A 72,089-nucleotide genomic window follows, 5' to 3' on the forward strand; every position below is an offset into this window, starting at 1 on the left:
TATCTTGTTTCCCCGAGACCTGTTTGGAAACTTCTGAGGTGCCTTACAAGGCAAGCGCCATGGCATCAACAGAGTGAAAGAATACTCCGGGCAAGCCGTCTTTTGACTACCATCTCGTGTCACGAACTTAGACATGTTTGAAACCAAATGCCGGGACTATGCATCACGTTCCGTATCCTCAACTTGGTCAAACTGCACTTCGGGGAAACCACCTTTCGACTAACATCCCGTCTCACTGAGTTCGGAGTGTTTGAAATCGTATGCGGGGACGATGAAGAAAGTTCCATGTGCTCCACTCTGTCAGGCGGCACGTTGGGGAAACCATCTTTCAACTAACATCTTGTCTCCCTCAGTGAGAAGTGTTGGAAAACATTTGCGGAGAAACATACGGAAAGTGACGCGCACCAACCACTGGGAAAGAATCCTGTGCAGAAATCATCTTTCAATGAGCATCCTATTTCACTGAGTTGGAAGTGTCGGAACCCACCCCACCCCCCAACCCACCCCCCCGACCCTCCCGCCCCCGCGGGGCCTATGCCGAAAGTGCCATATACTCAACCCTGTGCAACCGCACTTTGGGGCTAAACATCTTTCAACTAACGTGTTGCATCACCAAGTGAAGTGTTTGAAAACCTATGCGGGGAACGATGTGGAAAGTGCCATGATTTCGAAACTCTGAAAAAATACTGCGGAGAAACAATCTCTCAACCAACATGTTGTTTGACCAAGAAGAGTTTGAAATCGTATGAGGACGTATCAGGTAAGTGCCGTGGAGTCAACCTTGGGAAACCACACTGGGGAAAGTGTCTTTCAACTAATATCTCCTTGGTGTGAGTAAAAGGGGGGGGGGGGGCGGTGAACCATTATGGAAGGCCTATACTGAAAAGTGCCGTATCCTCACCTCGGTCAAATTGCGCTTTGGGTAAACCATCTTTCAGTTACCTTGTCTCACAAAGGGAGAACAGTCTGAAACCCTATGAGGGGGCCTATGAAGAAAGCGCCACATACTCAATTCTGTGAAAGCACGCTGCGGGGAAGTCATCTCTCAAGTGACTTGTTTCACTAAGTTACAAGTAATTGCAAACCTGTGGGGCTTAGGTAGAAAGTGCCATGCGCTCAGTTGTGTGGGCGGAGGGGCGGGGGAGGGGGAACCAAACACCCCCCAATCCAAACAAACCCTCTGGTGATGAAATGGTCTTTCAACTAGTATCTCGTTTCACCGAGGGAACACAGTTGGAAACACCCCCCCCCCCACCCCCCCGCCACCGGGCTCCTACAAGGTAAGTACCGTATCGTCAAGAGTTTGAAAGAGCACGTTGAGTCAACCATCTTTTAACGAACATCTATGTTGTCTAAGTTAGAAGTTTTGGAAAACCTATGCGGGGCCTAGGCGGAAAGTGCCGCATGCTCAATTCTGAGCAACAGCACTCTAGGCAAACCGTCTTTCGACTAACATCTGTCTAATTTCACAAATGGAGAAGCGTTTGGAAACCCATGCCGGGCCTGGGTGGAAGGGGCCATATACTCCTGTCTGTCAAACAGCACTGTGGGGGAAACAGCCATCTTCCCCTTAACACCTGGTTTCACTAAGTGGAAGTTGAAAGCCTAAGTGTGTCCGACAAAGAAAGTGCGGTGCACTCACCTCTGGGAAACCAAAGTGTGGGGGAAACATCTTTCCACTGACATCTTGTTTCACCAAGTTAAAAATGTTGGAGAAAAATTGCGGTACCTACACCGAACGTGCCTTGCACTCGAAACTAGGAAACACTCTGGGGAAGTCTCTCTATTGGCATCTTAGTTCACGGAGTTGGAAGTGTTTGAAAATCTGTGCGGGTCCCATGCAGATCGTGTCATACCCTGAACTCTGTGAGACAATACTGAAGGGAAACCATCCTTCCACTAGCTTTTTCATCGTGCATAGGTACAAAGGTTTGAAACCCCTAAGCAGGGACTGCAAGGAGATGGTTCTATACTCAACTCTGCGAAACACCACGGTGGGGAAACCCCCTTGAAACTACCATCTGGTTTCCCCTGTTAGAAGTGTTTGAAACGCCAGGGGAAGCCTAACCGTGAAGTGCCCCGTAATCAGCTGTGAGAAACAAAGGTGTGTGTGGTAGAACCATCTTTCAACGGTCATGTGGCCTCTCCCTGATCTTAAAGGGTCTGGAAGCTATTCAGTGTCTCTGCAGAAGGGCCGCCTACGCAACTCGGTGACACAAGGCAGTGGGGAAAGCCTCTTCTATCATGTGGTTTCACTAAGGTAGACGTGTGTGAAAAGCATCCGGAGACGACACAGAAAGTTCCCTCTGCTCAACCCTATGAGACACTGTGGGGAAACCCGCTTTCTACTCCCGTCTCGTCTCCCAAAGTTACAAGTCTTTGGAAACGCATGCAGGGCCCGCGTCGAAAGTGCCGTAGGTCCAACTCTGTGACACAAGATTCCTCACGGGGAATCCATGTTCCAACTGACCTCCCGTTTCACTTAGTTCTTTCGAAGTGTTTGAACACCTTGGCGGGTTCTATGCAGAAAGTGCCACCTGCTCCACTAGGTGGAAAAACACTGTGGTGAAACCATCTTTCAAATAGCACCTGGCTTCACTTGTGAGACGTGTTTGAAAGCCTATGCGGGGCCTATGCAGGAAGTCCCTCAAACTCAACTCTGTCGAGAGACACTGTGGGTAATCCATCTTTGAACTGACGTTTCGCTAGGTCCCTTAGCGTTTTACCAACCGGCGCAGGGAGCTATGAGGGAAGTGCCATGCGCTCAACTCTGGGAAACAACAACGTGGTGAAACCCTCTCGGAACTACCGTCTGGTTTCACCAATTTAGAAGTGCTAGAAACCCATGCAGGACATAGGCGGAAGGGGCCCATGAGTCCACTCTGAAAGTACACGGTGAGGCGACCGTCTTTCAAGTAACACCCGGTCACTCACTGAGAAGGGTTTGAAAACCCACGTGGGTCCTACCTGCAGAGTGCCATATTAGCCAACAGCAGAAAACACTGTGGGCAAGCCGTCTTTCGAGCGTCGTCTTGTCTAAGGAAGTTAGAAACGCCTGGAAACCTGTGTGAAGCTTCAGCAACAAGAGCCTTCTACACCACTTTGGGAAACAACACTGAAGTGAGACCATCTTTCCCCTCTCATCTTGTTTCAAAAGAGTTGAAGGGTTTGCAACCCTGGCGGGGCCTATGTGGATAGTGGCACACAGTCTGTGACACAACCCTGTGTTTGGAAAGGGCGGTCTTTCCACTCGCATCTTGTTTCACTACGTTAGAAGTGTCAAACCCACGCAGGGCTTATGCGGAAAGTGCCATCTCCTCTCAACTCTGTGAAAAGAGAGTGTGGTGAAACCTTCCTTCCCTAACCACATGGTTCACAGGTAGAAGGGCTGGAAACCCGTGCGGGGCCGACAGGGAGAGTGTCCTGTACTCAACTCAGTGGAGCCACACTTGGGCAAAGACTTCTATGGTTTCACTAAACAAGTGTTTGAGAACACAAGTGGGGCCTATGGGGATGGTGCCGGACGCTCAACTCTGTGAAGCAACACTGTGGGGAAACGGCCGTTGAACTACCCCAGGGTTTCACTAAGTGAAAAGCATTTGAAAACGTCAGCCGTGCCTACACGGGAAGTGCCATAAACTGAAGTCTGGGAAAAGAGTGTGGTGAAACGATGTTCCGACTCACACGTAAGGTTTCACAGAGTGAAACTCGCGTGAATACTCACTCTCTCTGCGGGACCTATGTATGAGGAGACCCCCACCCCCCCCCCCCCAGAGAGTCAACTCTGTGACAGAACACTGTGGGGAGTCCATCCTCCCACGAATCTCTTGCTTAACCAAGTGAGAGGTGTGAGAAAGCCATGCGGCGCTTACAGCGAACGTGCCGCAAAATCAAGTTGGGAAACAACAGCTGCCGGGAAACCATCTTTCTCCTCCCATCTGGTGTCCCTCAGTGACAAGAGTGTGAAAAGACAAGCGGGGCCTGCGCGGAGAGGGCCATACCCTCCACTCTGTGACACACCACGGTGGGGAAACTGCCTTTCAACTACCAGCTGGTTTCTCGAAGTTCGAAGTGTTTGAAACCCTAAGAGAAGCCTAACGGGAAAGCGCCATAAACCCAACTGTGAGAAACAGGGAGGTGGAGAAGCGAACTTTCAACTGACATCGGGTTTCGCTACACTAAACTTGTTTGAAAGCTGTTCGGAGTCTACGCGGAGGGTGCCATGCACTCAACTTTGTGATACCACACAGCGGGGAACCCATCTCCCAAACAACGTGTTGTGTTCCAAAGTGAGAAGTGTTGGAAAGCCAGCGAGAACTACACCGGTACTGCCATACGCTCAACTCTACCAGACTCCGTGGGTTTCCACTCACATTGGGTTTCTCTAAGTACTCAGGGTTTCGAAACGTATGCGGGGCACCAAGTGGAAAAAGGGCCATACGCTGAATTCTGTGAAACAACGCCGTGATGAACCCCTCTCTCCAAGAATATCTTGTTTCCCCGAGACCTGTTTGGAAACTTCTGAGGTGCCTTACAAGGCAAGCGCCATGGCATCAACAGAGTGAAAGAATACTCCGGGCAAGCCGTCTTTTGACTACCATCTCGTGTCACGAACTTAGACATGTTTGAAACCAAATGCCGGGACTATGCATCACGTTCCGTATCCTCAACTTGGTCAAACTGCACTTCGGGGAAACCACCTTTCGACTAACATCCCGTCTCACTGAGTTCGGAGTGTTTGAAATCGTATGCGGGGACGATGAAGAAAGTTCCATGTGCTCCACTCTGTCAGGCGGCACGTTGGGGAAACCATCTTTCAACTAACATCTTGTCTCCCTCAGTGAGAAGTGTTGGAAAACATTTGCGGAGAAACATACGGAAAGTGACGCGCACCAACCACTGGGAAAGAATCCTGTGCAGAAATCATCTTTCAATGAGCATCCTATTTCACTGAGTTGGAAGTGTCGGAACCCACCCCACCCCCCAACCCACCCCCCCGACCCTCCCGCCCCCGCGGGGCCTATGCCGAAAGTGCCATATACTCAACCCTGTGCAACCGCACTTTGGGGCTAAACATCTTTCAACTAACGTGTTGCATCACCAAGTGAAGTGTTTGAAAACCTATGCGGGGAACGATGTGGAAAGTGCCATGATTTCGAAACTCTGAAAAAATACTGCGGAGAAACAATCTCTCAACCAACATGTTGTTTGACCAAGAAGAGTTTGAAAACGTATGAGGACGTATCAGGTAAGTGCCGTGGAGTCAACCTTGGGAAACCACACTGGGGAAAGTGTCTTTCAACTAATATCTCCTTGGTGTGAGTAAAAGGGGGGGGGGGGCGGTGAACCATTATGGAAGGCCTATACTGAAAAGTGCCGTATCCTCACCTCGGTCAAATTGCGCTTTGGGTAAACCATCTTTCAGTTACCTTGTCTCACAAAGGGAGAACAGTCTGAAACCCTATCAGGGGGCCTATGAAGACAGCGCCACATACTCAATTCTGTGAAAGCACGCTGCGGGGAAGTCATCTCTCAAGTGACTTGTTTCACTAAGTTACAAGTAATTGCAAACCTGTGGGGCTTAGGTAGAAAGTGCCATGCGCTCAGTTGTGTGGGCGGAGGGGCGGGGGAGGGGGAACCAAACACCCCCCAATCCAAACAAACCCTCTGGTGATGAAATGGTCTTTCAACTAGTATCTCGTTTCACCGAGGGAACACAGTTGGAAACACCCCCCCCCCCCACCCCCCCGCCACCGGGCTCCTACAAGGTAAGTACCGTATCGTCAAGAGTTTGAAAGAGCACGTTGAGTCAACCATCTTTTAACGAACATCTATGTTGTCTAAGTTAGAAGTTTTGGAAAACCTATGCGGGGCCTAGGCGGAAAGTGCCGCATGCTCAATTCTGAGCAACAGCACTCTAGGCAAACCGTCTTTCGACTAACATCTGTCTAATTTCACAAATGGAGAAGCGTTTGGAAACCCATGCCGGGCCTGGGTGGAAGGGGCCATATACTCCTGTCTGTCAAACAGCACTGTGGGGGAAACAGCCATCTTCCCCTTAACACCTGGTTTCACTAAGTGGAAGTTGAAAGCCTAAGTGTGTCCGACAAAGAAAGTGCGGTGCACTCACCTCTGGGAAACCAAAGTGTGGGGGAAACATCTTTCCACTGACATCTTGTTTCACCAAGTTAAAAATGTTGGAGAAAAATTGCGGTACCTACACCGAACGTGCCTTGCACTCGAAACTAGGAAACACTCTGGGGAAGTCTCTCTATTGGCATCTTAGTTCACGGAGTTGGAAGTGTTTGAAAATCTGTGCGGGTCCCATGCAGATCGTGTCATACCCTGAACTCTGTGAGACAATACTGAAGGGAAACCATCCTTCCACTAGCTTTTTCATCGTGCATAGGTACAAAGGTTTGAAACCCCTAAGCAGGGACTGCAAGGAGATGGTTCTATACTCAACTCTGCGAAACACCACGGTGGGGAAACCCCCTTGAAACTACCATCTGGTTTCCCCTGTTAGAAGTGTTTGAAACGCCAGGGGAAGCCTAACCGTGAAGTGCCCCGTAATCAGCTGTGAGAAACAAAGGTGTGTGTGGTAGAACCATCTTTCAACGGTCATGTGGCCTCTCCCTGATCTTAAAGGGTCTGGAAGCTATTCAGTGTCTCTGCAGAAGGGCCGCCTACGCAACTCGGTGACACAAGGCAGTGGGGAAAGCCTCTTCTATCATGTGGTTTCACTAAGGTAGACGTGTGTGAAAAGCATCCGGAGACGACACAGAAAGTTCCCTCTGCTCAACCCTATGAGACACTGTGGGGAAACCCGCTTTCTACTCCCGTCTCGTCTCCCAAAGTTACAAGTCTTTGGAAACGCATGCAGGGCCCGCGTCGAAAGTGCCGTAGGTCCAACTCTGTGACACAAGATTCCTCACGGGGAATCCATGTTCCAACTGACCTCCCGTTTCACTTAGTTCTTTCGAAGTGTTTGAACACCTTGGCGGGTTCTATGCAGAAAGTGCCACCTGCTCCACTAGGTGGAAAAACACTGTGGTGAAACCATCTTTCAAATAGCACCTGGCTTCACTTGTGAGACGTGTTTGAAAGCCTATGCGGGGCCTATGCAGAAAGTCCCTCAAACTCAACTCTGTCGAGAGACACTGTGGGTAATCCATCTTTGAACTGACGTTTCGCTAGGTCCCTTAGCGTTTTACCAACCGGCGCAGGGAGCTATGAGGGAAGTGCCATGCGCTCAACTCTGGGAAACAACAACGTGGTGAAACCCTCTCGGAACTACCGTCTGGTTTCACCAATTTAGAAGTGCTAGAAACCCATGCAGGACATAGGCGGAAGGGGCCCATGAGTCCACTCTGAAAGTACACGGTGAGGCGACCGTCTTTCAAGTAACACCCGGTCACTCACTGAGAAGGGTTTGAAAACCCACGTGGGTCCTACCTGCAGAGTGCCATATTAGCCAACAGCAGAAAACACTGTGGGCAAGCCGTCTTTCGAGCGTCGTCTTGTCTAAGGAAGTTAGAAACGCCTGGAAACCTGTGTGAAGCTTCAGCAACAAGAGCCTTCTACACCACTTTGGGAAACAACACTGAAGTGAGACCATCTTTCCCCTCTCATCTTGTTTCAAAAGAGTTGAAGGGTTTGCAACCCTGGCGGGGCCTATGTGGATAGTGGCACACAGTCTGTGACACAACCCTGTGTTTGGAAAGGGCGGTCTTTCCACTCGCATCTTGTTTCACTACGTTAGAAGTGTCAAACCCACGCAGGGCTTATGCGGAAAGTGCCATCTCCTCTCAACTCTGTGAAAAGAGAGTGTGGTGAAACCTTCCTTCCCTAACCACATGGTTCACAGGTAGAAGGGCTGGAAACCCGTGCGGGGCCGACAGGGAGAGTGTCCTGTACTCAACTCAGTGGAGCCACACTTGGGCAAAGACTTCTATGGTTTCACTAAACAAGTGTTTGAGAACACAAGTGGGGCCTATGGGGATGGTGCCGGACGCTCAACTCTGTGAAGCAACACTGTGGGGAAACGGCCGTTGAACTACCCCAGGGTTTCACTAAGTGAAAAGCATTTGAAAACGTCAGCCGTGCCTACACGGGAAGTGCCATAAACTGAAGTCTGGGAAAAGAGTGTGGTGAAACGATGTTCCGACTCACACGTAAGGTTTCACAGAGTGAAACTCGCGTGAATACTCACTCTCTCTGCGGGACCTATGTATGAGGAGACCCCCACCCCCCCCCCCCCAGAGAGTCAACTCTGTGACAGAACACTGTGGGGAGTCCATCCTCCCACGAATCTCTTGCTTAACCAAGTGAGAGGTGTGAGAAAGCCATGCGGCGCTTACAGCGAACGTGCCGCAAAATCAAGTTGGGAAACAACAGCTGCCGGGAAACCATCTTTCTCCTCCCATCTGGTGTCCCTCAGTGACAAGAGTGTGAAAAGACAAGCGGGGCCTGCGCGGAGAGGGCCATACCCTCCACTCTGTGACACACCACGGTGGGGAAACTGCCTTTCAACTACCAGCTGGTTTCTCGAAGTTCGAAGTGTTTGAAACCCTAAGAGAAGCCTAACGGGAAAGCGCCATAAACCCAACTGTGAGAAACAGGGAGGTGGAGAAGCGAACTTTCAACTGACATCGGGTTTCGCTACACTAAACTTGTTTGAAAGCTGTTCGGAGTCTACGCGGAGGGTGCCATGCACTCAACTTTGTGATACCACACAGCGGGGAACCCATCTCCCAAACAACGTGTTGTGTTCCAAAGTGAGAAGTGTTGGAAAGCCAGCGAGAACTACACCGGTACTGCCATACGCTCAACTCTACCAGACTCCGTGGGTTTCCACTCACATTGGGTTTCTCTAAGTACTCAGGGTTTCGAAACGTATGCGGGGCACCAAGTGGAAAAAGGGCCATACGCTGAATTCTGTGAAACAACGCCGTGATGAACCCCTCTCTCCAAGAATATCTTGTTTCCCCGAGACCTGTTTGGAAACTTCTGAGGTGCCTTACAAGGCAAGCGCCATGGCATCAACAGAGTGAAAGAATACTCCGGGCAAGCCGTCTTTTGACTACCATCTCGTGTCACGAACTTAGACATGTTTGAAACCAAATGCCGGGACTATGCATCACGTTCCGTATCCTCAACTTGGTCAAACTGCACTTCGGGGAAACCACCTTTCGACTAACATCCCGTCTCACTGAGTTCGGAGTGTTTGAAATCGTATGCGGGGACGATGAAGAAAGTTCCATGTGCTCCACTCTGTCAGGCGGCACGTTGGGGAAACCATCTTTCAACTAACATCTTGTCTCCCTCAGTGAGAAGTGTTGGAAAACATTTGCGGAGAAACATACGGAAAGTGACGCGCACCAACCACTGGGAAAGAATCCTGTGCAGAAATCATCTTTCAATGAGCATCCTATTTCACTGAGTTGGAAGTGTCGGAACCCACCCCACCCCCCAACCCACCCCCCGACCCTCCCGCCCCCGCGGGGCCTATGCCGACAGTGCCATATACTCAACCCTGTGCAACCGCACTTTGGGGCTAAACATCTTTCAACTAACGTGTTGCATCACCAAGTGAAGTGTTTGAAAACCTATGCGGGGAACGATGTGGAAAGTGCCATGATTTCGAAACTCTGAAAAAATACTGCGGAGAAACAATCTCTCAACCAACATGTTGTTTGACCAAGAAGAGTTTGAAAACGTATGAGGACGTATCAGGTAAGTGCCGTGGAGTCAACCTTGGGAACCCACACTGGGGAAAGTGTCTTTCAACTAATATCTCCTTGGTGTGAGTAAAAGGGGGGGGGGGGCGGTGAACCATTATGGAAGGCCTATACTGAAAAGTGCCGTATCCTCACCTCGGTCAAATTGCGCTTTGGGTAAACCATCTTTCAGTTACCTTGTCTCACAAAGGGAGAACAGTCTGAAACCCTATGAGGGGGCCTATGAAGAAAGCGCCACATACTCAATTCTGTGAAAGCACGCTGCGGGGAAGTCATCTCTCAAGTGACTTGTTTCACTAAGTTACAAGTAATTGCAAACCTGTGGGGCTTAGGTAGAAAGTGCCATGCGCTCAGTTGTGTGGGCGGAGGGGCGGGGGAGGGGGAACCAAACACCCCCCAATCCAAACAAACCCTCTGGTGATGAAATGGTCTTTCAACTAGTATCTCGTTTCACCGAGGGAACACAGTTGGAAACACCCCCCCCCCCACCCCCCCGCCACCGGGCTCCTACAAGGTAAGTACCGTATCGTCAAGAGTTTGAAAGAGCACGTTGAGTCAACCATCTTTTAACGAACATCTATGTTGTCTAAGTTAGAAGTTTTGGAAAACCTATGCGGGGCCTAGGCGGAAAGTGCCGCATGCTCAATTCTGAGCAACAGCACTCTAGGCAAACCGTCTTTCGACTAACATCTGTCTAATTTCACAAATGGAGAAGCGTTTGGAAACCCATGCCGGGCCTGGGTGGAAGGGGCCATATACTCCTGTCTGTCAAACAGCACTGTGGGGGAAACAGCCATCTTCCCCTTAACACCTTGTTTCACTAAGTGGAAGTTGAAAGCCTAAGTGTGTCCGACAAAGAAAGTGCGGTGCACTCACCTCTGTGAAACCAAAGTGTGGGGGAAACATCTTTCCACTGACATCTTGTTTCACCAAGTTAAAAATGTTGGAGAAAAATTGCGGTACCTACACCGAACGTGCCTTGCACTCGAAACTAGGAAACACTCTGGGGAAGTCTCTCTATTGGCATCTTAGTTCACGGAGTTGGAAGTGTTTGAAAATCTGTGCGGGTCCCATGCAGATCGTGTCATACCCTGAACTCTGTGAGACAATACTGAAGGGAAACCATCCTTCCACTAGCTTTTTCATCGTGCATAGGTACAAAGGTTTGAAACCCCTAAGCAGGGACTGCAAGGAGATGGTTCTATACTCAACTCTGCGAAACACCACGGTGGGGAAACCCCCTTGAAACTACCATCTGGTTTCCCCTGTTAGAAGTGTTTGAAACGCCAGGGGAAGCCTAACCGTGAAGTGCCCCGTAATCAGCTGTGAGAAACAAAGGTGTGTGTGGTAGAACCATCTTTCAACGGTCATGTGGCCTCTCCCTGATCTTAAAGGGTCTGGAAGCTATTCAGTGTCTCTGCAGAAGGGCCGCCTACGCAACTCGGTGACACAAGGCAGTGGGGAAAGCCTCTTCTATCATGTGGTTTCACTAAGGTAGACGTGTGTGAAAAGCATCCGGAGACGACACAGAAAGTTCCCTCTGCTCAACCCTATGAGACACTGTGGGGAAACCCGCTTTCTACTCCCGTCTCGTCTCCCAAAGTTACAAGTCTTTGGAAACGCATGCAGGGCCCGCGTCGAAAGTGCCGTAGGTCCAACTCTGTGACACAAGATTCCTCACGGGGAATCCATGTTCCAACTGACCTCCCGTTTCACTTAGTTCTTTCGAAGTGTTTGAACACCTTGGCGGGTTCTATGCAGAAAGTGCCACCTGCTCCACTAGGTGGAAAAACACTGTGGTGAAACCATCTTTCAAATAGCACCTGGCTTCACTTGTGAGACGTGTTTGAAAGCCTATGCGGGGCCTATGCAGAAAGTCCCTCAAACTCAACTCTGTCGAGAGACACTGTGGGTAATCCATCTTTGAACTGACGTTTCGCTAGGTCCCTTAGCGTTTTACCAACCGGCGCAGGGAGCTATGAGGGAAGTGCCATGCGCTCAACTCTGGGAAACAACAACGTGGTGAAACCCTCTCGGAACTACCGTCTGGTTTCACCAATTTAGAAGTGCTAGAAACCCATGCAGGACATAGGCGGAAGGGGCCCATGAGTCCACTCTGAAAGTACACGGTGAGGCGACCGTCTTTCAAGTAACACCCGGTCACTCACTGAGAAGGGTTTGAAAACCCACGTGGGTCCTACCTGCAGAGTGCCATATTAGCCAACAGCAGAAAACACTGTGGGCAAGCCGTCTTTCGAGCGTCGTCTTGTCTAAGGAAGTTAGAAACGCCTGGAAACCTGTGTGAAGCTTCAGCAACAAGAGCCTTCTACACCACTTTGGGAAACAACACTGAAGTGAGACCATCTTTCCCCTCTCATCTTGTTTCAAAAGAGTTGAAGGGTTTGCAACCCTGGCGGGGCCTATGTGGATAGTGGCACACAGTCTGTGACACAACCCTGTGTTTGGAAAGGGCGGTCTTTCCACTCGCATCTTGTTTCACTACGTTAGAAGTGTCAAACCCACGCAGGGCTTATGCGGAAAGTGCCATCTCCTCTCAACTCTGTGAAAAGAGAGTGTGGTGAAACCTTCCTTCCCTAACCACATGGTTCACAGGTAGAAGGGCTGGAAACCCGTGCGGGGCCGACAGGGAGAGTGTCCTGTACTCAACTCAGTGGAGCCACACTTGGGCAAAGACTTCTATGGTTTCACTAAACAAGTGTTTGAGAACACAAGTGGGGCCTATGGGGATGGTGCCGGACGCTCAACTCTGTGAAGCAACACTGTGGGGAAACGGCCGTTGAACTACCCCAGGGTTTCACTAAGTGAAAAGCATTTGAAAACGTCAGCCGTGCCTACACGGGAAGTGCCATAAACTGAAGTCTGGGAAAAGAGTGTGGTGAAACGATGTTCCGACTCACACGTAAGGTTTCACAGAGTGAAACTCGCGTGAATACTCACTCTCTCTGCGGGACCTATGTATGAGGAGACCCCCACCCCCCCCCCCCCCAGAGAGTCAACTCTGTGACAGAACACTGTGGGGAGTCCATCCTCCCACGAATCTCTTGCTTAACCAAGTGAGAGGTGTGAGAAAGCCATGCGGCGCTTACAGCGAACGTGCCGCAAAATCAAGTTGGGAAACAACAGCTGCCGGGAAACCATCTTTCTCCTCCCATCTGGTGTCCCTCAGTGACAAGAGTGTGAAAAGACAAGCGGGGCCTGCGCGGAGAGGGCCATACCCTCCACTCTGTGACACACCACGGTGGGGAAACTGCCTTTCAACTACCAGCTGGTTTCTCGAAGTTCGAAGTGTTTGAAACCCTAAGAGAAGCCTAACGGGAAAGCGCCATAAACCCAACTGTGAGAAACAGGGAGGTGGAGAAGCGAACTTTCAACTGACATCGGGTTTCGCTACACTAAACTTGTTTGAAAGCTGTTCGGAGTCTACGCGGAGGGTGCCATGCACTCAACTTTGTGATACCACACAGCGGGGAACCCATCTCCCAAACAACGTGTTGTGTTCCAAAGTGAGAAGTGTTGGAAAGCCAGCGAGAACTACACCGGTACTGCCATACGCTCAACTCTACCAGACTCCGTGGGTTTCCACTCACATTGGGTTTCTCTAAGTACTCAGGGTTTCGAAACGTATGCGGGGCACCAAGTGGAAAAAGGGCCATACGCTGAATTCTGTGAAACAACGCCGTGATGAACCCCTCTCTCCAAGAATATCTTGTTTCCCCGAGACCTGTTTGGAAACTTCTGAGGTGCCTTACAAGGCAAGCGCCATGGCATCAACAGAGTGAAAGAATACTCCGGGCAAGCCGTCTTTTGACTACCATCTCGTGTCACGAACTTAGACATGTTTGAAACCAAATGCCGGGACTATGCATCACGTTCCGTATCCTCAACTTGGTCAAACTGCACTTCGGGGAAACCACCTTTCGACTAACATCCCGTCTCACTGAGTTCGGAGTGTTTGAAATCGTATGCGGGGACGATGAAGAAAGTTCCATGTGCTCCACTCTGTCAGGCGGCACGTTGGGGAAACCATCTTTCAACTAACATCTTGTCTCCCTCAGTGAGAAGTGTTGGAAAACATTTGCGGAGAAACATACGGAAAGTGACGCGCACCAACCACTGGGAAAGAATCCTGTGCAGAAATCATCTTTCAATGAGCATCCTATTTCACTGAGTTGGAAGTGTCGGAACCCACCCCACCCCCCAACCCACCCCCCGACCCTCCCGCCCCCGCGGGGCCTATGCCGAAAGTGCCATATACTCAACCCTGTGCAACCGCACTTTGGGGCTAAACATCTTTCAACTAACGTGTTGCATCACCAAGTGAAGTGTTTGAAAACCTATGCGGGGAACGATGTGGAAAGTGCCATGATTTCGAAACTCTGAAAAAATACTGCGGAGAAACAATCTCTCAACCAACATGTTGTTTGACCAAGAAGAGTTTGAAAACGTATGAGGACGTATCAGGTAAGTGCCGTGGAGTCAACCTTGGGAAACCACACTGGGGAAAGTGTCTTTCAACTAATATCTCCTTGGTGTGAGTAAAAGGGGGGGGGGGGCGGTGAACCATTATGGAAGGCCTATACTGAAAAGTGCCGTATCCTCACCTCGGTCAAATTGCGCTTTGGGTAAACCATCTTTCAGTTACCTTGTCTCACAAAGGGAGAACAGTCTGAAACCCTATGAGGGGGCCTATGAAGAAAGCGCCACATACTCAATTCTGTGAAAGCACGCTGCGGGGAAGTCATCTCTCAAGTGACTTGTTTCACTAAGTTACAAGTAATTGCAAACCTGTGGGGCTTAGGTAGAAAGTGCCATGCGCTCAGTTGTGTGGGCGGAGGGGCGGGGGAGGGGGAACCAAACACCCCCCAATCCAAACAAACCCTCTGGTGATGAAATGGTCTTTCAACTAGTATCTCGTTTCACCGAGGGAACACAGTTGGAAACACCCCCCCCCCACCCCCCCGCCACCGGGCTCCTACAAGGTAAGTACCGTATCGTCAAGAGTTTGAAAGAGCACGTTGAGTCAACCATCTTTTAACGAACATCTATGTTGTCTAAGTTAGAAGTTTTGGAAAACCTATGCGGGGCCTAGGCGGAAAGTGCCGCATGCTCAATTCTGAGCAACAGCACTCTAGGCAAACCGTCTTTCGACTAACATCTGTCTAATTTCACAAATGGAGAAGCGTTTGGAAACCCATGCCGGGCCTGGGTGGAAGGGGCCATATACTCCTGTCTGTCAAACAGCACTGTGGGGGAAACAGCCATCTTCCCCTTAACACCTTGTTTCACTAAGTGGAAGTTGAAAGCCTAAGTGTGTCCGACAAAGAAAGTGCGGTGCACTCACCTCTGGGAAACCAAAGTGTGGGGGAAACATCTTTCCACTGACATCTTGTTTCACCAAGTTAAAAATGTTGGAGAAAAATTGCGGTACCTACACCGAACGTGCCTTGCACTCGAAACTAGGAAACACTCTGGGGAAGTCTCTCTATTGGCATCTTAGTTCACGGAGTTGGAAGTGTTTGAAAATCTGTGCGGGTCCCATGCAGATCGTGTCATACCCTGAACTCTGTGAGACAATACTGAAGGGAAACCATCCTTCCACTAGCTTTTTCATCGTGCATAGGTACAAAGGTTTGAAACCCCTAAGCAGGGACTGCAAGGAGATGGTTCTATACTCAACTCTGCGAAACACCACGGTGGGGAAACCCCCTTGAAACTACCATCTGGTTTCCCCTGTTAGAAGTGTTTGAAACGCCAGGGGAAGCCTAACCGTGAAGTGCCCCGTAATCAGCTGTGAGAAACAAAGGTGTGTGTGGTAGAACCATCTTTCAACGGTCATGTGGCCTCTCCCTGATCTTAAAGGGTCTGGAAGCTATTCAGTGTCTCTGCAGAAGGGCCGCCTACGCAACTCGGTGACACAAGGCAGTGGGGAAAGCCTCTTCTATCATGTGGTTTCACTAAGGTAGACGTGTGTGAAAAGCATCCGGAGACGACACAGAAAGTTCCCTCTGCTCAACCCTATGAGACACTGTGGGGAAACCCGCTTTCTACTCCCGTCTCGTCTCCCAAAGTTACAAGTCTTTGGAAACGCATGCAGGGCCCGCGTCGAAAGTGCCGTAGGTCCAACTCTGTGACACAAGATTCCTCACGGGGAATCCATGTTCCAACTGACCTCCCGTTTCACTTAGTTCTTTCGAAGTGTTTGAACACCTTGGCGGGTTCTATGCAGAAAGTGCCACCTGCTCCACTAGGTGGAAAAACACTGTGGTGAAACCATCTTTCAAATAGCACCTGGCTTCACTTGTGAGACGTGTTTGAAAGCCTATGCGGGGCCTATGCAGAAAGTCCCTCAAACTCAACTCTGTCGAGAGACACTGTGGGTAATCCATCTTTGAACTGACGTTTCGCTAGGTCCCTTAGCGTTTTACCAACCGGCGCAGGGAGCTATGAGGGAAGTGCCATGCGCTCAACTCTGGGAAACAACAACGTGGTGAAACCCTCTCGGAACTACCGTCTGGTTTCACCAATTTAGAAGTGCTAGAAACCCATGCAGGACATAGGCGGAAGGGGCCCATGAGTCCACTCTGAAAGTACACGGTGAGGCGACCGTCTTTCAAGTAACACCCGGTCACTCACTGAGAAGGGTTTGAAAACCCACGTGGGTCCTACCTGCAGAGTGCCATATTAGCCAACAGCAGAAAACACTGTGGGCAAGCCGTCTTTCGAGCGTCGTCTTGTCTAAGGAAGTTAGAAACGCCTGGAAACCTGTGTGAAGCTTCAGCAACAAGAGCCTTCTACACCACTTTGGGAAACAACACTGAAGTGAGACCATCTTTCCCCTCTCATCTTGTTTCAAAAGAGTTGAAGGGTTTGCAACCCTGGCGGGGCCTATGTGGATAGTGGCACACAGTCTGTGACACAACCCTGTGTTTGGAAAGGGCGGTCTTTCCACTCGCATCTTGTTTCACTACGTTAGAAGTGTCAAACCCACGCAGGGCTTATGCGGAAAGTGCCATCTCCTCTCAACTCTGTGAAAAGAGAGTGTGGTGAAACCTTCCTTCCCTAACCACATGGTTCACAGGTAGAAGGGCTGGAAACCCGTGCGGGGCCGACAGGGAGAGTGTCCTGTACTCAACTCAGTGGAGCCACACTTGGGCAAAGACTTCTATGGTTTCACTAAACAAGTGTTTGAGAACACAAGTGGGGCCTATGGGGATGGTGCCGGACGCTCAACTCTGTGAAGCAACACTGTGGGGAAACGGCCGTTGAACTACCCCAGGGTTTCACTAAGTGAAAAGCATTTGAAAACGTCAGCCGTGCCTACACGGGAAGTGCCATAAACTGAAGTCTGGGAAAAGAGTGTGGTGAAACGATGTTCCGACTCACACGTAAGGTTTCACAGAGTGAAACTCGCGTGAATACTCACTCTCTCTGCGGGACCTATGTATGAGGAGACCCCCACCCCCCCCCCCAGAGAGTCAACTCTGTGACAGAACACTGTGGGGAGTCCATCCTCCCACGAATCTCTTGCTTAACCAAGTGAGAGGTGTGAGAAAGCCATGCGGCGCTTACAGCGAACGTGCCGCAAAATCAAGTTGGGAAACAACAGCTGCCGGGAAACCATCTTTCTCCTCCCATCTGGTGTCCCTCAGTGACAAGAGTGTGAAAAGACAAGCGGGGCCTGCGCGGAGAGGGCCATACCCTCCACTCTGTGACACACCACGGTGGGGAAACTGCCTTTCAACTACCAGCTGGTTTCTCGAAGTTCGAAGTGTTTGAAACCCTAAGAGAAGCCTAACGGGAAAGCGCCATAAACCCAACTGTGAGAAACAGGGAGGTGGAGAAGCGAACTTTCAACTGACATCGGGTTTCGCTACACTAAACTTGTTTGAAAGCTGTTCGGAGTCTACGCGGAGGGTGCCATGCACTCAACTTTGTGATACCACACAGCGGGGAACCCATCTCCCAAATAACGTGTTGTGTTCCAAAGTGAGAAGTGTTGGAAAGCCAGCGAGAACTACACCGGTACTGCCATACGCTCAACTCTACCAGACTCCGTGGGTTTCCACTCACATTGGGTTTCTCTAAGTACTCAGGGTTTCGAAACGTATGCGGGGCACCAAGTGGAAAAAGGGCCATACGCTGAATTCTGTGAAACAACGCCGTGATGAACCCCTCTCTCCAAGAATATCTTGTTTCCCCGAGACCTGTTTGGAAACTTCTGAGGTGCCTTACAAGGCAAGCGCCATGGCATCAACAGAGTGAAAGAATACTCCGGGCAAGCCGTCTTTTGACTACCATCTCGTGTCACGAACTTAGACATGTTTGAAACCAAATGCCGGGACTATGCATCACGTTCCGTATCCTCAACTTGGTCAAACTGCACTTCGGGGAAACCACCTTTCGACTAACATCCCGTCTCACTGAGTTCGGAGTGTTTGAAATCGTATGCGGGGACGATGAAGAAAGTTCCATGTGCTCCACTCTGTCAGGCGGCACGTTGGGGAAACCATCTTTCAACTAACATCTTGTCTCCCTCAGTGAGAAGTGTTGGAAAACATTTGCGGAGAAACATACGGAAAGTGACGCGCACCAACCACTGGGAAAGAATCCTGTGCAGAAATCATCTTTCAATGAGCATCCTATTTCACTGAGTTGGAAGTGTCGGAACCCACCCCACCCCCCAACCCACCCCCCGACCCTCCCGCCCCCGCGGGGCCTATGCCGAAAGTGCCATATACTCAACCCTGTGCAACCGCACTTTGGGGCTAAACATCTTTCAACTAACGTGTTGCATCACCAAGTGAAGTGTTTGAAAACCTATGCGGGGAACGATGTGGAAAGTGCCATGATTTCGAAACTCTGAAAAAATACTGCGGAGAAACAATCTCTCAACCAACATGTTGTTTGACCAAGAAGAGTTTGAAAACGTATGAGGACGTATCAGGTAAGTGCCGTGGAGTCAACCTTGGGAACCCACACTGGGGAAAGTGTCTTTCAACTAATATCTCCTTGGTGTGAGTAAAAGGGGGGGGGGCGGTGAACCATTATGGAAGGCCTATACTGAAAAGTGCCGTATCCTCACCTCGGTCAAATTGCGCTTTGGGTAAACCATCTTTCAGTTACCTTGTCTCACAAAGGGAGAACAGTCTGAAACCCTATGAGGGGGCCTATGAAGAAAGCGCCACATACTCAATTCTGTGAAAGCACGCTGCGGGGAAGTCATCTCTCAAGTGACTTGTTTCACTAAGTTACAAGTAATTGCAAACCTGTGGGGCTTAGGTAGAAAGTGCCATGCGCTCAGTTGTGTGGGCGGAGGGGCGGGGGAGGGGGAACCAAACACCCCCCAATCCAAACAAACCCTCTGGTGATGAAATGGTCTTTCAACTAGTATCTCGTTTCACCGAGGGAACACAGTTGGAAACACCCCCCCCCCCACCCCCCCGCCACCGGGCTCCTACAAGGTAAGTACCGTATCGTCAAGAGTTTGAAAGAGCACGTTGAGTCAACCATCTTTTAACGAACATCTATGTTGTCTAAGTTAGAAGTTTTGGAAAACCTATGCGGGGCCTAGGCGGAAAGTGCCGCATGCTCAATTCTGAGCAACAGCACTCTAGGCAAACCGTCTTTCGACTAACATCTGTCTAATTTCACAAATGGAGAAGCGTTTGGAAACCCATGCCGGGCCTGGGTGGAAGGGGCCATATACTCCTGTCTGTCAAACAGCACTGTGGGGGAAACAGCCATCTTCCCCTTAACACCTTGTTTCACTAAGTGGAAGTTGAAAGCCTAAGTGTGTCCGACAAAGAAAGTGCGGTGCACTCACCTCTGGGAAACCAAAGTGTGGGGGAAACATCTTTCCACTGACATCTTGTTTCACCAAGTTAAAAATGTTGGAGAAAAATTGCGGTACCTACACCGAACGTGCCTTGCACTCGAAACTAGGAAACACTCTGGGGAAGTCTCTCTATTGGCATCTTAGTTCACGGAGTTGGAAGTGTTTGAAAATCTGTGCGGGTCCCATGCAGATCGTGTCATACCCTGAACTCTGTGAGACAATACTGAAGGGAAACCATCCTTCCACTAGCTTTTTCATCGTGCATAGGTACAAAGGTTTGAAACCCCTAAGCAGGGACTGCAAGGAGATGGTTCTATACTCAACTCTGCGAAACACCACGGTGGGGAAACCCCCTTGAAACTACCATCTGGTTTCCCCTGTTAGAAGTGTTTGAAACGCCAGGGGAAGCCTAACCGTGAAGTGCCCCGTAATCAGCTGTGAGAAACAAAGGTGTGTGTGGTAGAACCATCTTTCAACGGTCATGTGGCCTCTCCCTGATCTTAAAGGGTCTGGAAGCTATTCAGTGTCTCTGCAGAAGGGCCGCCTACGCAACTCGGTGACACAAGGCAGTGGGGAAAGCCTCTTCTATCATGTGGTTTCACTAAGGTAGACGTGTGTGAAAAGCATCCGGAGACGACACAGAAAGTTCCCTCTGCTCAACCCTATGAGACACTGTGGGGAAACCCGCTTTCTACTCCCGTCTCGTCTCCCAAAGTTACAAGTCTTTGGAAACGCATGCAGGGCCCGCGTCGAAAGTGCCGTAGGTCCAACTCTGTGACACAAGATTCCTCACGGGGAATCCATGTTCCAACTGACCTCCCGTTTCACTTAGTTCTTTCGAAGTGTTTGAACACCTTGGCGGGTTCTATGCAGAAAGTGCCACCTGCTCCACTAGGTGGAAAAACACTGTGGTGAAACCATCTTTCAAATAGCACCTGGCTTCACTTGTGAGACGTGTTTGAAAGCCTATGCGGGGCCTATGCAGAAAGTCCCTCAAACTCAACTCTGTCGAGAGACACTGTGGGTAATCCATCTTTGAACTGACGTTTCGCTAGGTCCCTTAGCGTTTTACCAACCGGCGCAGGGAGCTATGAGGGAAGTGCCATGCGCTCAACTCTGGGAAACAACAACGTGGTGAAACCCTCTCGGAACTACCGTCTGGTTTCACCAATTTAGAAGTGCTAGAAACCCATGCAGGACATAGGCGGAAGGGGCCCATGAGTCCACTCTGAAAGTACACGGTGAGGCGACCGTCTTTCAAGTAACACCCGGTCACTCACTGAGAAGGGTTTGAAAACCCACGTGGGTCCTACCTGCAGAGTGCCATATTAGCCAACAGCAGAAAACACTGTGGGCAAGCCGTCTTTCGAGCGTCGTCTTGTCTAAGGAAGTTAGAAACGCCTGGAAACCTGTGTGAAGCTTCAGCAACAAGAGCCTTCTACACCACTTTGGGAAACAACACTGAAGTGAGACCATCTTTCCCCTCTCATCTTGTTTCAAAAGAGTTGAAGGGTTTGCAACCCTGGCGGGGCCTATGTGGATAGTGGCACACAGTCTGTGACACAACCCTGTGTTTGGAAAGGGCGGTCTTTCCACTCGCATCTTGTTTCACTACGTTAGAAGTGTCAAACCCACGCAGGGCTTATGCGGAAAGTGCCATCTCCTCTCAACTCTGTGAAAAGAGAGTGTGGTGAAACCTTCCTTCCCTAACCACATGGTTCACAGGTAGAAGGGCTGGAAACCCGTGCGGGGCCGACAGGGAGAGTGTCCTGTACTCAACTCAGTGGAGCCACACTTGGGCAAAGACTTCTATGGTTTCACTAAACAAGTGTTTGAGAACACAAGTGGGGCCTTTGGGGATGGTGCCGGACGCTCAACTCTGTGAAGCAACACTGTGGGGAAACGGCCGTTGAACTACCCCAGGGTTTCACTAAGTGAAAAGCATTTGAAAACGTCAGCCGTGCCTACACGGGAAGTGCCATAAACTGAAGTCTGGGAAAAGAGTGTGGTGAAACGATGTTCCGACTCACACGTAAGGTTTCACAGAGTGAAACTCGCGTGAATACTCACTCTCTCTGCGGGACCTATGTATGAGGAGACCCCCACCCCCCCCCCCCCCCAGAGAGTCAACTCTGTGACAGAACACTGTGGGGAGTCCATCCTCCCACGAATCTCTTGCTTAACCAAGTGAGAGGTGTGAGAAAGCCATGCGGCGCTTACAGCGAACGTGCCGCAAAATCAAGTTGGGAAACAACAGCTGCCGGGAAACCATCTTTCTCCTCCCATCTGGTGTCCCTCAGTGACAAGAGTGTGAAAAGACAAGCGGGGCCTGCGCGGAGAGGGCCATACCCTCCACTCTGTGACACACCACGGTGGGGAAACTGCCTTTCAACTACCAGCTGGTTTCTCGAAGTTCGAAGTGTTTGAAACCCTAAGAGAAGCCTAACGGGAAAGCGCCATAAACCCAACTGTGAGAAACAGGGAGGTGGAGAAGCGAACTTTCAACTGACATCGGGTTTCGCTACACTAAACTTGTTTGAAAGCTGTTCGGAGTCTACGCGGAGGGTGCCATGCACTCAACTTTGTGATACCACACAGCGGGGAACCCATCTCCCAAATAACGTGTTGTGTTCCAAAGTGAGAAGTGTTGGAAAGCCAGCGAGAACTACACCGGTACTGCCATACGCTCAACTCTACCAGACTCCGTGGGTTTCCACTCACATTGGGTTTCTCTAAGTACTCAGGGTTTCGAAACGTATGCGGGGCACCAAGTGGAAAAAGGGCCACACGCTGAATTCTGTGAAACAACGCCGTGATGAACCCCTCTCTCCAAGAATATCTTGTTTCCCCGAGACCTGTTTGGAAACTTCTGAGGTGCCTTACAAGGCAAGCGCCATGGCATCAACAGAGTGAAAGAATACTCCGGGAAAGCCGTCTTTTGACTACCATCTCGTGTCACGAACTTAGACATGTTTGAAACCAAATGCCGGGACTATGCATCACGTTCCGTATCCTCAACTTGGTCAAACTGCACTTCGGGGAAACCACCTTTCGACTAACATCCCGTCTCACTGAGTTCGGAGTGTTTGAAATCGTATGCGGGGACGATGAAGAAAGTTCCATGTGCTCCACTCTGTCAGGCGGCACGTTGGGGAAACCATCTTTCAACTAACATCTTGTCTCCCTCAGTGAGAAGTGTTGGAAAACATTTGCGGAGAAACATACGGAAAGTGACGCGCACCAACCACTGGGAAAGAATCCTGTGCAGAAATCATCTTTCAATGAGCATCCTATTTCACTGAGTTGGAAGTGTCGGAACCCACCCCACCCCCCAACCCACCCCCCGACCCTCCCGCCCCCGCGGGGCCTATGCCGACAGTGCCATATACTCAACCCTGTGCAACCGCACTTTGGGGCTAAACATCTTTCAACTAACGTGTTGCATCACCAAGTGAAGTGTTTGAAAACCTATGCGGGGAACGATGTGGAAAGTGCCATGATTTCGAAACTCTGAAAAAATACTGCGGAGAAACAATCTCTCAACCAACATGTTGTTTGACCAAGAAGAGTTTGAAAACGTATGAGGACGTATCAGGTAAGTGCCGTGGAGTCAACCTTGGGAACCCACACTGGGGAAAGTGTCTTTCAACTAATATCTCCTTGGTGTGAGTAAAAGGGGGGGGGGGCGGTGAACCATTATGGAAGGCCTATACTGAAAAGTGCCGTATCCTCACCTCGGTCAAATTGCGCTTTGGGTAAACCATCTTTCAGTTACCTTGTCTCACAAAGGGAGAACAGTCTGAAACCCTATGAGGGGGCCTATGAAGAAAGCGCCACATACTCAATTCTGTGAAAGCACGCTGCGGGGAAGTCATCTCTCAAGTGACTTGTTTCACTAAGTTACAAGTAATTGCAAACCTGTGGGGCTTAGGTAGAAAGTGCCATGCGCTCAGTTGTGTGGGCGGAGGGGCGGGGGAGGGGGAACCAAACACCCCCCAATCCAAACAAACCCTCTGGTGATGAAATGGTCTTTCAACTAGTATCTCGTTTCACCGAGGGAACACAGTTGGAAACACCCCCCCCCCCCACCCCCCCGCCACCGGGCTCCTACAAGGTAAGTACCGTATCGTCAAGAGTTTGAAAGAGCACGTTGAGTCAACCATCTTTTAACGAACATCTATGTTGTCTAAGTTAGAAGTTTTGGAAAACCTATGCGGGGCCTAGGCGGAAAGTGCCGCATGCTCAATTCTGAGCAACAGCACTCTAGGCAAACCGTCTTTCGACTAACATCTGTCTAATTTCACAAATGGAGAAGCGTTTGGAAACCCATGCCGGGCCTGGGTGGAAGGGGCCATATACTCCTGTCTGTCAAACAGCACTGTGGGGGAAACAGCCATCTTCCCCTTAACACCTTGTTTCACTAAGTGGAAGTTGAAAGCCTAAGTGTGTCCGACAAAGAAAGTGCGGTGCACTCACCTCTGGGAAACCAAAGTGTGGGGGAAACATCTTTCCACTGACATCTTGTTTCACCAAGTTAAAAATGTTGGAGAAAAATTGCGGTACCTACACCGAACGTGCCTTGCACTCGAAACTAGGAAACACTCTGGGGAAGTCTCTCTATTGGCATCTTAGTTCACGGAGTTGGAAGTGTTTGAAAATCTGTGCGGGTCCCATGCAGATCGTGTCATACCCTGAACTCTGTGAGACAATACTGAAGGGAAACCATCCTTCCACTAGCTTTTTCATCGTGCATAGGTACAAAGGTTTGAAACCCCTAAGCAGGGACTGCAAGGAGATGGTTCTATACTCAACTCTGCGAAACACCACGGTGGGGAAACCCCCTTGAAACTACCATCTGGTTTCCCCTGTTAGAAGTGTTTGAAACGCCAGGGGAAGCCTAACCGTGAAGTGCCCCGTAATCAGCTGTGAGAAACAAAGGTGTGTGTGGTAGAACCATCTTTCAACGGTCATGTGGCCTCTCCCTGATCTTAAAGGGTCTGGAAGCTATTCAGTGTCTCTGCAGAAGGGCCGCCTACGCAACTCGGTGACACAAGGCAGTGGGGAAAGCCTCTTCTATCATGTGGTTTCACTAAGGTAGACGTGTGTGAAAAGCATCCGGAGACGACACAGAAAGTTCCCTCTGCTCAACCCTATGAGACACTGTGGGGAAACCCGCTTTCTACTCCCGTCTCGTCTCCCAAAGTTACAAGTCTTTGGAAACGCATGCAGGGCCCGCGTCGAAAGTGCCGTAGGTCCAACTCTGTGACACAAGATTCCTCACGGGGAATCCATGTTCCAACTGACCTCCCGTTTCACTTAGTTCTTTCGAAGTGTTTGAACACCTTGGCGGGTTCTATGCAGAAAGTGCCACCTGCTCCACTAGGTGGAAAAACACTGTGGTGAAACCATCTTTCAAATAGCACCTGGCTTCACTTGTGAGACGTGTTTGAAAGCCTATGCGGGGCCTATGCAGAAAGTCCCTCAAACTCAACTCTGTCGAGAGACACTGTGGGTAATCCATCTTTGAACTGACGTTTTGCTAGGTCCCTTAGCGTTTTACCAACCGGCGCAGGGAGCTATGAGGGAAGTGCCATGCGCTCAACTCTGGGAAACAACAACGTGGTGAAACCCTCTTGGAACTACCGTCTGGTTTCACCAATTTAGAAGTGCTAGAAACCCATGCAGGACATAGGCGGAAGGGGCCCATGAGTCCACTCTGAAAGTACACGGTGAGGCGACCGTCTTTCAAGTAACACCCGGTCACTCACTGAGAAGGGTTTGAAAACCCACGTGGGTCCTACCTGCAGAGTGCCATATTAGCCAACAGCAGAAAACACTGTGGGCAAGCCGTCTTTCGAGCGTCGTCTTGTCTAAGGAAGTTAGAAACGCCTGGAAACCTGTGTGAAGCTTCAGCAACAAGAGCCTTCTACACCACTTTGGGAAACAACACTGAAGTGAGACCATCTTTCCCCTCTCATCTTGTTTCAAAAGAGTTGAAGGGTTTGCAACCCTGGCGGGGCCTATGTGGATAGTGGCACACAGTCTGTGACACAACCCTGTGTTTGGAAAGGGCGGTCTTTCCACTCGCATCTTGTTTCACTACGTTAGAAGTGTCAAACCCACGCAGGGCTTATGCGGAAAGTGCCATCTCCTCTCAACTCTGTGAAAAGAGAGTGTGGTGAAACCTTCCTTCCCTAACCACATGGTTCACAGGTAGAAGGGCTGGAAACCCGTGCGGGGCCGACAGGGAGAGTGTCCTGTACTCAACTCAGTGGAGCCACACTTGGGCAAAGACTTCTATGGTTTCACTAAACAAGTGTTTGAGAACACAAGTGGGGCCTTTGGGGATGGTGCCGGACGCTCAACTCTGTGAAGCAACACTGTGGGGAAACGGCCGTTGAACTACCCCAGGGTTTCACTAAGTGAAAAGCATTTGAAAACGTCAGCCGTGCCTACACGGGAAGTGCCATAAACTGAAGTCTGGGAAAAGAGTGTGGTGAAACGATGTTCCGACTCACACGTAAGGTTTCACAGAGTGAAACTCGCGTGAATACTCACTCTCTCTGCGGGACCTATGTATGAGGAGACCCCCACCCCCCCCCCCCCCCAGAGAGTCAACTCTGTGACAGAACACTGTGGGGAGTCCATCCTCCCACGAATCTCTTGCTTAACCAAGTGAGAGGTGTGAGAAAGCCATGCGGCGCTTACAGCGAACGTGCCGCAAAATCAAGTTGGGAAACAACAGCTGCCGGGAAACCATCTTTCTCCTCCCATCTGGTGTCCCTCAGTGACAAGAGTGTGAAAAGACAAGCGGGGCCTGCGCGGAGAGGGCCATACCCTCCACTCTGTGACACACCACGGTGGGGAAACTGCCTTTCAACTACCAGCTGGTTTCTCGAAGTTCGAAGTGTTTGAAACCCTAAGAGAAGCCTAACGGGAAAGCGCCATAAACCCAACTGTGAGAAACAGGGAGGTGGAGAAGCGAACTTTCAACTGACATCGGGTTTCGCTACACTAAACTTGTTTGAAAGCTGTTCGGAGTCTACGCGGAGGGTGCCATGCACTCAACTTTGTGATACCACACAGCGGGGAACCCATCTCCCAAATAACGTGTTGTGTTCCAAAGTGAGAAGTGTTGGAAAGCCAGCGAGAACTACACCGGTACTGCCATACGCTCAACTCTACCAGACTCCGTGGGTTTCCACTCACATTGGGTTTCTCTAAGTACTCAGGGTTTCGAAACGTATGCGGGGCACCAAGTGGAAAAAGGGCCACACGCTGAATTCTGTGAAACAACGCCGTGATGAACCCCTCTCTCCAAGAATATCTTGTTTCCCCGAGACCTGTTTGGAAACTTCTGAGGTGCCTTACAAGGCAAGCGCCATGGCATCAACAGAGTGAAAGAATACTCCGGGCAAGCCGTCTTTTGACTACCATCTCGTGTCACGAACTTAGACATGTTTGAAACCAAATGCCGGGACTATGCATCACGTTCCGTATCCTCAACTTGGTCAAACTGCACTTCGGGGAAACCACCTTTCGACTAACATCCCGTCTCACTGAGTTCGGAGTGTTTGAAATCGTATGCGGGGACGATGAAGAAAGTTCCATGTGCTCCACTCTGTCAGGCGGCACGTTGGGGAAACCATCTTTCAACTAACATCTTGTCTCCCTCAGTGAGAAGTGTTGGAAAACATTTGCGGAGAAACATACGGAAAGTGACGCGCACCAACCACTGGGAAAGAATCCTGTGCAGAAATCATCTTTCAATGAGCATCCTATTTCACTGAGTTGGAAGTGTCGGAACCCACCCCACCCCCCAACCCACCCCCCGACCCTCCCGCCCCCGCGGGGCCTATGCCGAAAGTGCCATATACTCAACCCTGTGCAACCGCACTTTGGGGCTAAACATCTTTCAACTAACGTGTTGCATCACCAAGTGAAGTGTTTGAAAACCTATGCGGGGAACGATGTGGAAAGTGCCATGATTTCGAAACTCTGAAAAAATACTGCGGAGAAACAATCTCTCAACCAACATGTTGTTTGACCAAGAAGAGTTTGAAAACGTATGAGGACGTATCAGGTAAGTGCCGTGGAGTCAACCTTGGGAACCCACACTGGGGAAAGTGTCTTTCAACTAATATCTCCTTGGTGTGAGTAAAAGGGGGGGGGGGGCGGTGAACCATTATGGAAGGCCTATACTGAAAAGTGCCGTATCCTCACCTCGGTCAAATTGCGCTTTGGGTAAACCATCTTTCAGTTACCTTGTCTCACAAAGGGAGAACAGTCTGAAACCCTATGAGGGGGCCTATGAAGAAAGCGCCACATACTCAATTCTGTGAAAGCACGCTGCGGGGAAGTCATCTCTCAAGTGACTTGTTTCACTAAGTTACAAGTAATTGCAAACCTGTGGGGCTTAGGTAGAAAGTGCCATGCGCTCAGTTGTGTGGGCGGAGGGGCGGGGGAGGGGGAACCAAACACCCCCCAATCCAAACAAACCCTCTGGTGATGAAATGGTCTTTCAACTAGTATCTCGTTTCACCGAGGGAACACAGTTGGAAACACCCCCCCCCCCCACCCCCCCGCCACCGGGCTCCTACAAGGTAAGTACCGTATCGTCAAGAGTTTGAAAGAGCACGTTGAGTCAACCATCTTTTAACGAACATCTATGTTGTCTAAGTTAGAAGTTTTGGAAAACCTATGCGGGGCCTAGGCGGAAAGTGCCGCATGCTCAATTCTGAGCAACAGCACTCTAGGCGAACCGTCTTTCGACTAACATCTGTCTAATTTCACAAATGGAGAAGCGTTTGGAAACCCATGCCGGGCCTGGGTGGAAGGGGCCATATACTCCTGTCTGTCAAACAGCACTGTGGGGGAAACAGCCATCTTCCCCTTAACACCTTGTTTCACTAAGTGGAAGTTGAAAGCCTAAGTGTGTCCGACAAAGAAAGTGCGGTGCACTCACCTCTGGGAAACCAAAGTGTGGGGGAAACATCTTTCCACTGACATCTTGTTTCACCAAGTTAAAAATGTTGGAGAAAAATTGCGGTACCTACACCGAACGTGCCTTGCACTCGAAACTAGGAAACACTCTGGGGAAGTCTCTCTATTGGCATCTTAGTTCACGGAGTTGGAAGTGTTTGAAAATCTGTGCGGGTCCCATGCAGATCGTGTCATACCCTGAACTCTGTGAGACAATACTGAAGGGAAACCATCCTTCCACTAGCTTTTTCATCGTGCATAGGTACAAAGGTTTGAAACCCCTAAGCAGGGACTGCAAGGAGATGGTTCTATACTCAACTCTGCGAAACACCACGGTGGGGAAACCCCCTTGAAACTACCATCTGGTTTCCCCTGTTAGAAGTGTTTGAAACGCCAGGGGAAGCCTAACCGTGAAGTGCCCCGTAATCAGCTGTGAGAAACAAAGGTGTGTGTGGTAGAACCATCTTTCAACGGTCATGTGGCCTCTCCCTGATCTTAAAGGGTCTGGAAGCTATTCAGTGTCTCTGCAGAAGGGCCGCCTACGCAACTCGGTGACACAAGGCAGTGGGGAAAGCCTCTTCTATCATGTGGTTTCACTAAGGTAGACGTGTGTGAAAAGCATCCGGAGACGACACAGAAAGTTCCCTCTGCTCAACCCTATGAGACACTGTGGGGAAACCCGCTTTCTACTCCCGTCTCGTCTCCCAAAGTTACAAGTCTTTGGAAACGCATGCAGGGCCCGCGTCGAAAGTGCCGTAGGTCCAACTCTGTGACACAAGATTCCTCACGGGGAATCCATGTTCCAACTGACCTCCCGTTTCACTTAGTTCTTTCGAAGTGTTTGAACACCTTGGCGGGTTCTATGCAGAAAGTGCCACCTGCTCCACTAGGTGGAAAAACACTGTGGTGAAACCATCTTTCAAATAGCACCTGGCTTCACTTGTGAGACGTGTTTGAAAGCCTATGCGGGGCCTATGCAGAAAGTCCCTCAAACTCAACTCTGTCGAGAGACACTGTGGGTAATCCATCTTTGAACTGACGTTTCGCTAGGTCCCTTAGCGTTTTACCAACCGGCGCAGGGAGCTATGAGGGAAGTGCCATGCGCTCAACTCTGGGAAACAACAACGTGGTGAAACCCTCTTGGAACTACCGTCTGGTTTCACCAATTTAGAAGTGCTAGAAACCCATGCAGGACATAGGCGGAAGGGGCCCATGAGTCCACTCTGAAAGTACACGGTGAGGCGACCGTCTTTCAAGTAACACCCGGTCACTCACTGAGAAGGGTTTGAAAACCCACGTGGGTCCTACCTGCAGAGTGCCATATTAGCCAACAGCAGAAAACACTGTGGGCAAGCCGTCTTTCGAGCGTCGTCTTGTCTAAGGAAGTTAGAAACGCCTGGAAACCTGTGTGAAGCTTCAGCAACAAGAGCCTTCTACACCACTTTGGGAAACAACACTGAAGTGAGACCATCTTTCCCCTCTCATCTTGTTTCAAAAGAGTTGAAGGGTTTGCAACCCTGGCGGGGCCTATGTGGATAGTGGCACACAGTCTGTGACACAACCCTGTGTTTGGAAAGGGCGGTCTTTCCACTCGCATCTTGTTTCACTACGTTAGAAGTGTCAAACCCACGCAGGGCTTATGCGGAAAGTGCCATCTCCTCTCAACTCTGTGAAAAGAGAGTGTGGTGAAACCTTCCTTCCCTAACCACATGGTTCACAGGTAGAAGGGCTGGAAACCCGTGCGGGGCCGACAGGGAGAGTGTCCTGTACTCAACTCAGTGGAGCCACACTTGGGCAAAGACTTCTATGGTTTCACTAAACAAGTGTTTGAGAACACAAGTGGGGCCTATGGGGATGGTGCCGGACGCTCAACTCTGTGAAGCAACACTGTGGGGAAACGGCCGTTGAACTACCCCAGGGTTTCACTAAGTGAAAAGCATTTGAAAACGTCAGCCGTGCCTACACGGGAAGTGCCATAAACTGAAGTCTGGGAAAAGAGTGTGGTGAAACGATGTTCCGACTCACACGTAAGGTTTCACAGAGTGAAACTCGCGTGAATACTCACTCTCTCTGCGGGACCTATGTATGAGGAGACCCCCACCCCCCCCCCCAGAGAGTCAACTCTGTGACAGAACACTGTGGGGAGTCCATCCTCCCACGAATCTCTTGCTTAACCAAGTGAGAGGTGTGAGAAAGCCATGCGGCGCTTACAGCGAACGTGCCGCAAAATCAAGTTGGGAAACAACAGCTGCCGGGAAACCATCTTTCTCCTCCCATCTGGTGTCCCTCAGTGACAAGAGTGTGAAAAGACAAGCGGGGCCTGCGCGGAGAGGGCCATACCCTCCACTCTGTGACACACCACGGTGGGGAAACTGCCTTTCAACTACCAGCTGGTTTCTCGAAGTTCGAAGTGTTTGAAACCCTAAGAGAAGCCTAACGGGAAAGCGCCATAAACCCAACTGTGAGAAACAGGGAGGTGGAGAAGCGAACTTTCAACTGACATCGGGTTTCGCTACACTAAACTTGTTTGAAAGCTGTTCGGAGTCTACGCGGAGGGTGCCATGCACTCAACTTTGTGATACCACACAGCGGGGAACCCATCTCCCAAACAACGTGTTGTGTTCCAAAGTGAGAAGTGTTGGAAAGCCAGCGAGAACTACACCGGTACTGCCATACGCTCAACTCTACCAGACTCCGTGGGTTTCCACTCACATTGGGTTTCTCTAAGTACTCAGGGTTTCGAAACGTATGCGGGGCACCAAGTGGAAAAAGGGCCACACGCTGAATTCTGTGAAACAACGCCGTGATGAACCCCTCTCTCCAAGAATATCTTGTTTCCCCGAGACCTGTTTGGAAACTTCTGAGGTGCCTTACAAGGCAAGCGCCATGGCATCAACAGAGTGAAAGAATACTCCGGGCAAGCCGTCTTTTGACTACCATCTCGTGTCACGAACTTAGACATGTTTGAAACCAAATGCCGGGACTATGCATCACGTTCCGTATCCTCAACTTGGTCAAACTGCACTTCGGGGAAACCACCTTTCGACTAACATCCCGTCTCACTGAGTTCGGAGTGTTTGAAATCGTATGCGGGGACGATGAAGAAAGTTCCATGTGCTCCACTCTGTCAGGCGGCACGTTGGGGAAACCATCTTTCAACTAACATCTTGTCTCCCTCAGTGAGAAGTGTTGGAAAACATTTGCGGAGAAACATACGGAAAGTGACGCGCACCAACCACTGGGAAAGAATCCTGTGCAGAAATCATCTTTCAATGAGCATCCTATTTCACTGAGTTGGAAGTGTCGGAACCCACCCCACCCCCCAACCCACCCCCCGACCCTCCCGCCCCCGCGGGGCCTATGCCGACAGTGCCATATACTCAACCCTGTGCAACCGCACTTTGGGGCTAAACATCTTTCAACTAACGTGTTGCATCACCAAGTGAAGTGTTTGAAAACCTATGCGGGGAACGATGTGGAAAGTGCCATGATTTCGAAACTCTGAAAAAATACTGCGGAGAAACAATCTCTCAACCAACATGTTGTTTGACCAAGAAGAGTTTGAAAACGTATGAGGACGTATCAGGTAAGTGCCGTGGAGTCAACCTTGGGAACCCACACTGGGGAAAGTGTCTTTCAACTAATATCTCCTTGGTGTGAGTAAAAGGGGGGGGGGGCGGTGAACCATTATGGAAGGCCTATACTGAAAAGTGCCGTATCCTCACCTCGGTCAAATTGCGCTTTGGGTAAACCATCTTTCAGTTACCTTGTCTCACAAAGGGAGAACAGTCTGAAACCCTATGAGGGGGCCTATGAAGAAAGCGCCACATACTCAATTCTGTGAAAGCACGCTGCGGGGAAGTCATCTCTCAAGTGACTTGTTTCACTAAGTTACAAGTAATTGCAAACCTGTGGGGCTTAGGTAGAAAGTGCCATGCGCTCAGTTGTGTGGGCGGAGGGGCGGGGGAGGGGGAACCAAACACCCCCCAATCCAAACAAACCCTCTGGTGATGAAATGGTCTTTCAACTAGTATCTCGTTTCACCGAGGGAACACAGTTGGAAACACCCCCCCCCCACCCCCCCGCCACCGGGCTCCTACAAGGTAAGTACCGTATCGTCAAGAGTTTGAAAGAGCACGTTGAGTCAACCATCTTTTAACGAACATCTATGTTGTCTAAGTTAGAAGTTTTGGAAAACCTATGCGGGGCCTAGGCGGAAAGTGCCGCATGCTCAATTCTGAGCAACAGCACTCTAGGCGAACCGTCTTTCGACTAACATCTGTCTAATTTCACAAATGGAGAAGCGTTTGGAAACCCATGCCGGGCCTGGGTGGAAGGGGCCATATACTCCTGTCTGTCAAACAGCACTGTGGGGGAAACAGCCATCTTCCCCTTAACACCTTGTTTCACTAAGTGGAAGTTGAAAGCCTAAGTGTGTCCGACAAAGAAAGTGCGGTGCACTCACCTCTGGGAAACCAAAGTGTGGGGGAAACATCTTTCCACTGACATCTTGTTTCACCAAGTTAAAAATGTTGGAGAAAAATTGCGGTACCTACACCGAACGTGCCTTGCACTCGAAACTAGGAAACACTCTGGGGAAGTCTCTCTATTGGCATCTTAGTTCACGGAGTTGGAAGTGTTTGAAAATCTGTGCGGGTCCCATGCAGATCGTGTCATACCCTGAACTCTGTGAGACAATACTGAAGGGAAACCATCCTTCCACTAGCTTTTTCATCGTGCATAGGTACAAAGGTTTGAAACCCCTAAGCAGGGACTGCAAGGAGATGGTTCTATACTCAACTCTGCGAAACACCACGGTGGGGAAACCCCCTTGAAACTACCATCTGGTTTCCCCTGTTAGAAGTGTTTGAAACGCCAGGGGAAGCCTAACCGTGAAGTGCCCCGTAATCAGCTGTGAGAAACAAAGGTGTGTGTGGTAGAACCATCTTTCAACGGTCATGTGGCCTCTCCCTGATCTTAAAGGGTCTGGAAGCTATTCAGTGTCTCTGCAGAAGGGCCGCCTACGCAACTCGGTGACACAAGGCAGTGGGGAAAGCCTCTTCTATCATGTGGTTTCACTAAGGTAGACGTGTGTGAAAAGCATCCGGAGACGACACAGAAAGTTCCCTCTGCTCAACCCTATGAGACACTGTGGGGAAACCCGCTTTCTACTCCCGTCTCGTCTCCCAAAGTTACAAGTCTTTGGAAACGCATGCAGGGCCCGCGTCGAAAGTGCCGTAGGTCCAACTCTGTGACACAAGATTCCTCACGGGGAATCCATGTTCCAACTGACCTCCCGTTTCACTTAGTTCTTTCGAAGTGTTTGAACACCTTGGCGGGTTCTATGCAGAAAGTGCCACCTGCTCCACTAGGTGGAAAAACACTGTGGTGAAACCATCTTTCAAATAGCACCTGGCTTCACTTGTGAGACGTGTTTGAAAGCCTATGCGGGGCCTATGCAGAAAGTCCCTCAAACTCAACTCTGTCGAGAGACACTGTGGGTAATCCATCTTTGAACTGACGTTTCGCTAGGTCCCTTAGCGTTTTACCAACCGGCGCAGGGAGCTATGAGGGAAGTGCCATGCGCTCAACTCTGGGAAACAACAACGTGGTGAAACCCTCTTGGAACTACCGTCTGGTTTCACCAATTTAGAAGTGCTAGAAACCCATGCAGGACATAGGCGGAAGGGGCCCATGAGTCCACTCTGAAAGTACACGGTGAGGCGACCGTCTTTCAAGTAACACCCGGTCACTCACTGAGAAGGGTTTGAAAACCCACGTGGGTCCTACCTGCAGAGTGCCATATTAGCCAACAGCAGAAAACACTGTGGGCAAGCCGTCTTTCGAGCGTCGTCTTGTCTAAGGAAGTTAGAAACGCCTGGAAACCTGTGTGAAGCTTCAGCAACAAGAGCCTTCTACACCACTTTGGGAAACAACACTGAAGTGAGACCATCTTTCCCCTCTCATCTTGTTTCAAAAGAGTTGAAGGGTTTGCAACCCTGGCGGGGCCTATGTGGATAGTGGCACACAGTCTGTGACACAACCCTGTGTTTGGAAAGGGCGGTCTTTCCACTCGCATCTTGTTTCACTACGTTAGAAGTGTCAAACCCACGCAGGGCTTATGCGGAAAGTGCCATCTCCTCTCAACTCTGTGAAAAGAGAGTGTGGTGAAACCTTCCTTCCCTAACCACATGGTTCACAGGTAGAAGGGCTGGAAACCCGTGCGGGGCCGACAGGGAGAGTGTCCTGTACTCAACTCAGTGGAGCCACACTTGGGCAAAGACTTCTATGGTTTCACTAAACAAGTGTTTGAGAACACAAGTGGGGCCTTTGGGGATGGTGCCGGACGCTCAACTCTGTGAAGCAACACTGTGGGGAAACGGCCGTTGAACTACCCCAGGGTTTCACTAAGTGAAAAGCATTTGAAAACGTCAGCCGTGCCTACACGGGAAGTGCCATAAACTGAAGTCTGGGAAAAGAGTGTGGTGAAACGATGTTCCGACTCACACGTAAGGTTTCACAGAGTGAAACTCGCGTGAATACTCACTCTCTCTGCGGGACCTATGTATGAGGAGACCCCCACCCCCCCCCCCCAGAGAGTCAACTCTGTGACAGAACACTGTGGGGAGTCCATCCTCCCACGAATCTCTTGCTTAACCAAGTGAGAGGTGTGAGAAAGCCATGCGGCGCTTACAGCGAACGTGCCGCAAAATCAAGTTGGGAAACAACAGCTGCCGGGAAACCATCTTTCTCCTCCCATCTGGTGTCCCTCAGTGACAAGAGTGTGAAAAGACAAGCGGGGCCTGCGCGGAGAGGGCCATACCCTCCACTCTGTGACACACCACGGTGGGGAAACTGCCTTTCAACTACCAGCTGGTTTCTCGAAGTTCGAAGTGTTTGAAACCCTAAGAGAAGCCTAACGGGAAAGCGCCATAAACCCAACTGTGAGAAACAGGGAGGTGGAGAAGCGAACTTTCAACTGACATCGGGTTTCGCTACACTAAACTTGTTTGAAAGCTGTTCGGAGTCTACGCGGAGGGTGCCATGCACTCAACTTTGTGATACCACACAGCGGGGAACCCATCTCCCAAACAACGTGTTGTGTTCCAAAGTGAGAAGTGTTGGAAAGCCAGCGAGAACTACACCGGTACTGCCATACGCTCAACTCTACCAGACTCCGTGGGTTTCCACTCACATTGGGTTTCTCTAAGTACTCAGGGTTTCGAAACGTATGCGGGGCACCAAGTGGAAAAAGGGCCATACGCTGAATTCTGTGAAACAACGCCGTGATGAACCCCTCTCTCCAAGAATATCTTGTTTCCCCGAGACCTGTTTGGAAACTTCTGAGGTGCCTTACAAGGCAAGCGCCATGGCATCAACAGAGTGAAAGAATACTCCGGGCAAGCCGTCTTTTGACTACCATCTCGTGTCACGAACTTAGACATGTTTGAAACCAAATGCCGGGACTATGCATCACGTTCCGTATCCTCAACTTGGTCAAACTGCACTTCGGGGAAACCACCTTTCGACTAACATCCCGTCTCACTGAGTTCGGAGTGTTTGAAATCGTATGCGGGGACGATGAAGAAAGTTCCATGTGCTCCACTCTGTCAGGCGGCACGTTGGGGAAACCATCTTTCAACTAACATCTTGTCTCCCTCAGTGAGAAGTGTTGGAAAACATTTGCGGAGAAACATACGGAAAGTGACGCGCACCAACCACTGGGAAAGAATCCTGTGCAGAAATCATCTTTCAATGAGCATCCTATTTCACTGAGTTGGAAGTGTCGGAACCCACCCCACCCCCCAACCCACCCCCCGACCCTCCCGCCCCCGCGGGGCCTATGCCGACAGTGCCATATACTCAACCCTGTGCAACCGCACTTTGGGGCTAAACATCTTTCAACTAACGTGTTGCATCACCAAGTGAAGTGTTTGAAAACCTATGCGGGGAACGATGTGGAAAGTGCCATGATTTCGAAACTCTGAAAAAATACTGCGGAGAAACAATCTCTCAACCAACATGTTGTTTGACCAAGAAGAGTTTGAAAACGTATGAGGACGTATCAGGTAAGTGCCGTGGAGTCAACCTTGGGAACCCACACTGGGGAAAGTGTCTTTCAACTAATATCTCCTTGGTGTGAGTAAAAGGGGGGGGGGCGGTGAACCATTATGGAAGGCCTATACTGAAAAGTGCCGTATCCTCACCTCGGTCAAATTGCGCTTTGGGTAAACCATCTTTCAGTTACCTTGTCTCACAAAGGGAGAACAGTCTGAAACCCTATGAGGGGGCCTATGAAGAAAGCGCCACATACTCAATTCTGTGAAAGCACGCTGCGGGGAAGTCATCTCTCAAGTGACTTGTTTCACTAAGTTACAAGTAATTGCAAACCTGTGGGGCTTAGGTAGAAAGTGCCATGCGCTCAGTTGTGTGGGCGGAGGGGCGGGGGAGGGGGAACCAAACACCCCCCAATCCAAACAAACCCTCTGGTGATGAAATGGTCTTTCAACTAGTATCTCGTTTCACCGAGGGAACACAGTTGGAAACACCCCCCCCCCCACCCCCCCGCCACCGGGCTCCTACAAGGTAAGTACCGTATCGTCAAGAGTTTGAAAGAGCACGTTGAGTCAACCATCTTTTAACGAACATCTATGTTGTCTAAGTTAGAAGTTTTGGAAAACCTATGCGGGGCCTAGGCGGAAAGTGCCGCATGCTCAATTCTGAGCAACAGCACTCTAGGCGAACCGTCTTTCGACTAACATCTGTCTAATTTCACAAATGGAGAAGCGTTTGGAAACCCATGCCGGGCCTGGGTGGAAGGGGCCATATACTCCTGTCTGTCAAACAGCACTGTGGGGGAAACAGCCATCTTCCCCTTAACACCTTGTTTCACTAAGTGGAAGTTGAAAGCCTAAGTGTGTCCGACAAAGAAAGTGCGGTGAACTCACCTCTGTGAAACCAAAGTGTGGGGGAAACATCTTTCCACTGACATCTTGTTTCACCAAGTTAAAAATGTTGGAGAAAAATTGCGGTACCTACACCGAACGTGCCTTGCACTCGAAACTAGGAAACACTCTGGGGAAGTCTCTCTATTGGCATCTTAGTTCACGGAGTTGGAAGTGTTTGAAAATCTGTGCGGGTCCCATGCAGATCGTGTCATACCCTGAACTCTGTGAGACAATACTGAAGGGAAACCATCCTTCCACTAGCTTTTTCATCGTGCATAGGTACAAAGGTTTGAAACCCCTAAGCAGGGACTGCAAGGAGATGGTTCTATACTCAACTCTGCGAAACACCACGGTGGGGAAACCCCCTTGAAACTACCATCTGGTTTCCCCTGTTAGAAGTGTTTGAAACGCCAGGGGAAGCCTAACCGTGAAGTGCCCCGTAATCAGCTGTGAGAAACAAAGGTGTGTGTGGTAGAACCATCTTTCAACGGTCATGTGGCCTCTCCCTGATCTTAAAGGGTCTGGAAGCTATTCAGTGTCTCTGCAGAAGGGCCGCCTACGCAACTCGGTGACACAAGGCAGTGGGGAAAGCCTCTTCTATCATGTGGTTTCACTAAGGTAGACGTGTGTGAAAAGCATCCGGAGACGACACAGAAAGTTCCCTCTGCTCAACCCTATGAGACACTGTGGGGAAACCCGCTTTCTACTCCCGTCTCGTCTCCCAAAGTTACAAGTCTTTGGAAACGCATGCAGGGCCCGCGTCGAAAGTGCCGTAGGTCCAACTCTGTGACACAAGATTCCTCACGGGGAATCCATGTTCCAACTGACCTCCCGTTTCACTTAGTTCTTTCGAAGTGTTTGAACACCTTGGCGGGTTCTATGCAGAAAGTGCCACCTGCTCCACTAGGTGGAAAAACACTGTGGTGAAACCATCTTTCAAATAGCACCTGGCTTCACTTGTGAGACGTGTTTGAAAGCCTATGCGGGGCCTATGCAGAAAGTCCCTCAAACTCAACTCTGTCGAGAGACACTGTGGGTAATCCATCTTTGAACTGACGTTTCGCTAGGTCCCTTAGCGTTTTACCAACCGGCGCAGGGAGCTATGAGGGAAGTGCCATGCGCTCAACTCTGGGAAACAACAACGTGGTGAAACCCTCTTGGAACTACCGTCTGGTTTCACCAATTTAGAAGTGCTAGAAACCCATGCAGGACATAGGCGGAAGGGGCCCATGAGTCCACTCTGAAAGTACACGGTGAGGCGACCGTCTTTCAAGTAACACCCGGTCACTCACTGAGAAGGGTTTGAAAACCCACGTGGGTCCTACCTGCAGAGTGCCATATTAGCCAACAGCAGAAAACACTGTGGGCAAGCCGTCTTTCGAGCGTCGTCTTGTCTAAGGAAGTTAGAAACGCCTGGAAACCTGTGTGAAGCTTCAGCAACAAGAGCCTTCTACACCACTTTGGGAAACAACACTGAAGTGAGACCATCTTTCCCCTCTCATCTTGTTTCAAAAGAGTTGAAGGGTTTGCAACCCTGGCGGGGCCTATGTGGATAGTGGCACACAGTCTGTGACACAACCCTGTGTTTGGAAAGGGCGGTCTTTCCACTCGCATCTTGTTTCACTACGTTAGAAGTGTCAAACCCACGCAGGGCTTATGCGGAAAGTGCCATCTCCTCTCAACTCTGTGAAAAGAGAGTGTGGTGAAACCTTCCTTCCCTAACCACATGGTTCACAGGTAGAAGGGCTGGAAACCCGTGCGGGGCCGACAGGGAGAGTGTCCTGTACTCAACTCAGTGGAGCCACACTTGGGCAAAGACTTCTATGGTTTCACTAAACAAGTGTTTGAGAACACAAGTGGGGCCTTTGGGGATGGTGCCGGACGCTCAACTCTGTGAAGCAACACTGTGGGGAAACGGCCGTTGAACTACCCCAGGGTTTCACTAAGTGAAAAGCATTTGAAAACGTCAGCCGTGCCTACACGGGAAGTGCCATAAACTGAAGTCTGGGAAAAGAGTGTGGTGAAACGATGTTCCGACTCACACGTAAGGTTTCACAGAGTGAAACTCGCGTGAATACTCACTCTCTCTGCGGGACCTATGTATGAGGAGACCCCCACCCCCCCCCCCAGAGAGTCAACTCTGTGACAGAACACTGTGGGGAGTCCATCCTCCCACGAATCTCTTGCTTAACCAAGTGAGAGGTGTGAGAAAGCCATGCGGCGCTTACAGCGAACGTGCCGCAAAATCAAGTTGGGAAACAACAGCTGCCGGGAAACCATCTTTCTCCTCCCATCTGGTGTCCCTCAGTGACAAGAGTGTGAAAAGACAAGCGGGGCCTGCGCGGAGAGGGCCATACCCTCCACTCTGTGACACACCACGGTGGGGAAACTGCCTTTCAACTACCAGCTGGTTTCTCGAAGTTCGAAGTGTTTGAAACCCTAAGAGAAGCCTAACGGGAAAGCGCCATAAACCCAACTGTGAGAAACAGGGAGGTGGAGAAGCGAACTTTCAACTGACATCGGGTTTCGCTACACTAAACTTGTTTGAAAGCTGTTCGGAGTCTACGCGGAGGGTGCCATGCACTCAACTTTGTGATACCACACAGCGGGGAACCCATCTCCCAAATAACGTGTTGTGTTCCAAAGTGAGAAGTGTTGGAAAGCCAGCGAGAACTACACCGGTACTGCCATACGCTCAACTCTACCAGACTCCGTGGGTTTCCACTCACATTGGGTTTCTCTAAGTACTCAGGGTTTCGAAACGTATGCGGGGCACCAAGTGGAAAAAGGGCCACACGCTGAATTCTGTGAAACAACGCCGTGATGAACCCCTCTCTCCAAGAATATCTTGTTTCCCCGAGACCTGTTTGGAAACTTCTGAGGTGCCTTACAAGGCAAGCGCCATGGCATCAACAGAGTGAAAGAATACTCCGGGCAAGCCGTCTTTTGACTACCATCTCGTGTCACGAACTTAGACATGTTTGAAACCAAATGCCGGGACTATGCATCACGTTCCGTATCCTCAACTTGGTCAAACTGCACTTCGGGGAAACCACCTTTCGACTAACATCCCGTCTCACTGAGTTCGGAGTGTTTGAAATCGTATGCGGGGACGATGAAGAAAGTTCCATGTGCTCCACTCTGTCAGGCGGCACGTTGGGGAAACCATCTTTCAACTAACATCTTGTCTCCCTCAGTGAGAAGTGTTGGAAAACATTTGCGGAGAAACATACGGAAAGTGACGCGCACCAACCACTGGGAAAGAATCCTGTGCAGAAATCATCTTTCAATGAGCATCCTATTTCACTGAGTTGGAAGTGTCGGAACCCACCCCACCCCCCAACCCACCCCCCCGACCCTCCCGCCCCCGCGGGGCCTATGCCGACAGTGCCATATACTCAACCCTGTGCAACCGCACTTTGGGGCTAAACATCTTTCAACTAACGTGTTGCATCACCAAGTGAAGTGTTTGAAAACCTATGCGGGGAACGATGTGGAAAGTGCCATGATTTCGAAACTCTGAAAAAATACTGCGGAGAAACAATCTCTCAACCAACATGTTGTTTGACCAAGAAGAGTTTGAAAACGTATGAGGACGTATCAGGTAAGTGCCGTGGAGTCAACCTTGGGAACCCACACTGGGGAAAGTGTCTTTCAACTAATATCTCCTTGGTGTGAGTAAAAGGGGGGGGGGCGGTGAACCATTATGGAAGGCCTATACTGAAAAGTGCCGTATCCTCACCTCGGTCAAATTGCGCTTTGGGTAAACCATCTTTCAGTTACCTTGTCTCACAAAGGGAGAACAGTCTGAAACCCTATGAGGGGGCCTATGAAGAAAGCGCCACATACTCAATTCTGTGAAAGCACGCTGCGGGGAAGTCATCTCTCAAGTGACTTGTTTCACTAAGTTACAAGTAATTGCAAACCTGTGGGGCTTAGGTAGAAAGTGCCATGCGCTCAGTTGTGTGGGCGGAGGGGCGGGGGAGGGGGAACCAAACACCCCCCAATCCAAACAAACCCTCTGGTGATGAAATGGTCTTTCAACTAGTATCTCGTTTCACCGAGGGAACACAGTTGGAAACACCCCCCCCCCACCCCCCCGCCACCGGGCTCCTACAAGGTAAGTACCGTATCGTCAAGAGTTTGAAAGAGCACGTTGAGTCAACCATCTTTTAACGAACATCTATGTTGTCTAAGTTAGAAGTTTTGGAAAACCTATGCGGGGCCTAGGCGGAAAGTGCCGCATGCTCAATTCTGAGCAACAGCACTCTAGGCGAACCGTCTTTCGACTAACATCTGTCTAATTTCACAAATGGAGAAGCGTTTGGAAACCCATGCCGGGCCTGGGTGGAAGGGGCCATATACTCCTGTCTGTCAAACAGCACTGTGGGGGAAACAGCCATCTTCCCCTTAACACCTGGTTTCACTAAGTGGAAGTTGAAAGCCTAAGTGTGTCCGACAAAGAAAGTGCGGTGCACTCACCTCTGGGAAACCAAAGTGTGGGGGAAACATCTTTCCACTGACATCTTGTTTCACCAAGTTAAAAATGTTGGAGAAAAATTGCGGTACCTACACCGAACGTGCCTTGCACTCGAAACTAGGAAACACTCTGGGGAAGTCTCTCTATTGGCATCTTAGTTCACGGAGTTGGAAGTGTTTGAAAATCTGTGCGGGTCCCATGCAGATCGTGTCATACCCTGAACTCTGTGAGACAATACTGAAGGGAAACCATCCTTCCACTAGCTTTTTCATCGTGCATAGGTACAAAGGTTTGAAACCCCTAAGCAGGGACTGCAAGGAGATGGTTCTATACTCAACTCTGCGAAACACCACGGTGGGGAAACCCCCTTGAAACTACCATCTGGTTTCCCCTGTTAGAAGTGTTTGAAACGCCAGGGGAAGCCTAACCGTGAAGTGCCCCGTAATCAGCTGTGAGAAACAAAGGTGTGTGTGGTAGAACCATCTTTCAACGGTCATGTGGCCTCTCCCTGATCTTAAAGGGTCTGGAAGCTATTCAGTGTCTCTGCAGAAGGGCCGCCTACGCAACTCGGTGACACAAGGCAGTGGGGAAAGCCTCTTCTATCATGTGGTTTCACTAAGGTAGACGTGTGTGAAAAGCATCCGGAGACGACACAGAAAGTTCCCTCTGCTCAACCCTATGAGACACTGTGGGGAAACCCGCTTTCTACTCCCGTCTCGTCTCCCAAAGTTACAAGTCTTTGGAAACGCATGCAGGGCCCGCGTCGAAAGTGCCGTAGGTCCAACTCTGTGACACAAGATTCCTCACGGGGAATCCATGTTCCAACTGACCTCCCGTTTCACTTAGTTCTTTCGAAGTGTTTGAACACCTTGGCGGGTTCTATGCAGAAAGTGCCACCTGCTCCACTAGGTGGAAAAACACTGTGGTGAAACCATCTTTCAAATAGCACCTGGCTTCACTTGTGAGACGTGTTTGAAAGCCTATGCGGGGCCTATGCAGAAAGTCCCTCAAACTCAACTCTGTCGAGAGACACTGTGGGTAATCCATCTTTGAACTGACGTTTCGCTAGGTCCCTTAGCGTTTTACCAACCGGCGCAGGGAGCTATGAGGGAAGTGCCATGCGCTCAACTCTGGGAAACAACAACGTGGTGAAACCCTCTTGGAACTACCGTCTGGTTTCACCAATTTAGAAGTGCTAGAAACCCATGCAGGACATAGGCGGAAGGGGCCCATGAGTCCACTCTGAAAGTACACGGTGAGGCGACCGTCTTTCAAGTAACACCCGGTCACTCACTGAGAAGGGTTTGAAAACCCACGTGGGTCCTACCTGCAGAGTGCCATATTAGCCAACAGCAGAAAACACTGTGGGCAAGCCGTCTTTCGAGCGTCGTCTTGTCTAAGGAAGTTAGAAACGCCTGGAAACCTGTGTGAAGCTTCAGCAACAAGAGCCTTCTACACCACTTTGGGAAACAACACTGAAGTGAGACCATCTTTCCCCTCTCATCTTGTTTCAAAAGAGTTGAAGGGTTTGCAACCCTGGCGGGGCCTATGTGGATAGTGGCACACAGTCTGTGACACAACCCTGTGTTTGGAAAGGGCGGTCTTTCCACTCGCATCTTGTTTCACTACGTTAGAAGTGTCAAACCCACGCAGGGCTTATGCGGAAAGTGCCATCTCCTCTCAACTCTGTGAAAAGAGAGTGTGGTGAAACCTTCCTTCCCTAACCACATGGTTCACAGGTAGAAGGGCTGGAAACCCGTGCGGGGCCGACAGGGAGAGTGTCCTGTACTCAACTCAGTGGAGCCACACTTGGGCAAAGACTTCTATGGTTTCACTAAACAAGTGTTTGAGAACACAAGTGGGGCCTTTGGGGATGGTGCCGGACGCTCAACTCTGTGAAGCAACACTGTGGGGAAACGGCCGTTGAACTACCCCAGGGTTTCACTAAGTGAAAAGCATTTGAAAACGTCAGCCGTGCCTACACGGGAAGTGCCATAAACTGAAGTCTGGGAAAAGAGTGTGGTGAAACGATGTTCCGACTCACACGTAAGGTTTCACAGAGTGAAACTCGCGTGAATACTCACTCTCTCTGCGGGACCTATGTATGAGGAGACCCCCACCCCCCCCCCCCCCCCAGAGAGTCAACTCTGTGACAGAACACTGTGGGGAGTCCATCCTCCCACGAATCTCTTGCTTAACCAAGTGAGAGGTGTGAGAAAGCCATGCGGCGCTTACAGCGAACGTGCCGCAAAATCAAGTTGGGAAACAACAGCTGCCGGGAAACCATCTTTCTCCTCCCATCTGGTGTCCCTCAGTGACAAGAGTGTGAAAAGACAAGCGGGGCCTGCGCGGAGAGGGCCATACCCTCCACTCTGTGACACACCACGGTGGGGAAACTGCCTTTCAACTACCAGCTGGTTTCTCGAAGTTCGAAGTGTTTGAAACCCTAAGAGAAGCCTAACGGGAAAGCGCCATAAACCCAACTGTGAGAAACAGGGAGGTGGAGAAGCGAACTTTCAACTGACATCGGGTTTCGCTACACTAAACTTGTTTGAAAGCTGTTCGGAGTCTACGCGGAGGGTGCCATGCACTCAACTTTGTGATACCACACAGCGGGGAACCCATCTCCCAAATAACGTGTTGTGTTCCAAAGTGAGAAGTGTTGGAAAGCCAGCGAGAACTACACCGGTACTGCCATACGCTCAACTCTACCAGACTCCGTGGGTTTCCACTCACATTGGGTTTCTCTAAGTACTCAGGGTTTCGAAACGTATGCGGGGCACCAAGTGGAAAAAGGGCCACACGCTGAATTCTGTGAAACAACGCCGTGATGAACCCCTCTCTCCAAGAATATCTTGTTTCCCCGAGACCTGTTTGGAAACTTCTGAGGTGCCTTACAAGGCAAGCGCCATGGCATCAACAGAGTGAAAGAATACTCCGGGCAAGCCGTCTTTTGACTACCATCTCGTGTCACGAACTTAGACATGTTTGAAACCAAATGCCGGGACTATGCATCACGTTCCGTATCCTCAACTTGGTCAAACTGCACTTCGGGGAAACCACCTTTCGACTAACATCCCGTCTCACTGAGTTCGGAGTGTTTGAAATCGTATGCGGGGACGATGAAGAAAGTTCCATGTGCTCCACTCTGTCAGGCGGCACGTTGGGGAAACCATCTTTCAACTAACATCTTGTCTCCCTCAGTGAGAAGTGTTGGAAAACATTTGCGGAGAAACATACGGAAAGTGACGCGCACCAACCACTGGGAAAGAATCCTGTGCAGAAATCATCTTTCAATGAGCATCCTATTTCACTGAGTTGGAAGTGTCGGAACCCACCCCACCCCCCAACCCACCCCCCGACCCTCCCGCCCCCGCGGGGCCTATGCCGAAAGTGCCATATACTCAACCCTGTGCAACCGCACTTTGGGGCTAAACATCTTTCAACTAACGTGTTGCATCACCAAGTGAAGTGTTTGAAAACCTATGCGGGGAACGATGTGGAAAGTGCCATGATTTCGAAACTCTGAAAAAATACTGCGGAGAAACAATCTCTCAACCAACATGTTGTTTGACCAAGAAGAGTTTGAAAACGTATGAGGACGTATCAGGTAAGTGCCGTGGAGTCAACCTTGGGAACCCACACTGGGGAAAGTGTCTTTCAACTAATATCTCCTTGGTGTGAGTAAAAGGGGGGGGGGGCGGTGAACCATTATGGAAGGCCTATACTGAAAAGTGCCGTATCCTCACCTCGGTCAAATTGCGCTTTGGGTAAACCATCTTTCAGTTACCTTGTCTCACAAAGGGAGAACAGTCTGAAACCCTATGAGGGGGCCTATGAAGAAAGCGCCACATACTCAATTCTGTGAAAGCACGCTGCGGGGAAGTCATCTCTCAAGTGACTTGTTTCACTAAGTTACAAGTAATTGCAAACCTGTGGGGCTTAGGTAGAAAGTGCCATGCGCTCAGTTGTGTGGGCGGAGGGGCGGGGGAGGGGGAACCAAACACCCCCCAATCCAAACAAACCCTCTGGTGATGAAATGGTCTTTCAACTAGTATCTCGTTTCACCGAGGGAACACAGTTGGAAACACCCCCCCCCCACCCCCCCGCCACCGGGCTCCTACAAGGTAAGTACCGTATCGTCAAGAGTTTGAAAGAGCACGTTGAGTCAACCATCTTTTAACGAACATCTATGTTGTCTAAGTTAGAAGTTTTGGAAAACCTATGCGGGGCCTAGGCGGAAAGTGCCGCATGCTCAATTCTGAGCAACAGCACTCTAGGCAAACCGTCTTTCGACTAACATCTGTCTAATTTCACAAATGGAGAAGCGTTTGGAAACCCATGCCGGGCCTGGGTGGAAGGGGCCATATACTCCTGTCTGTCAAACAGCACTGTGGGGGAAACAGCCATCTTCCCCTTAACACCTTGTTTCACTAAGTGGAAGTTGAAAGCCTAAGTGTGTCCGACAAAGAAAGTGCGGTGCACTCACCTCTGGGAAACCAAAGTGTGGGGGAAACATCTTTCCACTGACATCTTGTTTCACCAAGTTAAAAATGTTGGAGAAAAATTGCGGTACCTACACCGAACGTGCCTTGCACTCGAAACTAGGAAACACTCTGGGGAAGTCTCTCTATTGGCATCTTAGTTCACGGAGTTGGAAGTGTTTGAAAATCTGTGCGGGTCCCATGCAGATCGTGTCATACCCTGAACTCTGTGAGACAATACTGAAGGGAAACCATCCTTCCACTAGCTTTTTCATCGTGCATAGGTACAAAGGTTTGAAACCCCTAAGCAGGGACTGCAAGGAGATGGTTCTATACTCAACTCTGCGAAACACCACGGTGGGGAAACCCCCTTGAAACTACCATCTGGTTTCCCCTGTTAGAAGTGTTTGAAACGCCAGGGGAAGCCTAACCGTGAAGTGCCCCGTAATCAGCTGTGAGAAACAAAGGTGTGTGTGGTAGAACCATCTTTCAACGGTCATGTGGCCTCTCCCTGATCTTAAAGGGTCTGGAAGCTATTCAGTGTCTCTGCAGAAGGGCCGCCTACGCAACTCGGTGACACAAGGCAGTGGGGAAAGCCTCTTCTATCATGTGGTTTCACTAAGGTAGACGTGTGTGAAAAGCATCCGGAGACGACACAGAAAGTTCCCTCTGCTCAACCCTATGAGACACTGTGGGGAAACCCGCTTTCTACTCCCGTCTCGTCTCCCAAAGTTACAAGTCTTTGGAAACGCATGCAGGGCCCGCGTCGAAAGTGCCGTAGGTCCAACTCTGTGACACAAGATTCCTCACGGGGAATCCATGTTCCAACTGACCTCCCGTTTCACTTAGTTCTTTCGAAGTGTTTGAACACCTTGGCGGGTTCTATGCAGAAAGTGCCACCTGCTCCACTAGGTGGAAAAACACTGTGGTGAAACCATCTTTCAAATAGCACCTGGCTTCACTTGTGAGACGTGTTTGAAAGCCTATGCGGGGCCTATGCAGAAAGTCCCTCAAACTCAACTCTGTCGAGAGACACTGTGGGTAATCCATCTTTGAACTGACGTTTCGCTAGGTCCCTTAGCGTTTTACCAACCGGCGCAGGGAGCTATGAGGGAAGTGCCATGCGCTCAACTCTGGGAAACAACAACGTGGTGAAACCCTCTTGGAACTACCGTCTGGTTTCACCAATTTAGAAGTGCTAGAAACCCATGCAGGACATAGGCGGAAGGGGCCCATGAGTCCACTCTGAAAGTACACGGTGAGGCGACCGTCTTTCAAGTAACACCCGGTCACTCACTGAGAAGGGTTTGAAAACCCACGTGGGTCCTACCTGCAGAGTGCCATATTAGCCAACAGCAGAAAACACTGTGGGCAAGCCGTCTTTCGAGCGTCGTCTTGTCTAAGGAAGTTAGAAACGCCTGGAAACCTGTGTGAAGCTTCAGCAACAAGAGCCTTCTACACCACTTTGGGAAACAACACTGAAGTGAGACCATCTTTCCCCTCTCATCTTGTTTCAAAAGAGTTGAAGGGTTTGCAACCCTGGCGGGGCCTATGTGGATAGTGGCACACAGTCTGTGACACAACCCTGTGTTTGGAAAGGGCGGTCTTTCCACTCGCATCTTGTTTCACTACGTTAGAAGTGTCAAACCCACGCAGGGCTTATGCGGAAAGTGCCATCTCCTCTCAACTCTGTGAAAAGAGAGTGTGGTGAAACCTTCCTTCCCTAACCACATGGTTCACAGGTAGAAGGGCTGGAAACCCGTGCGGGGCCGACAGGGAGAGTGTCCTGTACTCAACTCAGTGGAGCCACACTTGGGCAAAGACTTCTATGGTTTCACTAAACAAGTGTTTGAGAACACAAGTGGGGCCTTTGGGGATGGTGCCGGACGCTCAACTCTGTGAAGCAACACTGTGGGGAAACGGCCGTTGAACTACCCCAGGGTTTCACTAAGTGAAAAGCATTTGAAAACGTCAGCCGTGCCTACACGGGAAGTGCCATAAACTGAAGTCTGGGAAAAGAGTGTGGTGAAACGATGTTCCGACTCACACGTAAGGTTTCACAGAGTGAAACTCGCGTGAATACTCACTCTCTCTGCGGGACCTATGTATGAGGAGACCCCCACCCCCCCCCCCCCAGAGAGTCAACTCTGTGACAGAACACTGTGGGGAGTCCATCCTCCCACGAATCTCTTGCTTAACCAAGTGAGAGGTGTGAGAAAGCCATGCGGCGCTTACAGCGAACGTGCCGCAAAATCAAGTTGGGAAACAACAGCTGCCGGGAAACCATCTTTCTCCTCCCATCTGGTGTCCCTCAGTGACAAGAGTGTGAAAAGACAAGCGGGGCCTGCGCGGAGAGGGCCATACCCTCCACTCTGTGACACACCACGGTGGGGAAACTGCCTTTCAACTACCAGCTGGTTTCTCGAAGTTCGAAGTGTTTGAAACCCTAAGAGAAGCCTAACGGGAAAGCGCCATAAACCCAACTGTGAGAAACAGGGAGGTGGAGAAGCGAACTTTCAACTGACATCGGGTTTCGCTACACTAAACTTGTTTGAAAGCTGTTCGGAGTCTACGCGGAGGGTGCCATGCACTCAACTTTGTGATACCACACAGCGGGGAACCCATCTCCCAAACAACGTGTTGTGTTCCAAAGTGAGAAGTGTTGGAAAGCCAGCGAGAACTACACCGGTACTGCCATACGCTCAACTCTACCAGACTCCGTGGGTTTCCACTCACATTGGGTTTCTCTAAGTACTCAGGGTTTCGAAACGTATGCGGGGCACCAAGTGGAAAAAGGGCCACACGCTGAATTCTGTGAAACAACGCCGTGATGAACCCCTCTCTCCAAGAATATCTTGTTTCCCCGAGACCTGTTTGGAAACTTCTGAGGTGCCTTACAAGGCAAGCGCCATGGCATCAACAGAGTGAAAGAATACTCCGGGCAAGCCGTCTTTTGACTACCATCTCGTGTCACGAACTTAGACATGTTTGAAACCAAATGCCGGGACTATGCATCACGTTCCGTATCCTCAACTTGGTCAAACTGCACTTCGGGGAAACCACCTTTCGACTAACATCCCGTCTCACTGAGTTCGGAGTGTTTGAAATCGTATGCGGGGACGATGAAGAAAGTTCCATGTGCTCCACTCTGTCAGGCGGCACGTTGGGGAAACCATCTTTCAACTAACATCTTGTCTCCCTCAGTGAGAAGTGTTGGAAAACATTTGCGGAGAAACATACGGAAAGTGACGCGCACCAACCACTGGGAAAGAATCCTGTGCAGAAATCATCTTTCAATGAGCATCCTATTTCACTGAGTTGGAAGTGTCGGAACCCACCCCACCCCCCAACCCACCCCCCGACCCTCCCGCCCCCGCGGGGCCTATGCCGAAAGTGCCATATACTCAACCCTGTGCAACCGCACTTTGGGGCTAAACATCTTTCAACTAACGTGTTGCATCACCAAGTGAAGTGTTTGAAAACCTATGCGGGGAACGATGTGGAAAGTGCCATGATTTCGAAACTCTGAAAAAATACTGCGGAGAAACAATCTCTCAACCAACATGTTGTTTGACCAAGAAGAGTTTGAAAACGTATGAGGACGTATCAGGTAAGTGCCGTGGAGTCAACCTTGGGAACCCACACTGGGGAAAGTGTCTTTCAACTAATATCTCCTTGGTGTGAGTAAAAGGGGGGGGGGGGCGGTGAACCATTATGGAAGGCCTATACTGAAAAGTGCCGTATCCTCACCTCGGTCAAATTGCGCTTTGGGTAAACCATCTTTCAGTTACCTTGTCTCACAAAGGGAGAACAGTCTGAAACCCTATGAGGGGGCCTATGAAGAAAGCGCCACATACTCAATTCTGTGAAAGCACGCTGCGGGGAAGTCATCTCTCAAGTGACTTGTTTCACTAAGTTACAAGTAATTGCAAACCTGTGGGGCTTAGGTAGAAAGTGCCATGCGCTCAGTTGTGTGGGCGGAGGGGCGGGGGAGGGGGAACCAAACACCCCCCAATCCAAACAAACCCTCTGGTGATGAAATGGTCTTTCAACTAGTATCTCGTTTCACCGAGGGAACACAGTTGGAAACACCCCCCCCCCCACCCCCCCGCCACCGGGCTCCTACAAGGTAAGTACCGTATCGTCAAGAGTTTGAAAGAGCACGTTGAGTCAACCATCTTTTAACGAACATCTATGTTGTCTAAGTTAGAAGTTTTGGAAAACCTATGCGGGGCCTAGGCGGAAAGTGCCGCATGCTCAATTCTGAGCAACAGCACTCTAGGCAAACCGTCTTTCGACTAACATCTGTCTAATTTCACAAATGGAGAAGCGTTTGGAAACCCATGCCGGGCCTGGGTGGAAGGGGCCATATACTCCTGTCTGTCAAACAGCACTGTGGGGGAAACAGCCATCTTCCCCTTAACACCTTGTTTCACTAAGTGGAAGTTGAAAGCCTAAGTGTGTCCGACAAAGAAAGTGCGGTGCACTCACCTCTGGGAAACCAAAGTGTGGGGGAAACATCTTTCCACTGACATCTTGTTTCACCAAGTTAAAAATGTTGGAGAAAAATTGCGGTACCTACACCGAACGTGCCTTGCACTCGAAACTAGGAAACACTCTGGGGAAGTCTCTCTATTGGCATCTTAGTTCACGGAGTTGGAAGTGTTTGAAAATCTGTGCGGGTCCCATGCAGATCGTGTCATACCCTGAACTCTGTGAGACAATACTGAAGGGAAACCATCCTTCCACTAGCTTTTTCATCGTGCATAGGTACAAAGGTTTGAAACCCCTAAGCAGGGACTGCAAGGAGATGGTTCTATACTCAACTCTGCGAAACACCACGGTGGGGAAACCCCCTTGAAACTACCATCTGGTTTCCCCTGTTAGAAGTGTTTGAAACGCCAGGGGAAGCCTAACCGTGAAGTGCCCCGTAATCAGCTGTGAGAAACAAAGGTGTGTGTGGTAGAACCATCTTTCAACGGTCATGTGGCCTCTCCCTGATCTTAAAGGGTCTGGAAGCTATTCAGTGTCTCTGCAGAAGGGCCGCCTACGCAACTCGGTGACACAAGGCAGTGGGGAAAGCCTCTTCTATCATGTGGTTTCACTAAGGTAGACGTGTGTGAAAAGCATCCGGAGACGACACAGAAAGTTCCCTCTGCTCAACCCTATGAGACACTGTGGGGAAACCCGCTTTCTACTCCCGTCTCGTCTCCCAAAGTTACAAGTCTTTGGAAACGCATGCAGGGCCCGCGTCGAAAGTGCCGTAGGTCCAACTCTGTGACACAAGATTCCTCACGGGGAATCCATGTTCCAACTGACCTCCCGTTTCACTTAGTTCTTTCGAAGTGTTTGAACACCTTGGCGGGTTCTATGCAGAAAGTGCCACCTGCTCCACTAGGTGGAAAAACACTGTGGTGAAACCATCTTTCAAATAGCACCTGGCTTCACTTGTGAGACGTGTTTGAAAGCCTATGCGGGGCCTATGCAGAAAGTCCCTCAAACTCAACTCTGTCGAGAGACACTGTGGGTAATCCATCTTTGAACTGACGTTTCGCTAGGTCCCTTAGCGTTTTACCAACCGGCGCAGGGAGCTATGAGGGAAGTGCCATGCGCTCAACTCTGGGAAACAACAACGTGGTGAAACCCTCTTGGAACTACCGTCTGGTTTCACCAATTTAGAAGTGCTAGAAACCCATGCAGGACATAGGCGGAAGGGGCCCATGAGTCCACTCTGAAAGTACACGGTGAGGCGACCGTCTTTCAAGTAACACCCGGTCACTCACTGAGAAGGGTTTGAAAACCCACGTGGGTCCTACCTGCAGAGTGCCATATTAGCCAACAGCAGAAAACACTGTGGGCAAGCCGTCTTTCGAGCGTCGTCTTGTCTAAGGAAGTTAGAAACGCCTGGAAACCTGTGTGAAGCTTCAGCAACAAGAGCCTTCTACACCACTTTGGGAAACAACACTGAAGTGAGACCATCTTTCCCCTCTCATCTTGTTTCAAAAGAGTTGAAGGGTTTGCAACCCTGGCGGGGCCTATGTGGATAGTGGCACACAGTCTGTGACACAACCCTGTGTTTGGAAAGGGCGGTCTTTCCACTCGCATCTTGTTTCACTACGTTAGAAGTGTCAAACCCACGCAGGGCTTATGCGGAAAGTGCCATCTCCTCTCAACTCTGTGAAAAGAGAGTGTGGTGAAACCTTCCTTCCCTAACCACATGGTTCACAGGTAGAAGGGCTGGAAACCCGTGCGGGGCCGACAGGGAGAGTGTCCTGTACTCAACTCAGTGGAGCCACACTTGGGCAAAGACTTCTATGGTTTCACTAAACAAGTGTTTGAGAACACAAGTGGGGCCTTTGGGGATGGTGCCGGACGCTCAACTCTGTGAAGCAACACTGTGGGGAAACGGCCGTTGAACTACCCCAGGGTTTCACTAAGTGAAAAGCATTTGAAAACGTCAGCCGTGCCTACACGGGAAGTGCCATAAACTGAAGTCTGGGAAAAGAGTGTGGTGAAACGATGTTCCGACTCACACGTAAGGTTTCACAGAGTTAAACTCGCGTGAATACTCACTCTCTCTGCGGGACCTATGTATGAGGAGACCCCCACCCCCCCCCCCCCAGAGAGTCAACTCTGTGACAGAACACTGTGGGGAGTCCATCCTCCCACGAATCTCTTGCTTAACCAAGTGAGAGGTGTGAGAAAGCCATGCGGCGCTTACAGCGAACGTGCCGCAAAATCAAGTTGGGAAACAACAGCTGCCGGGAAACCATCTTTCTCCTCCCATCTGGTGTCCCTCAGTGACAAGAGTGTGAAAAGACAAGCGGGGCCTGCGCGGAGAGGGCCATACCCTCCACTCTGTGACACACCACGGTGGGGAAACTGCCTTTCAACTACCAGCTGGTTTCTCGAAGTTCGAAGTGTTTGAAACCCTAAGAGAAGCCTAACGGGAAAGCGCCATAAACCCAACTGTGAGAAACAGGGAGGTGGAGAAGCGAACTTTCAACTGACATCGGGTTTCGCTACACTAAACTTGTTTGAAAGCTGTTCGGAGTCTACGCGGAGGGTGCCATGCACTCAACTTTGTGATACCACACAGCGGGGAACCCATCTCCCAAATAACGTGTTGTGTTCCAAAGTGAGAAGTGTTGGAAAGCCAGCGAGAACTACACCGGTACTGCCATACGCTCAACTCTACCAGACTCCGTGGGTTTCCACTCACATTGGGTTTCTCTAAGTACTCAGGGTTTCGAAACGTATGCGGGGCACCAAGTGGAAAAAGGGCCACACGCTGAATTCTGTGAAACAACGCCGTGATGAACCCCTCTCTCCAAGAATATCTTGTTTCCCCGAGACCTGTTTGGAAACTTCTGAGGTGCCTTACAAGGCAAGCGCCATGGCATCAACAGAGTGAAAGAATACTCCGGGCAAGCCGTCTTTTGACTACCATCTCGTGTCACGAACTTAGACATGTTTGAAACCAAATGCCGGGACTATGCATCACGTTCCGTATCCTCAACTTGGTCAAACTGCACTTCGGGGAAACCACCTTTCGACTAACATCCCGTCTCACTGAGTTCGGAGTGTTTGAAATCGTATGCGGGGACGATGAAGAAAGTTCCATGTGCTCCACTCTGTCAGGCGGCACGTTGGGGAAACCATCTTTCAACTAACATCTTGTCTCCCTCAGTGAGAAGTGTTGGAAAACATTTGCGGAGAAACATACGGAAAGTGACGCGCACCAACCACTGGGAAAGAATCCTGTGCAGAAATCATCTTTCAATGAGCATCCTATTTCACTGAGTTGGAAGTGTCGGAACCCACCCCACCCCCCAACCCACCCCCCGACCCTCCCGCCCCCGCGGGGCCTATGCCGACAGTGCCATATACTCAACCCTGTGCAACCGCACTTTGGGGCTAAACATCTTTCAACTAACGTGTTGCATCACCAAGTGAAGTGTTTGAAAACCTATGCGGGGAACGATGTGGAAAGTGCCATGATTTCGAAACTCTGAAAAAATACTGCGGAGAAACAATCTCTCAACCAACATGTTGTTTGACCAAGAAGAGTTTGAAAACGTATGAGGACGTATCAGGTAAGTGCCGTGGAGTCAACCTTGGGAACCCACACTGGGGAAAGTGTCTTTCAACTAATATCTCCTTGGTGTGAGTAAAAGGGGGGGGGCGGTGAACCATTATGGAAGGCCTATACTGAAAAGTGCCGTATCCTCACCTCGGTCAAATTGCGCTTTGGGTAAACCATCTTTCAGTTACCTTGTCTCACAAAGGGAGAACAGTCTGAAACCCTATGAGGGGGCCTATGAAGAAAGCGCCACATACTCAATTCTGTGAAAGCACGCTGCGGGGAAGTCATCTCTCAAGTGACTTGTTTCACTAAGTTACAAGTAATTGCAAACCTGTGGGGCTTAGGTAGAAAGTGCCATGCGCTCAGTTGTGTGGGCGGAGGGGCGGGGGAGGGGGAACCAAACACCCCCCAATCCAAACAAACCCTCTGGTGATGAAATGGTCTTTCAACTAGTATCTCGTTTCACCGAGGGAACACAGTTGGAAACACCCCCCCCCCCACCCCCCCGCCACCGGGCTCCTACAAGGTAAGTACCGTATCGTCAAGAGTTTGAAAGAGCACGTTGAGTCAACCATCTTTTAACGAACATCTATGTTGTCTAAGTTAGAAGTTTTGGAAAACCTATGCGGGGCCTAGGCGGAAAGTGCCGCATGCTCAATTCTGAGCAACAGCACTCTAGGCGAACCGTCTTTCGACTAACATCTGTCTAATTTCACAAATGGAGAAGCGTTTGGAAACCCATGCCGGGCCTGGGTGGAAGGGGCCATATACTCCTGTCTGTCAAACAGCACTGTGGGGGAAACAGCCATCTTCCCCTTAACACCTTGTTTCACTAAGTGGAAGTTGAAAGCCTAAGTGTGTCCGACAAAGAAAGTGCGGTGCACTCACCTCTGTGAAACCAAAGTGTGGGGGAAACATCTTTCCACTGACATCTTGTTTCACCAAGTTAAAAATGTTGGAGAAAAATTGCGGTACCTACACCGAACGTGCCTTGCACTCGAAACTAGGAAACACTCTGGGGAAGTCTCTCTATTGGCATCTTAGTTCACGGAGTTGGAAGTGTTTGAAAATCTGTGCGGGTCCCATGCAGATCGTGTCATACCCTGAACTCTGTGAGACAATACTGAAGGGAAACCATCCTTCCACTAGCTTTTTCATCGTGCATAGGTACAAAGGTTTGAAACCCCTAAGCAGGGACTGCAAGGAGATGGTTCTATACTCAACTCTGCGAAACACCACGGTGGGGAAACCCCCTTGAAACTACCATCTGGTTTCCCCTGTTAGAAGTGTTTGAAACGCCAGGGGAAGCCTAACCGTGAAGTGCCCCGTAATCAGCTGTGAGAAACAAAGGTGTGTGTGGTAGAACCATCTTTCAACGGTCATGTGGCCTCTCCCTGATCTTAAAGGGTCTGGAAGCTATTCAGTGTCTCTGCAGAAGGGCCGCCTACGCAACTCGGTGACACAAGGCAGTGGGGAAAGCCTCTTCTATCATGTGGTTTCACTAAGGTAGACGTGTGTGAAAAGCATCCGGAGACGACACAGAAAGTTCCCTCTGCTCAACCCTATGAGACACTGTGGGGAAACCCGCTTTCTACTCCCGTCTCGTCTCCCAAAGTTACAAGTCTTTGGAAACGCATGCAGGGCCCGCGTCGAAAGTGCCGTAGGTCCAACTCTGTGACACAAGATTCCTCACGGGGAATCCATGTTCCAACTGACCTCCCGTTTCACTTAGTTCTTTCGAAGTGTTTGAACACCTTGGCGGGTTCTATGCAGAAAGTGCCACCTGCTCCACTAGGTGGAAAAACACTGTGGTGAAACCATCTTTCAAATAGCACCTGGCTTCACTTGTGAGACGTGTTTGAAAGCCTATGCGGGGCCTATGCAGAAAGTCCCTCAAACTCAACTCTGTCGAGAGACACTGTGGGTAATCCATCTTTGAACTGACGTTTCGCTAGGTCCCTTAGCGTTTTACCAACCGGCGCAGGGAGCTATGAGGGAAGTGCCATGCGCTCAACTCTGGGAAACAACAACGTGGTGAAACCCTCTTGGAACTACCGTCTGGTTTCACCAATTTAGAAGTGCTAGAAACCCATGCAGGACATAGGCGGAAGGGGCCCATGAGTCCACTCTGAAAGTACACGTTGAGGCGACCGTCTTTCAAGTAACACCCGGTCACTCACTGAGAAGGGTTTGAAAACCCACGTGGGTCCTACCTGCAGAGTGCCATATTAGCCAACAGCAGAAAACACTGTGGGCAAGCCGTCTTTCGAGCGTCGTCTTGTCTAAGGAAGTTAGAAACGCCTGGAAACCTGTGTGAAGCTTCAGCAACAAGAGCCTTCTACACCACTTTGGGAAACAACACTGAAGTGAGACCATCTTTCCCCTCTCATCTTGTTTCAAAAGAGTTGAAGGGTTTGCAACCCTGGCGGGGCCTATGTGGATAGTGGCACACAGTCTGTGACACAACCCTGTGTTTGGAAAGGGCGGTCTTTCCACTCGCATCTTGTTTCACTACGTTAGAAGTGTCAAACCCACGCAGGGCTTATGCGGAAAGTGCCATCTCCTCTCAACTCTGTGAAAAGAGAGTGTGGTGAAACCTTCCTTCCCTAACCACATGGTTCACAGGTAGAAGGGCTGGAAACCCGTGCGGGGCCGACAGGGAGAGTGTCCTGTACTCAACTCAGTGGAGCCACACTTGGGCAAAGACTTCTATGGTTTCACTAAACAAGTGTTTGAGAACACAAGTGGGGCCTTTGGGGATGGTGCCGGACGCTCAACTCTGTGAAGCAACACTGTGGGGAAACGGCCGTTGAACTACCCCAGGGTTTCACTAAGTGAAAAGCATTTGAAAACGTCAGCCGTGCCTACACGGGAAGTGCCATAAACTGAAGTCTGGGAAAAGAGTGTGGTGAAACGATGTTCCGACTCACACGTAAGGTTTCACAGAGTGAAACTCGCGTGAATACTCACTCTCTCTGCGGGACCTATGTATGAGGAGACCCCCACCCCCCCCCCCCAGAGAGTCAACTCTGTGACAGAACACTGTGGGGAGTCCATCCTCCCACGAATCTCTTGCTTAACCAAGTGAGAGGTGTGAGAAAGCCATGCGGCGCTTACAGCGAACGTGCCGCAAAATCAAGTTGGGAAACAACAGCTGCCGGGAAACCATCTTTCTCCTCCCATCTGGTGTCCCTCAGTGACAAGAGTGTGAAAAGACAAGCGGGGCCTGCGCGGAGAGGGCCATACCCTCCACTCTGTGACACACCACGGTGGGGAAACTGCCTTTCAACTACCAGCTGGTTTCTCGAAGTTCGAAGTGTTTGAAACCCTAAGAGAAGCCTAACGGGAAAGCGCCATAAACCCAACTGTGAGAAACAGGGAGGTGGAGAAGCGAACTTTCAACTGACATCGGGTTTCGCTACACTAAACTTGTTTGAAAGCTGTTCGGAGTCTACGCGGAGGGTGCCATGCACTCAACTTTGTGATACCACACAGCGGGGAACCCATCTCCCAAATAACGTGTTGTGTTCCAAAGTGAGAAGTGTTGGAAAGCCAGCGAGAACTACACCGGTACTGCCATACGCTCAACTCTACCAGACTCCGTGGGTTTCCACTCACATTGGGTTTCTCTAAGTACTCAGGGTTTCGAAACGTATGCGGGGCACCAAGTGGAAAAAGGGCCACACGCTGAATTCTGTGAAACAACGCCGTGATGAACCCCTCTCTCCAAGAATATCTTGTTTCCCCGAGACCTGTTTGGAAACTTCTGAGGTGCCTTACAAGGCAAGCGCCATGGCATCAACAGAGTGAAAGAATACTCCGGGCAAGCCGTCTTTTGACTACCATCTCGTGTCACGAACTTAGACATGTTTGAAACCAAATGCCGGGACTATGCATCACGTTCCGTATCCTCAACTTGGTCAAACTGCACTTCGGGGAAACCACCTTTCGACTAACATCCCGTCTCACTGAGTTCGGAGTGTTTGAAATCGTATGCGGGGACGATGAAGAAAGTTCCATGTGCTCCACTCTGTCAGGCGGCACGTTGGGGAAACCATCTTTCAACTAACATCTTGTCTCCCTCAGTGAGAAGTGTTGGAAAACATTTGCGGAGAAACATACGGAAAGTGACGCGCACCAACCACTGGGAAAGAATCCTGTGCAGAAATCATCTTTCAATGAGCATCCTATTTCACTGAGTTGGAAGTGTCGGAACCCACCCCACCCCCCAACCCACCCCCCGACCCTCCCGCCCCCGCGGGGCCTATGCCGACAGTGCCATATACTCAACCCTGTGCAACCGCACTTTGGGGCTAAACATCTTTCAACTAACGTGTTGCATCACCAAGTGAAGTGTTTGAAAACCTATGCGGGGAACGATGTGGAAAGTGCCATGATTTCGAAACTCTGAAAAAATACTGCGGAGAAACAATCTCTCAACCAACATGTTGTTTGACCAAGAAGAGTTTGAAAACGTATGAGGACGTATCAGGTAAGTGCCGTGGAGTCAACCTTGGGAACCCACACTGGGGAAAGTGTCTTTCAACTAATATCTCCTTGGTGTGAGTAAAAGGGGGGGGGGCGGTGAACCATTATGGAAGGCCTATACTGAAAAGTGCCGTATCCTCACCTCGGTCAAATTGCGCTTTGGGTAAACCATCTTTCAGTTACCTTGTCTCACAAAGGGAGAACAGTCTGAAACCCTATGAGGGGGCCTATGAAGAAAGCGCCACATACTCAATTCTGTGAAAGCACGCTGCGGGGAAGTCATCTCTCAAGTGACTTGTTTCACTAAGTTACAAGTAATTGCAAACCTGTGGGGCTTAGGTAGAAAGTGCCATGCGCTCAGTTGTGTGGGCGGAGGGGCGGGGGAGGGGGAACCAAACACCCCCCAATCCAAACAAACCCTCTGGTGATGAAATGGTCTTTCAACTAGTATCTCGTTTCACCGAGGGAACACAGTTGGAAACACCCCCCCCCACCCCCCCGCCACCGGGCTCCTACAAGGTAAGTACCGTATCGTCAAGAGTTTGAAAGAGCACGTTGAGTCAACCATCTTTTAACGAACATCTATGTTGTCTAAGTTAGAAGTTTTGGAAAACCTATGCGGGGCCTAGGCGGAAAGTGCCGCATGCTCAATTCTGAGCAACAGCACTCTAGGCAAACCGTCTTTCGACTAACATCTGTCTAATTTCACAAATGGAGAAGCGTTTGGAAACCCATGCTGGGCCTGGGTGGAAGGGGCCATATACTCCTGTCTGTCAAACAGCACTGTGGGGGAAACAGCCATCTTCCCCTTAACACCTTGTTTCACTAAGTGGAAGTTGAAAGCCTAAGTGTGTCCGACAAAGAAAGTGCGGTGCACTCACCTCTGTGAAACCAAAGTGTGGGGGAAACATCTTTCCACTGACATCTTGTTTCACCAAGTTAAAAATGTTGGAGAAAAATTGCGGTACCTACACCGAACGTGCCTTGCACTCGAAACTAGGAAACACTCTGGGGAAGTCTCTCTATTGGCATCTTAGTTCACGGAGTTGGAAGTGTTTGAAAATCTGTGCGGGTCCCATGCAGATCGTGTCATACCCTGAACTCTGTGAGACAATACTGAAGGGAAACCATCCTTCCACTAGCTTTTTCATCGTGCATAGGTACAAAGGTTTGAAACCCCTAAGCAGGGACTGCAAGGAGATGGTTCTATACTCAACTCTGCGAAACACCACGGTGGGGAAACCCCCTTGAAACTACCATCTGGTTTCCCCTGTTAGAAGTGTTTGAAACGCCAGGGGAAGCCTAACCGTGAAGTGCCCCGTAATCAGCTGTGAGAAACAAAGGTGTGTGTGGTAGAACCATCTTTCAACGGTCATGTGGCCTCTCCCTGATCTTAAAGGGTCTGGAAGCTATTCAGTGTCTCTGCAGAAGGGCCGCCTACGCAACTCGGTGACACAAGGCAGTGGGGAAAGCCTCTTCTATCATGTGGTTTCACTAAGGTAGACGTGTGTGAAAAGCATCCGGAGACGACACAGAAAGTTCCCTCTGCTCAACCCTATGAGACACTGTGGGGAAACCCGCTTTCTACTCCCGTCTCGTCTCCCAAAGTTACAAGTCTTTGGAAACGCATGCAGGGCCCGCGTCGAAAGTGCCGTAGGTCCAACTCTGTGACACAAGATTCCTCACGGGGAATCCATGTTCCAACTGACCTCCCGTTTCACTTAGTTCTTTCGAAGTGTTTGAACACCTTGGCGGGTTCTATGCAGAAAGTGCCACCTGCTCCACTAGGTGGAAAAACACTGTGGTGAAACCATCTTTCAAATAGCACCTGGCTTCACTTGTGAGACGTGTTTGAAAGCCTATGCGGGGCCTATGCAGAAAGTCCCTCAAACTCAACTCTGTCGAGAGACACTGTGGGTAATCCATCTTTGAACTGACGTTTCGCTAGGTCCCTTAGCGTTTTACCAACCGGCGCAGGGAGCTATGAGGGAAGTGCCATGCGCTCAACTCTGGGAAACAACAACGTGGTGAAACCCTCTTGGAACTACCGTCTGGTTTCACCAATTTAGAAGTGCTAGAAACCCATGCAGGACATAGGCGGAAGGGGCCCATGAGTCCACTCTGAAAGTACACGTTGAGGCGACCGTCTTTCAAGTAACACCCGGTCACTCACTGAGAAGGGTTTGAAAACCCACGTGGGTCCTACCTGCAGAGTGCCATATTAGCCAACAGCAGAAAACACTGTGGGCAAGCCGTCTTTCGAGCGTCGTCTTGTCTAAGGAAGTTAGAAACGCCTGGAAACCTGTGTGAAGCTTCAGCAACAAGAGCCTTCTACACCACTTTGGGAAACAACACTGAAGTGAGACCATCTTTCCCCTCTCATCTTGTTTCAAAAGAGTTGAAGGGTTTGCAACCCTGGCGGGGCCTATGTGGATAGTGGCACACAGTCTGTGACACAACCCTGTGTTTGGAAAGGGCGGTCTTTCCACTCGCATCTTGTTTCACTACGTTAGAAGTGTCAAACCCACGCAGGGCTTATGCGGAAAGTGCCATCTCCTCTCAACTCTGTGAAAAGAGAGTGTGGTGAAACCTTCCTTCCCTAACCACATGGTTCACAGGTAGAAGGGCTGGAAACCCGTGCGGGGCCGACAGGGAGAGTGTCCTGTACTCAACTCAGTGGAGCCACACTTGGGCAAAGACTTCTATGGTTTCACTAAACAAGTGTTTGAGAACACAAGTGGGGCCTTTGGGGATGGTGCCGGACGCTCAACTCTGTGAAGCAACACTGTGGGGAAACGGCCGTTGAACTACCCCAGGGTTTCACTAAGTGAAAAGCATTTGAAAACGTCAGCCGTGCCTACACGGGAAGTGCCATAAACTGAAGTCTGGGAAAAGAGTGTGGTGAAACGATGTTCCGACTCACACGTAAGGTTTCACAGAGTTAAACTCGCGTGAATACTCACTCTCTCTGCGGGACCTATGTATGAGGAGACCCCCACCCCCCCCCCCCCAGAGAGTCAACTCTGTGACAGAACACTGTGGGGAGTCCATCCTCCCACGAATCTCTTGCTTAACCAAGTGAGAGGTGTGAGAAAGCCATGCGGCGCTTACAGCGAACGTGCCGCAAAATCAAGTTGGGAAACAACAGCTGCCGGGAAACCATCTTTCTCCTCCCATCTGGTGTCCCTCAGTGACAAGAGTGTGAAAAGACAAGCGGGGCCTGCGCGGAGAGGGCCATACCCTCCACTCTGTGACACACCACGGTGGGGAAACTGCCTTTCAACTACCAGCTGGTTTCTCGAAGTTCGAAGTGTTTGAAACCCTAAGAGAAGCCTAACGGGAAAGCGCCATAAACCCAACTGTGAGAAACAGGGAGGTGGAGAAGCGAACTTTCAACTGACATCGGGTTTCGCTACACTAAACTTGTTTGAAAGCTGTTCGGAGTCTACGCGGAGGGTGCCATGCACTCAACTTTGTGATACCACACAGCGGGGAACCCATCTCCCAAATAACGTGTTGTGTTCCAAAGTGAGAAGTGTTGGAAAGCCAGCGAGAACTACACCGGTACTGCCATACGCTCAACTCTACCAGACTCCGTGGGTTTCCACTCACATTGGGTTTCTCTAAGTACTCAGGGTTTCGAAACGTATGCGGGGCACCAAGTGGAAAAAGGGCCACACGCTGAATTCTGTGAAACAACGCCGTGATGAACCCCTCTCTCCAAGAATATCTTGTTTCCCCGAGACCTGTTTGGAAACTTCTGAGGTGCCTTACAAGGCAAGCGCCATGGCATCAACAGAGTGAAAGAATACTCCGGGCAAGCCGTCTTTTGACTACCATCTCGTGTCACGAACTTAGACATGTTTGAAACCAAATGCCGGGACTATGCATCACGTTCCGTATCCTCAACTTGGTCAAACTGCACTTCGGGGAAACCACCTTTCGACTAACATCCCGTCTCACTGAGTTCGGAGTGTTTGAAATCGTATGCGGGGACGATGAAGAAAGTTCCATGTGCTCCACTCTGTCAGGCGGCACGTTGGGGAAACCATCTTTCAACTAACATCTTGTCTCCCTCAGTGAGAAGTGTTGGAAAACATTTGCGGAGAAACATACGGAAAGTGACGCGCACCAACCACTGGGAAAGAATCCTGTGCAGAAATCATCTTTCAATGAGCATCCTATTTCACTGAGTTGGAAGTGTCGGAACCCACCCCACCCCCCAACCCACCCCCCGACCCTCCCGCCCCCGCGGGGCCTATGCCGAAAGTGCCATATACTCAACCCTGTGCAACCGCACTTTGGGGCTAAACATCTTTCAACTAACGTGTTGCATCACCAAGTGAAGTGTTTGAAAACCTATGCGGGGAACGATGTGGAAAGTGCCATGATTTCGAAACTCTGAAAAAATACTGCGGAGAAACAATCTCTCAACCAACATGTTGTTTGACCAAGAAGAGTTTGAAAACGTATGAGGACGTATCAGGTAAGTGCCGTGGAGTCAACCTTGGGAACCCACACTGGGGAAAGTGTCTTTCAACTAATATCTCCTTGGTGTGAGTAAAAGGGGGGGGGGGGCGGTGAACCATTATGGAAGGCCTATACTGAAAAGTGCCGTATCCTCACCTCGGTCAAATTGCGCTTTGGGTAAACCATCTTTCAGTTACCTTGTCTCACAAAGGGAGAACAGTCTGAAACCCTATGAGGGGGCCTATGAAGAAAGCGCCACATACTCAATTCTGTGAAAGCACGCTGCGGGGAAGTCATCTCTCAAGTGACTTGTTTCACTAAGTTACAAGTAATTGCAAACCTGTGGGGCTTAGGTAGAAAGTGCCATGCGCTCAGTTGTGTGGGCGGAGGGGCGGGGGAGGGGGAACCAAACACCCCCCAATCCAAACAAACCCTCTGGTGATGAAATGGTCTTTCAACTAGTATCTCGTTTCACCGAGGGAACACAGTTGGAAACACCCCCCCCCACCCCCCCGCCACCGGGCTCCTACAAGGTAAGTACCGTATCGTCAAGAGTTTGAAAGAGCACGTTGAGTCAACCATCTTTTAACGAACATCTATGTTGTCTAAGTTAGAAGTTTTGGAAAACCTATGCGGGGCCTAGGCGGAAAGTGCCGCATGCTCAATTCTGAGCAACAGCACTCTAGGCAAACCGTCTTTCGACTAACATCTGTCTAATTTCACAAATGGAGAAGCGTTTGGAAACCCATGCTGGGCCTGGGTGGAAGGGGCCATATACTCCTGTCTGTCAAACAGCACTGTGGGGGAAACAGCCATCTTCCCCTTAACACCTTGTTTCACTAAGTGGAAGTTGAAAGCCTAAGTGTGTCCGACAAAGAAAGTGCGGTGCACTCACCTCTGTGAAACCAAAGTGTGGGGGAAACATCTTTCCACTGACATCTTGTTTCACCAAGTTAAAAATGTTGGAGAAAAATTGCGGTACCTACACCGAACGTGCCTTGCACTCGAAACTAGGAAACACTCTGGGGAAGTCTCTCTATTGGCATCTTAGTTCACGGAGTTGGAAGTGTTTGAAAATCTGTGCGGGTCCCATGCAGATCGTGTCATACCCTGAACTCTGTGAGACAATACTGAAGGGAAACCATCCTTCCACTAGCTTTTTCATCGTGCATAGGTACAAAGGTTTGAAACCCCTAAGCAGGGACTGCAAGGAGATGGTTCTATACTCAACTCTGCGAAACACCACGGTGGGGAAACCCCCTTGAAACTACCATCTGGTTTCCCCTGTTAGAAGTGTTTGAAACGCCAGGGGAAGCCTAACCGTGAAGTGCCCCGTAATCAGCTGTGAGAAACAAAGGTGTGTGTGGTAGAACCATCTTTCAACGGTCATGTGGCCTCTCCCTGATCTTAAAGGGTCTGGAAGCTATTCAGTGTCTCTGCAGAAGGGCCGCCTACGCAACTCGGTGACACAAGGCAGTGGGGAAAGCCTCTTCTATCATGTGGTTTCACTAAGGTAGACGTCGGGTGTGAAAAGCATCCGGAGACGACACAGAAAGTTCCCTCTGCTCAACCCTATGAGACACTGTGGGGAAACCCGCTTTCTACTCCCGTCTCGTCTCCCAAAGTTACAAGTCTTTGGAAACGCATGCAGGGCCCGCGTCGAAAGTGCCGTAGGTCCAACTCTGTGACACAAGATTCCTCACGGGGAATCCATGTTCCAACTGACCTCCCGTTTCACTTAGTTCGTTCGAAGTGTTTGAACACCTTGGCGGGTTCTATGCAGAAAGTGCCACCTGCTCCACTAGGTGGAAAAACACTGTGGTGAAACCATCTTTCAAATAGCACCTGGCTTCACTTGTGAGACGTGTTTGAAAGCCTATGCGGGGCCTATGCAGAAAGTCCCTCAAACTCAACTCTGTCGAGAGACACTGTGGGTAATCCATCTTTGAACTGACGTTCGCTAGGTCCCTTAGCGTTTTACCAACCGGCGCAGGAGCTATGAGGGAAGTGCCATGCGCTCAACTCTGGGAAACAACAACGTGGTGAAACCCTCTTGGAACTACCGTCTGGTTTCACCAATTAGAAGTGCTAGAAACCCATGCAGGACATAGGCGGAAGGGGCCCATGAGTCCACTCTGAAAGTACACGTTGAGGCGACCGTCTTTCAAGTAACACCCGGTCACTCACTGAGAAGGGTTTGAAAACCCACGTGGGTCCTACCGCAGAGTGCCATATTAGCCAACAGCAGAAAACACTGTGGGCAAGCCGTCTTTCGAGCGTCGTCTTGTCTAAGGAAGTTAGAAACGCCTGGAAACCTGTGTGAAGCTTCAGCAACAAGAGCCTTCTACACCACTTTGGGAAACAACACTGAAGTGAGACCATCTTTCCCCTCTCATCTTGTTTCAAAAGAGTTGAAGGGTTTGCAACCCCTGGCGGGGCCTATGTGGATAGTGGCACACAGTCTGTGACACAACCCCTGTGTTTGGAAAGGGCGGTCTTTCCACTCGCATCTTGTTTCACTACGTTAGAAGTGTCAAACCCACGCAGGGCTTATGCGGAAAGTGCCATCTCCTCTCAACTCTGTGAAAAGAGAGTGTGGTGAAACCTTCCTTCCCTAACCACATGGTTCACAGGTAGAAGGGCTGGAAACCCGTGCGGGGCCGACAGGGAGAGTGTCCTGTACTCAACTCAGTGGAGCCACACTTGGGCAAAGACTTCTATGGTTTCACTAAACAAGTGTTTGAGAACACAAGTGGGGCCTTTGGGGATGGTGCCGGACGCTCAACTCTGTGAAGCCAACACTGTGGGGAAACGGCCGTTGAACTACCCCAGGGTTTCACTAAGTGAAAAGCATTTGAAAACGTCAGCCGTGCCTACACGGGAAGTGCCATAAACTGAAGTCTGGGAAAAGAGTGTGGTGAAACGATGTTCCGACTCACACGTAAGGTTTCACAGAGTTAAACTCGCGTGAATACTCACTCTCTCTGCGGGACCTATGTATGAGGAGACCCCCACCCCCCCCCCCCCAGAGAGTCAACTCTGTGACAGAACACTGTGGGGAGTCCATCCTCCCACGAATCTCTGCTTACCAAGTGAGAGGTGTGAGAAAGCCATGCGGCGCTTACAGCGAACGTGCCGCAAAATCAAGTTGGAAACAACAGCTGCCGGGAAACCATCTTTCTCCTCCCATCTGGTGTCCCTCAGTGACAAGAGTGTGAAAAGACAAGCGGGGCCTGCGCGGAGAGGGCCATACCCTCCACTCTGTGACACACCACGGTGGGGAAACTGCCTTTCAACTACCAGCTGGTTTCTCGAAGTTCGAAGTGTTTGAAACCCTAAGAGAAGCCTAACGGGAAAGCGCCATAAACCCAACTGTGAGAAACAGGGAGGTGGAGAAGCGAACTTTCAACTGACATCGGGTTTCGCTACACTAAACTTGTTTGAAAGCTGTTCGGAGTCTACGCGGAGGGTGCCATGCACTCAACTTTGTGATACCACACAGCGGGGAACCCATCTCCCAAATAACGTGTTGTTTCCAAAGTGAGAAGTGTTGGAAAGCCAGCGAGAACTACACCGGTACTGCCATACGCTCAACTCTACCAGACTCCGTGGGTTTCCACTCACATTGGGTTTCTCTAAGTACTCAGGGTTTCGAAACGTATGCGGGGCACCAAGTGGAAAAAGGGCCACACGCTGAATTCTGTGAAACAACGCCGTGATGAACCCCTCTCTCCAAGAATATCTTGTTTCCCCCGAGACCTGTTTGGAAACTTCTGAGGTGCCTTACAAGGCAAGCGCCATGGCATCAACAGAGTGAAAGAATACTCCGGGCAAGCCGTCTTTTGACTACCATCTCGTGTCACGAACTTAGACATGTTGAAACCAAATGCCGGGACTATGCATCACGTTCCGTATCCTCAACTTGGTCAAACTGCACTTGGCGGAAACCACCTTTCGACTAACATCCCGTCTCACTGAGTTCGGAGTGTTTGAAATCGTATGCGGGGACGATGAAGAAAGTTCCATGTGCTCCACTCTGTCAGGCGGCACGTTGGGGAAACCATCTTTCAACTAACATCTTGTCTCCCTCAGTGAGAAGTGTTGGAAAACATTTGCGGAGAAACATACGGAAAGTGACGCGCACCAACCACTGGGAAAGAATCCTGTGCAGAAATCATCTTTCAATGAGCATCCTATTTCACTGAGTTGGAAGTGTCGGAACCCACCCCACCCCCCAACCCACCCCCCGACCCTCCCGCCCCCGCGGGGCCTATGCCGAAAGTGCCATATACTCAACCCTGTGCAACCGCACTTTGGGGCTAAACATCTTTCAACTAACGTGTTGCATCACCAAGTGAAGTGTTTGAAAACCTATGCGGGGAACGATGTGGAAAAGTGCCATGATTCGAAACTCTGAAAAAATACTGCGGAGAAACAATCTCTCAACCCAACATGTTGTTTGACCAAGAAGAGTTTGAAAACGTATGAGGACGTATCAGGTAAGTGCCGTGGAGTCAACCTTGGGAACCCACACTGGGGAAAGTGTCTTTCAACTAATATCTCCTTGGTGTGAGTAAAAGGGGGGGGGGGCGGTGAACCATTATGGAAGGCCTATACTGAAAAGTGCCGTATCCTCACCTCGGTCAAATTGCGCTTTGGGTAAACCATCTTTCAGTTACCTTGTCTCACAAAGGGAGAACAGTCTGAAACCCTATGAGGGGGCCTATGAAGGAAAGCGCCACATACTCAATTCTGTGAAAGCACGCTGCGGGGAAGTCATCTCTCAAGTGACTTGTTTCACTAAGTTACAAGTAATTGCAAACCTGTGGGGCTTAGGTAGAAAGTGCCATGCGCTCAGTTGTGTGGGCGGAGGGGCGGGGGAGGGGGAACCAAACACCCCCCAATCCAAACAAACCCTCTGGTGATGAAATGGTCTTTCAACTAGTATCTCGTTTCACCGAGGGAACACAGTTGGAAACACCCCCCCCCCCACCCCCCCGCCACCGGGCTCCTACAAGGTAAGTACCGTATCGTCAAGAGTTTGAAAGAGCACGTTGAGTCAACCATCTTTTAACGAACATCTATGTTGTCTAAGTTAGAAGTTTTGGAAAACCTATGCGGGGCCTAGGCGGAAAGTGCCGCATGCTCAATTCTGAGCAACAGCACTCTAGGCAAACCGTCTTTCGACTAACATCTGTCTAATTTCACAAATGGAGAAGCGTTTGGAAACCCATGCCGGGCCTGGGTGGAAGGGGCCATATACTCCTGTCTGTCAAACAGCACTGTGGGGGAAACAGCCATCTTCCCCTTAACACCTTGTTTCACTAAGTGGAAGTTGAAAGCCTAAGTGTGTCCGACAAAGAAAGTGCGGTGCACTCACCTCTGTGAAACCAAAGTGTGGGGGAAACATCTTTCCACTGACATCTTGTTTCACCAAGTTAAAAATGTTGGAGAAAAATTGCGGTACCTACACCGAACGTGCCTTGCACTCGAAACTAGGAAACACTCTGGGGAAGTCTCTCTATTGGCATCTTAGTTCACGGAGTTGGAAGTGTTTGAAAATCTGTGCGGGTCCCATGCAGATCGTGTCATACCCTGAACTCTGTGAGACAATACTGAAGGGAAACCATCCTTCCACTAGCTTTTTCATCGTGCATAGGTACAAAGGTTTGAAACCCCTAAGCAGGGACTGCAAGGAGATGGTTCTATACTCAACTCTGCGAAACACCACGGTGGGGAAACCCCCTTGAAACTACCATCTGGTTTCCCCTGTTAGAAGTGTTTGAAACGCCAGGGGAAGCCTAACCGTGAAGTGCCCCGTAATCAGCTGTGAGAAACAAAGGTGTGTGTGGTAGAACCATCTTTCAACGGTCATGTGGCCTCTCCCTGATCTTAAAGGGTCTGGAAGCTATTCAGTGTCTCTGCAGAAGGGCCGCCTACGCAACTCGGTGACACAAGGCAGTGGGGAAAGCCTCTTCTATCATGTGGTTTCACTAAGGTAGACGTGTGTGAAAAGCATCCGGAGACGACACAGAAAGTTCCCTCTGCTCAACCCTATGAGACACTGTGGGGAAACCCGCTTTCTACTCCCGTCTCGTCTCCCAAAGTTACAAGTCTTTGGAAACGCATGCAGGGCCCGCGTCGAAAGTGCCGTAGGTCCAACTCTGTGACACAAGATTCCTCACGGGGAATCCATGTTCCAACTGACCTCCCGTTTCCCTTAGTTCTTTCGAAGTGTTTGAACACCTTGGCGGGTTCTATGCAGAAAGTGCCACCTGCTCCACTAGGTGGAAAAACACTGTGGTGAAACCATCTTTCAAATAGCACCTGGCTTCACTTGTGAGACGTGTTTGAAAGCCTATGCGGGGCCTATGCAGAAAGTCCCTCAAACTCAACTCTGTCGAGAGACACTGTGGGTAATCCATCTTTGAACTGACGTTTCGCTAGGTCCCTTAGCGTTTTACCAACCGGCGCAGGGAGCTATGAGGGAAGTGCCATGCGCTCAACTCTGGGAAACAACAACGTGGTGAAACCCTCTTGGAACTACCGTCTGGTTTCACCAATTTAGAAGTGCTAGAAACCCATGCAGGACATAGGCGGAAGGGGCCCATGAGTCCACTCTGAAAGTACACGGTGAGGCGACCGTCTTTCAAGTAACACCCGGTCACTCACTGAGAAGGGTTTGAAAACCCACGTGGGTCCTACCTGCAGAGTGCCATATTAGCCAACAGCAGAAAACACTGTGGGCAAGCCGTCTTTCGAGCGTCGTCTTGTCTAAGGAAGTTAGAAACGCCTGGAAACCTGTGTGAAGCTTCAGCAACAAGAGCCTTCTACACCACTTTGGGAAACAACACTGAAGTGAGACCATCTTTCCCCTCTCATCTTGTTTCAAAAGAGTTGAAGGGTTTGCAACCCTGGCGGGGCCTATGTGGATAGTGGCACACAGTCTGTGACACAACCCTGTGTTTGGAAAGGGCGGTCTTTCCACTCGCATCTTGTTTCACTACGTTAGAAGTGTCAAACCCACGCAGGGCTTATGCGGAAAGTGCCATCTCCTCTCAACTCTGTGAAAAGAGAGTGTGGTGAAACCTTCCTTCCCTAACCACATGGTTCACAGGTAGAAGGGCTGGAAACCCGTGCGGGGCCGACAGGGAGAGTGTCCTGTACTCAACTCAGTGGAGCCACACTTGGGCAAAGACTTCTATGGTTTCACTAAACAAGTGTTTGAGAACACAAGTGGGGCCTTTGGGGATGGTGCCGGACGCTCAACTCTGTGAAGCAACACTGTGGGGAAACGGCCGTTGAACTACCCCAGGGTTTCACTAAGTGAAAAGCATTTGAAAACGTCAGCCGTGCCTACACGGGAAGTGCCATAAACTGAAGTCTGGGAAAAGAGTGTGGTGAAACGATGTTCCGACTCACACGTAAGGTTTCACAGAGTTAAACTCGCGTGAATACTCACTCTCTCTGCGGGACCTATGTATGAGGAGACCCCCACCCCCCCCCCCCCCCAGAGAGTCAACTCTGTGACAGAACACTGTGGGGAGTCCATCCTCCCACGAATCTCTTGCTTAACCAAGTGAGAGGTGTGAGAAAGCCATGCGGCGCTTACAGCGAACGTGCCGCAAAATCAAGTTGGGAAACAACAGCTGCCGGGAAACCATCTTTCTCCTCCCATCTGGTGTCCCTCAGTGACAAGAGTGTGAAAAGACAAGCGGGGCCTGCGCGGAGAGGGCCATACCCTCCACTCTGTGACACACCACGGTGGGGAAACTGCCTTTCAACTACCAGCTGGTTTCTCGAAGTTCGAAGTGTTTGAAACCCTAAGAGAAGCCTAACGGGAAAGCGCCATAAACCCAACTGTGAGAAACAGGGAGGTGGAGAAGCGAACTTTCAACTGACATCGGGTTTCGCTACACTAAACTTGTTTGAAAGCTGTTCGGAGTCTACGCGGAGGGTGCCATGCACTCAACTTTGTGATACCACACAGCGGGGAACCCATCTCCCAAATAACGTGTTGTGTTCCAAAGTGAGAAGTGTTGGAAAGCCAGCGAGAACTACACCGGTACTGCCATACGCTCAACTCTACCAGACTCCGTGGGTTTCCACTCACATTGGGTTTCTCTAAGTACTCAGGGTTTCGAAACGTATGCGGGGCACCAAGTGGAAAAAGGGCCACACGCTGAATTCTGTGAAACAACGCCGTGATGAACCCCTCTCTCCAAGAATATCTTGTTTCCCCGAGACCTGTTTGGAAACTTCTGAGGTGCCTTACAAGGCAAGCGCCATGGCATCAACAGAGTGAAAGAATACTCCGGGCAAGCCGTCTTTTGACTACCATCTCGTGTCACGAACTTAGACATGTTTGAAACCAAATGCCGGGACTATGCATCACGTTCCGTATCCTCAACTTGGTCAAACTGCACTTCGGGGAAACCACCTTTCGACTAACATCCCGTCTCACTGAGTTCGGAGTGTTTGAAATCGTATGCGGGGACGATGAAGAAAGTTCCATGTGCTCCACTCTGTCAGGCGGCACGTTGGGGAAACCATCT

Source organism: Lynx rufus, unplaced genomic scaffold (genome assembly GCF_022079265.1).
Source record: "Lynx rufus isolate CCGP_SWC_20201006 ecotype Redwood Valley unplaced genomic scaffold, mLynRuf1.p SCAF_2, whole genome shotgun sequence".
NCBI lineage: Eukaryota > Metazoa > Chordata > Mammalia > Carnivora > Felidae > Lynx > Lynx rufus.